Source organism: Ascaphus truei, chromosome 4 (genome assembly GCF_040206685.1).
Source record: "Ascaphus truei isolate aAscTru1 chromosome 4, aAscTru1.hap1, whole genome shotgun sequence".
In the NCBI taxonomy this organism is placed as follows: Eukaryota; Metazoa; Chordata; class Amphibia; order Anura; family Ascaphidae; genus Ascaphus; species Ascaphus truei.
The window spans coordinates 396,279,572-396,350,972 of NC_134486.1; the positions used below are offsets into that span (position 1 = coordinate 396,279,572).

Here is a 71,401-nt window from a genome sequence, read left to right on the forward strand (position 1 = left end):
CCTTGTCTATTTCAGCTCTGGTTCCTGTCCCTGCCCTTGTTTGGATTCCCTTGGTTTGAACTTGAACTCTGCTTTGGACTTTGACTACGCTGCCTTCTCCTGCCCTTGAATCTTGGCTTTCGGACATTACTACGCTGCTCTCTCCTCTCCCTGGATTCTGGCTCTTGGACAACTACCTTCCGACCTCTGGCGCCCCGGACTCAGCAAGTATAACGTTAACCCTTACTCACCAAGCCCGGCAACGCAATTACCACACTCCGGGCACGCCCTCACTGCTGTGGGTGCGTGTTATATCCTTACCCACCTCAGTACTGGGGACTGGCCAGGTCTGTGGGCATACAGGCATTACAGACTACCAAGGATCTCAATCACTACAGATGCCTGCGGAACATGTGCGCAAGGCAAATAAGGCATGCAAAAGCACAATATTACTCTGACAATCTCCACCAGAATACATCAAACCCAGCTAACTTCTGGAAGGTTATCAACAATATATTCCAGCCTTCTAACCATCAACAACCAAGTAATATCACTAAGGGTGATATTACTCTGACAAACCCCACTGACATTGCAAATGCATTCAATGATTACTTTGTGGGGTGTGCCACTAAATTATTAGCGAAACGCAGCCCAAACCACAAACCTGGGAGTACCCACATAGCCCCACCCCCTCCCAACACTGCCCACAATTTTCAATTTGGCCCAGTATCTGAAGAGGAGATTACACAAGCGCTCCTCAAATTAAAACTAAGCAGCCAATGTGGACCTGACTTACTACAATCTAGGTTCCTACGACTTGGTGCCCCAGCCATTGCCAAACCAATTGCTTCCTTAGTCAACTCTATCCTGTCTGCAGGCCATATCCCTAAGACCTGGAAAACTGCCAGAGTTGTCCCAATCTTCAAAAGTGGGGACAAAAACACTGTCTCAAACTACAGGCCAATCTCACTTCTCCCAATTCTATCCAATGTCATGGAAAAATGTGTCCACTCCCAATTAAGCGATTACTATACCAAGACAAATTTCCCTAGCCAATTCCAATCTGGCTTTCGCCCCAAACACTCCACCGTAACTACCCTGCTAAAAGTTTGCAATGAAATCCAGTGTGGAATGGAACAGGGACAACTCACTGGTGCAGTATTCCTACATTTTGCAAAGGCTTTTGATACAGTTGATCATGCTATCCTGCTTAACAAACTCCAGAGCTCTGGAATAGGGAAGCATGCTTTAAACTGGTTTCAGTCCTACCTATCAGGTAGATCCCAACATGTGTCCATCTCAGGCTCTAACTCAAACCCCCTAGATATCACCTGTGGTGTCCCGCAAGGCTGTTCTGGGGCCCCTACTCTTCTCGGTGTTCATTAATGATCTTCCCACAGCTTGTAAGGAAGCCTCAATACACATGTATGCAGATGACACAATCCTCTATACACACAGCCATAGCATCTCTGACCTTCTAACTCTAACTGTTTTTAAACACTGACAAGACTGTAATAATGGTATTTGGGACCAAGATTAAATTTTTAAAGCTTCCAGCGACTGAGCTCCAGATTAGAACCAACACTAACACCACCCTAACCCCTGTCACTAGTTTTAAATACCTGGGCATATGGTTTGACTCCCACTTAACATTCGGGATGCACATTGTTACCCTGACAACCAAGACCTATGCCAAACTAAGGGTACTTTACAGGAACAAATCCTCCCTAAGGCCGCGTCCATGGATAGTGCTTGCGGGCGGAGGCGCGGCACTGAGCCCCTACTGCCGCAATGAGAGCGGCTTTAGTAGGGGCTCGCCTACGCTTCCGCAAGCGCGTGGAAGCGTAGGTCTTGGCAAAATTTTACATTTTCGTGCTTGCCGGAGCGCAGGGCCGGTCACGTGAGCGGTTTGCCCAATGAGGGCGAACCAGCTCCGTGACGTCACTGGCCCGCCCGCCGACACGCCCCCGGACGGCGCGCTGTCTAAGGCCAGGGAAAGCACCCACATTCCCTCAGCCTCAGCGCGCCTCCGCCCGCAAGCACTATCCATGGACGCAGCCTAAGTCTCCTGGTCAGAAAGCGTATCGCACAGCAGATGCTAATGCTAATTATTGACTATGGAGACATAGTATATGGCTCGGCACCTCAAACCCACCTTAGCAAACTTGACACCCTCTACAATTCAATTTGTCGTTTTGTTCTCCAATGTAACTACAACACACATTACTGTGATATGCTCAAAGAACTAGATTGGTCAACACTAGAGTCTAGGCGCAAAGTTAACTTTTCCTGTCGTGCCTTTAAATTGTTTATGGGCAAGCTACCCAGCTACCTGAACAAGCTCCTCACCCCTACCACATGCAGCACCTATCACCTGAGATCAGACTCCAAAAGACTGTTCATGGTCCGAAGGCTCAACAAAGTATCCGACCGTTCCTCCTTCTCTTACCGTGCACCCCAAAACTGGAACAACCTACCATAGACTCTCACATCCACCACCAGTTTAAATTCTTTCAAAACTAAAGCTGTTTCACACTTTAGTATGGTCTGTAACTGTTTCATACGCTCATAATATATATTTTCTCTAACTGTGCACGCAATGTCTTGTATATAATGTATACCCTGCTCATTATGTAACTGTATTTGTAACCATGTATTATTTGTCTTAACTTTGTGCCCAGGACATACTTGAAAACGAGAGGTAACTCTCAATGTATTACTTCCTGGTAAAATATTTTATAAATAAATAAATAGCGATGGGAGGGGGTGGGGAGGGGGTAGAGGCTCCGAACCCAAAAGTTAGGCCCCACTGGAAGTCACGCCTAACTTCCATATCAGCCGCCTGGGTGGGCCCTCTCTAGTGCCGGGTCGGGCCTGGACAGACTCTGCACCTCTGCTCCACAGGTAGGGCTTGACCGGGAAAAATTAGAGGGAGAGAGGGGCAGATAGTGGGGGAGAGTGAAAGAGGTGGGGTGAAAGTCATGGATGAGGGAGAGAGGGGAGGTGTGTGTGAGAGGGGGGTGAGGTCACAGGGGGAGGGGGGCAGCGGACGCCTCGAGCCCCGGCGTAGACTAGTCCTGGGCCCCCGGGAAAGTTGCTTTCTGCCCTGACAGTATCTGCTAAAAGGTGAAGTAGGAGGGTATGAATCCCATGCACTTTATTTGCTTCAGGTTTGCAGCCGTGGGGATTAATACACCCCACCCCCCCACCAACGAAACAACGCAGGTTCAATGGTTTCCACCAGTTTTGCACTTTAGCAAATATCCAAACCTGGAGCCAGTAAAATTCTGCACCACATGTATCAGAGAAGCAGCACCGCATGTATCAGAGCAGCAGCACCGCATGTATCAGAGCAGCGGCGCATGTATCAGAGCAGCAGCGCATATATCAGAGCAGCAGCGCGTGTATCAGAGCAGCAGCGCATGTATCAGAGCAGCACAGCGTGTATCAGAGCAGCAGCGCATGTATCAGAGCAGCAGCAAATATATCAGAGCAGCAGCGCATATATCAGAGCAGCAGCGCGTGTATCAGAGAAGCAGCACCGCATGTATCAGAGCAGCACCGCATGTATCAGAGAAGCAGCACCGCATGTATCAGAGCAGCGGCGCATGTATCAGAGCAGCAGCGCATATATCAGAGCAGCAGCGCGTGTATCAGAGCAGCAGCACATGTATCAGAGCAGCACCGCGTGTATCAGAGCAGCAGCGCATGTATCAGAGCAGCAGCGCATATATCAGAGCAGTAGCGCGTGTATCAGAGCAGCAGCGCGTGTATCAGAGCAGCAGCACATATATCAGAGCAGCAGCACGTGTATCAGTGCAGCAGCATATGTATCAGAGAAGCAGCAGCGCATGTTTCAGAGCAGTAGCACATGTATCACATGTATCAGAGCAGCACCGCGTGTATCAGAGCAGCAGCGCATGTATCAGAGCAGCACCGCATGTATCAGAGCAGCAGCACATGTATCACATGTATCAGAGCAGCAGCACGTGTATCAGAGCAGCAGCACGTGTATCAGAGCAGCAGCGCGTGTATCAGAGCAGCAGCACATGTATTACATGTATCAGAGCAGCACCGCGTGTATCAGAGCAGCAGCACATGTATCACATGTGTAACGGGTGTTCCCCCTAGTCTGACCCACCCAATCTCACATTGGCCCGTGTGGTCTAACCAGTCCCCATTACGTGATCGTGTATGGTGGTGCACCTGCAAGTAACAGGACTCCTGAGTCTCCCGCTTGATGGTATTAGAGGATGTCATCAGGAACAGGTATCTGAGGTAGTGGGTACGAGTCCAACTTACTTCACGTGCAGCGCCTCCACCTCATCAGGATCTGTGCTTCCGCAGGGAGATGGTCCTGGTGAGGAACTCCTTCTCGGTGCCATCCACTGTTGAGTAAGCTCACACTCACACAGTGGGGGTATCTTTAACAAGGCCATCTTTATTGTGGATTTGGATGTAGCAGACTGCCCCATGCAGCTGCCGGCTCTAGCCGCACATTTCTCTGTGCTGTCCCTTTGCCAGGTACGCCCTCCCGTATTGAAGTGGGATTCCCTCTTCTCCTAGGGAGATCACCTCTGTGCCAGGTCCCTGGACACAGAGTGGCCTAGACAGACTCGATTGGTCAACCTGTACCGCTAGTTACTGCACTAGGGTCACAAAGTGTTCCTACAATCCCTTATGCAGGAGCAAACACTTTACCAACCACAAAACACACGCACTAACAACTGACAGTGTTGTGCCTTATATACTTCAGGAGGCAGGCACATCTCTGATGTATCAGAGTGTATCAGAGCAGCAGCGCTTGTATCAGAGCAGCAGCGCGTGTATCAGAGCAGCACATGTATCAGAGCAGCAGCGCTTGTATCAGAGCAGCACATGTATCAGAGCAGCAGCGTGTGTATCAGAGCAGCACATGTATCAGAGCAGCAGCGTGTGTATCAGAGCAGCACATGTATCAGAGCAGCAGCGCGTGTATCAGAGCAGCACATGTATCAGAGCAGCAGCGCTTGTATCAGAGCAGCACATGTATCAGAGCAGCAGCGCTTGTATCAGAGCAGCACATGTATCAGAGCAGCAGCGTGTGTATCAGAGCAGCACATGTATCAGAGCAGCGCATGTATCAGAGCAGCAGCGCATGTATCAGAGCAGCAGCGCGTGTATCAGAGCAGCAGCGCGTGTATCAGAGCAGCACAGCGTGTATCAGAGCAGCAGCGCGTGTATCAGAGCAGCGCATGTATCAGAGCAGCAGCGCGTGTATCAGAGCAGCAGCGCGTGTATCAGAGCAGCAGCGCGTGTATCAGAGCAGCAGCGCGTGTATCAGAGCAGCAGCGCGTGTATCAGAGCAGCGCATGTATCAGAGCAGCGCGTGTATCACATGTATCAGCTCAGCGCCAGCGGGGACGCAGCCTTAGGCTAAGGCCCCGCTCCCAGAGTCAGCGCACCTGCGCTGCTGACAGGCGGTGCGCTGAGATACACAGACCGCGATCTGCGGTCTGTAGGGAGCGGGAGCCGGAGCTGGAGGTGGGCGGGAGGTGGGAGGTTTGATCGGGAGGTGGGCGGGTGGTGGGCGGTTTGATCGGGAGGTGGGCGGGAGGTGGGAGGTTTGACAGGGAGGGGGGGCGTGGCTTGAGCGGAGGGACCCGCTACTCTCCCCCCCCCCTCCCTCCACGGACTCGGGCTGGAGCTGGAAGGTAAGTTTAAACACACACACGCAGGCACTCATTCATACACGCGCACACGCACACACGCGCACACACACACACAGGCAGGCACTCACGCACTCATACACACACACACGCGCGCACACACAGGCAGGCACTCACGCACTCATACACACACACACACACAGACAGAGGCAGGCACTCGGGCACACACACACACAGACAGGCACTCACGCACTCAGACACATACACACACAGACAGGCACTCACGCACTCAGACACATACACACACAGACAGGCACGCACTCAGACACACACACAGAGAAAGGCACTCACCTGCTTTCACTCCACACTCCTCCCCGCTCCCCGAAGCCTCTCCTCCTCCCGCAGCCTCCCCTCCCCATTGGCTCACAGCCACACACGTCACGCGTCAAAGCTAGAAAACACCATTCTCTGGTGTCTCCAGCGGCTGACGCGCTACAGCGTGTAGTGCTCTGTGCAGCCAGGGGGGACCGGGACCGGCTCGCGAGGATTCCCCTGCTGGTGGGGAACTCGCGACCCGCCGCCCGCGCCAACGAGCGCAGCGGGACCGAGGCCTTAGGCCCAGGGCATGGTTACTGCTTGCTTGCTCTCGCTTGCTCTCGCTTGCTGCTGCTTGCCACTGAGCCCCTACAGTCGCAATTAAAGCGGCTTTAGTAGGGGCTCGCGCATGCTTTCCGTTGCTTGCTGAGGCGCGCTTGAACAGAGCCGACAGTGAAATTTTAAATTCACGCGCTGAGTCCGCTCACGTGACGCCTCAGCAACCAATGGAAGGAGAGCAGGGAAATGTGAACGGGGTCTGGCGCCAGCGGAGTGAGTGTACCTTCTGCCCGATTCCTGTGGCTGTCAGCCTGCGGGAGATGGAGGGGGCTTTAATTCATATTTATTACATCACTATTTATATTAGTTGCGCACTTTTTTCTTCACTCATTCCCTGTGGCTGTCAGCCTGCGGGAGATGGAGGGGGCTTGCGCTGCCGGGGGTGAGCGGGTGATGTGCCTCCATCTGCCCGATCCCTGTGGCTGTCAGCCTGCGGGAGATGGAGGGGGCTTGCGCTGCCGGGGGGGAGCGGGTGATGTGCCTCCATCTGCCCGATCCCTGTGGCTGTCAGCCTGCGGGAGATGGAGGGGGCTTGCGCTGCCGGGGGGGAGCGGGTGATGTGCCTCCATCTGCCCGATCCCTGTGGCTGTCAGCCTGCGGGAGATGGAGGGGGCTTGCGCTGCCGGGGGGGAGCGGGTGATGTGCCCCCTTCTGCCCCGTGTGTCTGTGTGTGTGTGCATGTATGTGTGTGTGTGCATGTATGTGTGTGTGTGTGTGTGTGTGCATGTGCATGTGCATGCATGTGTGTGTGTATGTGTGTGTATGTATGTGTGTGTGCATGTGTGTGTGTGTGTGCATGTATGTGTGTGTGTCCATGTGTGAGTGTGTGTATGTGTGTGTGTGTGTGTGTACCAGTGTGTATGTGTGCGTGTATGTGTGTATGTGTGTGCATGTGTGTGTATGTGTGTGTGTACCAGTGTGTATGTGTATGTGTGGTGTGTGATGTGTGTGCGCGAATATATTTATCAAAGTTGCACAATGTTAATAAATAATTTACTCTCACATGTCTTTTTTAAATTTTTTTAAATATTATATAATATACACACACACACACACACACACACACACACACACACACACACACACACACACACACACACACACACGTTCCCCAGTGACACACAAACACACAGATCACTTCAAAGTGACACACACACACAGTGATACCCGCCTCCCAAGCGCTTGCTGTCTCCTCTGCAAGGACAGCAAAAAGCTCCTGGTAGAGCGAGCGGCAGCAAGCGAGAGCGAGCGGCAGCACCTAAGCGCTTACTATGTCCAAGGCCTTAGTAACACCAGTTTTGCCCAAATACATAACTTCCTTAAAAAAATATATAATGTTTCCACCTCCATCTGGCAGCGGGGTGACTAAGACAAACATGATCCACTGTAATAACTGCAAAACAGCACAACAGCTCCTCAGGGCGAGGGAAGGGTTAAACTAGACATGTGACCGAGTCAGGCGGTGTTCGGGGCATGGGCGGTCACGTGACACACGTGGTTGGGGGGGGGGGGTGATATAAAGGAGCGGCGCGCGCTGCTGCTGTTTCACTCCCGGTGCAACGTTCTGTCTCGCGCTAATCCAGTCTCTGTGCAGGAGCCTCCAGGTAACCAGATACCCCCATTTAACTCTGCAGCACCGAGGGATTCATCGCCACTGCTTTTGGGGGACGGGGTGCAGCTACTGCTCCCTCTCTCATGTGATATGGGGGGGGGGGGGAGATCTTACAGGGGGCACTGTGTGCTGTGCATGCCTTATTCTGCCTGCTGCACAAGGTGTGCGTGTGGCAGTGCCCCCACCCGATATTACCCCCTGATATTGGAGGGGTACATGGCTTGGTACACTCTGCACATGATCCTGCTCCCCCCCCCTGATATTACCCCCCTGGTATTGGAGGGGTACATGGCTTGGTGCACTCTGCACGTGATCCTGCTCTAGCCCCCCCCCCCCCCCCGATATTACCACCCCCCCCTGATATTACCCCCCTGGTATTGGAGGGGTACATGGCTTGGTGCACTCTGCACATGATCCTGCTCCCCCCCCCTGATATTACCCCCCTGGTATTGGAGGGGTACATGGCTTGGTGCACTCTGCACGTGATCCTGCTCTAGCCCCCCCCCCCCGATATTACCACCCCCCCTGATATTATCCCCCTGGTATTGGAGGGGTACATGGCTTGGTGCACTCTGCACATGATCCTGCTCCCCCCCCCCCTGATATTACCCCCCTGGTATTGGAGGGGTACATGGCTTGGTGCACTCTGCACGTGATCCTGCTCTAGCCCCCCCCCCCCCCCCCGATATTACCCCCCTGGTATTGGAGGGGTACATGGCTTGGTGCACTCTGCACGTGATCCTGCTCTAGCCCCCCCCCCCCCGATATTACCACCACCCCCTGATATTACCCCCCTGGTATTGGAGGGGTACATGGCTTGGTGCACTCTGCACATGATCCTGCTCCCCCCCCCTGATATTACCCCCCTGGTATTGGAGGGGTACATGGCTTGGTGCACTCTGCACGTGATCCTGCTCTAGCCCCCCCCCCCGATATTACCCCCCTGGTATTGGAGGGGTACATGGCTTGGTGCACTCTGCACATGATCCTGCTCCCCCCCCCCCTGATATTACCCCCCTGGTATTGGAGGGGTACATGGCTTGGTGCACTCTGCACGTGATCCTGCTCTAGCCCCCCCCCCCCCCGATATTACCCCCCTGGTATTGGAGGGGTACATGGCTTGGTGCACTCTGCACATGATCCTGCTCTCCCCGATATGACCCCTGGTATTGGAGGGGTACATGGCTTTGTGCACTCTGCACGTGATCATGCTCTCCTCCCCCCCCCCCCCCCCCCGGTATTGGAGGGGTACATGGCTTGGTGCACTCTGCACATGATCATGCTCCCCCCCTGGTATTGGAGGGGTACTTGGCTTTTGATCCTTTGTGCGTTGCAGCTATCTGAAGCTGCAGCCGGGCTGGGTGGCGCGCTCCCTGCACTCTGTCTGTTTTCCCTGCTTGGGAGTTTCCCCTCCCCCGTGACCTCTAATCACAAGACTGCGTGAGTGACGTCACCGGCGTGCTACTCACTGGGAATGATTCCCCTCCCCCCACAGGGTCCCAGCTGAGCTGTTCTACCCCGCTCAGTGTTCCTGGCCCGGGAAGGCTCAGCAGGGGGAAGCTGGTGCACCTATGGATCAGTCTGGGTGACTTGCTGTTTATATACAGCTTGGCTCACATTGCAGGCACCTCCATTACACCCTGTGCAGTGCTTACTGCTGCATTGGGCATGGAGGCTGCTTGGGGCTGCATTGGGCATGGAGGCTGCTTGGGGCTGCATTGGGCATGGAGGCTGCTTGGGGCATTGTAGGCCGCTGATTGCTGCCATCATGTGTCTGTGTGCAGGTATTGGGGCACACCCTTGACTGGTATAGACCTGACTGTCTGCGAGGGTGCTGCTATTCAATTACTGTACAAAAACACAGGAATAGGTACACCACAATTTAAAAAGTCTCTCACGGCCCAAGGTTTCAGTTCCCCTCGGGAGCGGGTGCTCTGGGTAAAGACTCCATGGTGTAGCTGAAATTTTGGCCCAATACGATTTATTTATTTTTGCACATTTGGTGTCTATCCCTTTTTACGATTCTCTTCTCCCTCCCCCCCCCCTGGTGCTGCAGCGGGGTTGAGTGGGTCAGTCCTGTCCTATAGACTCCTCAGTGTACTTTAACATTGGTCTAAGTTATGCTTGCTAAAGACATTTACTCCCCATCTAAAATAGTTTGTAAGTATGAACGTATTTATATAGCGCCATTTACATTTACATAGCGCCATTTTGCAGAACTGCAAAACAGCAGGGCCTGCTCATACAGCGGGTTCCGTTCCAGGCCACTGCCATAAAGCGGGGCCCTACTGTACTGTATTGTACCTTTGAAAACAGATGCAGAGCTGTAAACTGACTGTTTCGCTGACAAATGGCATCTGACAAGGAGTTGCGCACGCACTAACTGTTTGGTGACAGCCGGATACTTTGCTGCTGTGCGCGTCATGCCGAAAATCGCCGGAAAAACTGAACAAGCACAGAACCTAATGAATATGGGTATACATTGGGAAGCGCTGTATGAGCGGAACGCCATAAAGCGTAGCGCTGTAAAGCGGGGCACTACTGTACAATGTAAATACGTGATACAGGGGAGACGTGCAGCAGGTAAAATAACACAAGACTGAGACCCTGCCCTGAAAACGTAGTCCAAGTCATTAATCCTGGCCACACGTTTATGTACAATATCCAGGGTCAATGTGAAATTATTGCTCCTGCTGTGCTCTTAATGGAAGTATATACTAAACTTTAACTAAATGTACATCTATTATTGTAGTCTTTGGGTGAAGTGTCGGTGTAAATGTAACATTTTGAGGCTGTTGCTATTGTGGTTACATTTCCGTGTTAAACATGCATTGCAGCAAAAATGTGAGTTTGCTGGGATATGTAACTTTCTGTAAGAAGTTAATTTGTCAATTTAGAGCTTAGCGGGTTACTGTGCAGTATAACAATCCCCAGGGGTTCTGCTCAGCAACACGTCAGGGGTTCTGCTCAGCAACACGTGAGCTACAATAACTCAGGGGTTCTGCAATAGCTCCTGTAAGAATTGTGCGGATACACAAAATGGTAAATTGGACATTATAACCATAGTCGCCATATTACAACTCATAAACCTACAATGATTAGGGGAGAGGACCTCCTATGTGCTCAAAGTACTTCCTAGGTCCCTTGTACCTGTTCTAGGCGAGGTGTTTGGTTATTGTAAATCTTATGATCTGCAGTAAGCACAATTTCTGCAGTACGAGGTGTCTCTTTCTAACCACCTGGTTTCCCAAATATAACGCACAAATATTTTATCCAGTGAGGTTTTTTCAATCCAGTATTTGTTGCAATTGTGCGTTCGATGTTTAACTTGCATTCCACCTTTGTCTACTGGACGTGTCTAGGCCTGCTGTTATTGTCATATGAGGACTGCTGAGTCACGTGTCCAGGCCTGCTGTTATTGTCATGAAGACTGCTGAGTCTTGAAATTAAATACCTACTGTCGGTATTTTGGTGTTGGAGCTCAGATTTAGTTTTGTGGCGGATCGTTGCATAAACCAAGTATCCTGTTCTAAAAAGGCAGTCCTAATTCACTAGTAAATTAAAGCGAATTACATGGTTTTTATAGGTTAAATGGATTTTCTGAACACTTATTATATCTTTATGGTGAAAGTATTTATTTAATCTGAACAGTTCTATGATAAACAAATGCTTTGTATTATCCCATGTCTTCTGGGGAGAATACTCTTAAAGCCGCAGGTACATCCAGTGTTGCTCTGTTTTGTAAAGCCATTAGGCCAGGGGTGTCCACCTCCAGTCCTCAAGTGCCTCACCTGTGCTGAAGCGGGGATATCCTTAACCTGAGGTTGGTGGCCATTGAGGACTGGAGTTGGCCACCACCCCTGTATAAGTCAGAAACCCTACAATGTCTTAATAGAGGACACTTGGGTACATTTGTTTGGGCAGTTAAAAGGTAACCAAATATAACCCAATCCAAAGTTCGGCAAGGTTTTTGTTAGATAGCACTTTACCCTTCTGCTTTCCACACGTTTCTTGATTTTTAGATTCTGATCTTGATCCTATAAATCTTACTGGATCTTTCAACTCCAATGGGGAAGTGTTCATAAGAAATACAACATTAATGAAAGGCTGCTTTATAACTACATGTAGCAGCAGTTGCAGAGCTTTTGTGTCGGGAGCCTGACAGGGAGGAGGGCCCAACAACCAGTATAGGCCAGAGCGTCAGGGGCAGTTGTCCTGGATCTGCCCCCGTAGGTGCCAGGCAGACGAGTAACTTTGTTTTGCAATGTGCTCCTGGCACGGAGGCTAAATTGCAGTGATTACTGTGGGGTAAAGAATTGCTTATTCCTTTAAGTCTTCTGGTCTACAATGTACCTGGGATGCCAGTTTTATTAAAACTTGGTCGACTGCTCGTGCAAAGTGTAGCTGCATTCCTCTTTACATTGGGTTGTTCAAACAGTGCTGTCATATGAAAAAATAATTTAAAAAAATTCCCCACTAACTGGCATGTTTATCTCCGGTTGGAGCATTATGCTGAGATCTCCCTGTTTTTAATTGGGGTGTGGGAGGGTGGCAGAGGATTACTGGGGATGCCTGTAAAATGTTTCTGCTCTTAAGGCTTTAATCCTTAATGGTTAATGACATTATTTCTAATGGTGCTGAGTATTACGAACTCTGTTTCTCAGTTTGTTTGAGACGGTTCTCCCCTTGATACAAGTCCACCTGCTGTTTCTATAAATGTTTATACACCAGAGGCTGCCCATAGATTGCATGAAATGGTTAACAAGCACACAATTACTGAGTCACGTTGGAACCTGCCTTTGTGAACTATTGGCAGTAATGTGTTCTCAAATTATTTATTATTTTGAACAGTGGACCTCTAAACTCCGGCACCCCTGCTTTCTCATCCCCTCGATGCTTTCTACACACACTTGCCCTCCTTTTCACAAGCACTCTCCACTCTCGCCCTTTTACTCAACACACTCCACATTTATCAGCCCTCACATCACTCTCCCTCTCGTTCATAAACACCTCATAAGACCCCCACTTAATTACACCACATACTCCCCTTCCCCCACACACAGCCCTCACTTTTTCCTCCCTTCCCACACCTCAAAGATGTCTGCTTTGCAGCCAGTTAATCCTGCAGTGTGGAGATGTAGGCATCTCTGTGCTGGGCTGAGGTGGAAAGCAGCCTGTCTCCTTGAAGCGAGGCATGTGACTGCAGAGACGCCATTTGCGTTCCCCCCCTGGGGATATGGCACTCCAGGGTTCCCTGGCACCCTAGTTGAAACACGGTTATTCTTTGCATTTTTGCATGCACTTTATTTTTCTTGAATTACCAGTGGGGGTAAAACCTGGTAATGTACAACTTTCATTAATCGGCATCCTTTAGCAGCATTGCTGTATCAGTTGCTGACATGGCACTGAGGGTGCAGTTCTAGATCTCCATAAATGGCCTGCATGGTTTGTATGTGATCATGAGCAAATACATTTCTCCCTGTGACTGAGGCACAACAATGAGAATTCTGTAGGCAGAATGGACGCCTTCCTCATCCTCTGATCTACGTGGGCAAACTGAACTTTCTTAACTCGTTTCTGAAAGAAGGAACATCTACTGTATTAATCAGTCAGGTGAGATTTGGGGGAATTTGTACAGCAGACGTGTAAAATGCTCTGCCTGACCTTCAGATCAGGAAGTGAAATATACAAAGCTTTGTCAGCTGGAAATAAGTGACTCAAAGTGCAACTGGTTCTGCATCAGTCATTGTTTTAAACAAGTACTTTTCTGATTTTAATACCACAAAGCAGCCTCTAGGAGTTTCAGATCAGGAGCCCTTTTAAAATGCTGACTGTGTAATGTACCAGTAGCTGTATTTGTCCTTTGTATAGCTTGGAAGTGTAGATTTCTCACAGAAAGGTTCTTCATGGAGACGGTATGAATAATGTTGAGATCAGATCCTACTGTCTTTTGTGCTTTACATTGGGAATCCCAGGTGTGTCTTTGCATATGTTTCTGCATTTTGGAAATTTGGTGTGATCCCTACACCAAGCCAACCTTCCTGAAAACACCTTGGAGGTTGTTAAAGCTGCAGTTCAATCAATATCCTACATGTGTTTTTTTAATCGGTTATGTACTATGAGCAAATACTTGTAGCGTTTTTTTTAAACAATTTTTAATATATTCTAATAAACATATTTTTGTTCCTATATCAACCATTTACAAAGTCGCATCCCGATCCTCTTCTGAGACAGGCTGTAGCACACCCCTTTTGCCCTCTCTAGCAGTGCACCAATTGTAACTAGTGCCTGCCTGGTCAAATGATCTTCCACACAGATCTTTGCATCTTGGGTACTCTTCTGCAGCAGTGATTTAGTGAACCCCCGAGCCAAATGTTTGCTGATCGATTGGCAACTTAGCTAATCGCTTGTCAGGGTGCAGATTGTATTGATTTAATGGATTTAATGTTTTTTTTTTTTTTGTGTGTTTTGTTTTTCTACAAACCGCAGCTTGAACTGCTGCTTTAATTGAGCTGTGATGGTGCAGACTGGGGCACAAAAACATGGCGATGCTCATATGGCATCAATAGGAGTTTCTGTGAAAGTGCCCTAATTGGCACTCCCATCTTAAATAACCACTACCCTCTACCCCCCCCCCCCCCAACAGCTGTTGGTGGTTGTCAAATACAGGGCTGTGCAAACTTTGTGTGCTGCGCCCCCCCCCCCCCCCCCCCAGCCTGCCTGCCAGCCCCTGTGCTCGCACCCCCTTACCTAAAATCTGGCGTCAAATGACACAGGGTCACGTGATGCACGTTGCCCCAGAAAAATCTTCCGCACCCCACTTTGCACACCCTGGGCCTAATATACACATCGCACTTATAGGGTTTACCTGCACAAACATTATCTACCTTGGGAGGGGAGGACAAGACTGTGTCCTTGCTACAAAACAGCAATTCTGTCCTGCTGCTTGTGAAGAGTTCTACACCCGAGGCAATTTCCCCAGTAACAAAAAGTTTGCTATGTATTTTTTTTTTTTTTCTCAACTTAATTTTTTATTGACATTTTCAAACTTATAATGATGAGGAAAGGGATTTGCGATACAAATGAAAAAAGGTGGGTGGGGGGCAGGAAGGGAGGACCAGGAGTCGGTTGAATGTCTATTTATCAATACAGACAGATTAGCTTTGTCAACAATATAGTAACACCACAGTCTTCAATCAAAGCATGATTGTGTTCAAGGTGCGTGTAGAGCCCATGTAATTTAACCAAGGTTGCCAGAAGCTCTGGAGTTTTGTGCAAGAACGGTTAAGAAAAAAAGTCTTCATTTTGCAAATAAACCCGATTCTCTGCTTGATATTTGATATGGACGGTATTCTCTTTTTTTTTTTTTTTTTTTTTTATAGCATGCATGTATACATACAGTCTTATACTGCCTTATTGGTGTTGCATTACATAGCCAGCAACCAACTTTGCACTGAGGCCCAAAAGGTCAAACAGCTGTCTGTGAGGTTTACTGGTCATGTACTTCCTTAACCCGGGCAGTGCTGTAAAAGCTGTGCAATGCGGCACAAGCATGTTTAAAATGGATAATCCGTAAAGTGACAGCTCCATTTTCATTAGATAATATAGCTGACTTTTTTTCTCAACTTCTTGGCATTGTCTATCGGGAGTTCAACTCCAGTCACCGAGACCCCCGAAAAGTTCAGGTTTTCAGGATATCCCAGCTTCAGCACAGGTGACTAAGTCAAAGGCTGAGCCACCTGTGCTGAAGCAGGAATATCCTGACAATGACCTGTGGGGGGTGCTTGAGGACTGAAGTTGAACACCCCTGGTCTAGAGGTCAACAGTATCCATAACGTACATGTTCTGTTAGCAGCCAAGAAACCATTGGTGGTATATTTTCTGACTATGAAATGATGGCTTGTACGTGTATTGAGCCTCTTTACATATACAGGTTGCACTAGATTCTAAATGCACTTGATAAATACCTACTGGTGAATATTTAATTCCAGCCAAATGTTTGCTTTAAACAAATGCAACTGCTTAGAGGCAATCCAAGCACTGCTTTATTAAACATTTTATTCAACATAGGATTGAAATGAAGGGTCTCTTTATTTATTTTTATTTATAAAATGTTTTACCAGGAAGTTGTATAGTTAAAATGTTTTACCATTGAGTTACCTCTCGTTGTCAAGTATGTCCTGGGCATAGAGCTCTGATGCTGAACCCCATTCATTTCGCCTCTGGTGACCCATTGCTTCTGGAGTTACAGACCCCAGCACAGGGTGCTAGTAGCTGCTCCGGCCCGGCTAGCGCTGATCACGTAATAGCCACTTTTCCAAGCACCTGCAGCTTGCGGGCCCATAGGAAGCAGTGACATCGGCAGGGAGGCCTCCTATTGACCCAATTGACTGGGGGCGTTAAAGTTTGATGCAATACCAGCACCACCTTTGGAGGGCTCTCTGGAAGCAGGGGATCCCTGGAGCTCAAATTAATGGAGTTCCGCTCCGGAGACCCGCTGTTTCAAACCGATAAACAAAGTACATGATTTGCTCATTTAAAGCTGACTTGCTTTCCTGTCTGGCTGTGTAAAGGTTAAAAGGCGGACTTGTTTGGGAACGGAATGTTTCTTAGTTGAGTGGTGAAAGTCCTCTTCCCAGTCTTGCATCAGTGGTGCAGTTCGGAGAGCTTCTCAAGACTAGTGGTAAACTTTGATACCTCAAGAGATTTACGTAATAGGGGCATTTTAAGCTGAATAGCGCACATTAGTTAGGGGTGACTGAAGCCTCTCTCGAGGGTATGCATGCATCAAAATGAGGAACTAGAAATTAATTTAATTTTATTAGATTTGAATCACTAATGTTTTGGGGTTCCTCTGTTACATATGCTTCACTCAATAGTGCTTTTTCTTACTGCCTTGGGATGTGGATGTCCTATAATAGCAATGTACACTTTAAAAAAAAAAATAGATTTCTCCAATGTTGCAGGAAGCAACTTACAACCATTTGCTTCCTTGGCTCTGAATCAGACCATCCTGTCCAGGGTAACCATTTTGCTGCCAAATTGGCCAGGAACACATTGCAAACAAATACAATGCCCCTCCTGTGGCAAAAGGGTTCAATCCAGCTATCGGACTAAAACTATCACATGCTCTCTGTAGATGGGAGTATGAAGATCTTGCCACGCAATAAAACAAAGCATACTATGAATAAATATCACTAAGCATTTCCAAGCGTTCAAAATGTACAATGTCATTATTTTACAAATTTTGGCTTATTTTATTTTTTAATGGGAGGAATGTTCCCCTCCCCCTAAAAGTGACATGGTTAATAGTCTTTATATGTGTGGTATCCTACTTTTAATTTTATCCTTTCATTGGTTTGTCATAGGGGAGTTCTGCAGTAATGTGGAAGCCTGTGGCCGCGCTCTGTTTCCTGGCTGTTCTCGCCAGCTCTCGCAATGTCCCTCACTTTGCTCCGTTGTCTATCGACCTAATCAGCTACATCAACAAGATAAACACCTCATGGACGGTGAGTTGAAGTGACCAGTGCAAAGTCGGGATGGTCACAACCCAGCGTTCCTTGTGCTTCTTGCAGACAAAAGGGTGTGAGATCTTCATTAAGTTCTTCACTGCTCTTTCCTGCCAAAATATTGCAATGCATGTCTGACCTCTCTCACTCTGCTAATGAAGGAGTAAAAGGGGAAAACAGGCAGCCAAAAGAACCTGACAACTGAACCCCTTGACCGTTACCTGGTTCATAAAATGAAGTTCCTGTGATCTATTTAAATGTAGATGGTCATGCATGTGGCTGCATCCTTGTCGTCTAGTGCTGAGATGAAGAGGGGAAGATGTCAGCTTTTTTTGGTGTTCAGGCAAAGTGTACTCTTGGGCTGTTTGCCTTCTCCAGCTAAAGAATATATACCAAACATACAAAATAATGCATTCATAAATGACCCCTATAAATATGCTGCCCTGGCCTTTCCTCCTTTTTTATAACGTAGAAGTTGTTAGAGCGGTCTTAAAGCCATCACTAGAGGCTCATAATGAGACTGTAGCTATCTTTGGGTGTCCTGCAATAACTACCAATCAGTCACACTGGTGGGGGGGGGAGATTTAAAATTAAGAATGTGACTCCTGTTTGTGGAGTCTTTCTCCCAAAATATGGTGGTAAATCTCCTCAAACGGAGGCCCCACATTTGAAGAGCATGGATCATAAAATGCTGCTCTTCTGGTCTTGAGGCTGCAAATGTAAATCCTTATGCTGAGTGTCTCCAGTCTACTGTCTACTCAATGAGTGAATGAAGCTGGTAGTTTGCTGGTGCCTAGGACTGAATATTCCCACAGCTCTTAATAGCCTCTCATTTGTGCATTAGACACATGACTAATGGCATTATGGCCACATCTAAATATCCACCCTGCTTAGTCATTAAAGTCCTGCAACTGTGCAGATGGTGTGAAGTGGATTAAGTCTGTTGGGCTTCCCTAAGGCAGAACTGTTGGTTTTCAAAAGGGGCCAGAAAAAAACTTAAAAGGACCCCAAGGGTATTATAATCTCAGGTACCTATGAAGAGTTGCAGATTACATGTGCAGCAAGCAATTTAGAACACATGTTCCATGTATGTATACCTTTACATTCTTTTGCAAGTGTTTTCATGTATGGGTAAAAAATGCACCTGGCTGCCTGAGCAACTACATTGAAGTGATCCTGGGCAGACTGTCCAGGCCCATTGTGGGACAGATTTGGCTCACATGTTTACAATTAAGAGCCAATGTTGAAGGGAAGAGCTGGTTATGCAGCAGTCTTTTGTATGACATACTTGTGCATATGTTAACATGGCCACACTAAAGTTACCTCCCCATATTAAATGTGCTCAGTTTTGTAGCCAGTACACTGTGTACTTTCTTTTTCTTTTTCTTTTTTTCCTTATGAACAAGTGCTGAAGTTAAAGTCTAAAACATGTGCATGCACTCAAACCTATGTGGAAGTCACCAGTGTGGTTAATAATTTAATTGATTTAGTTGACATACTAATGGTTAAACAAGTTACAGATCATTTAAAAAAAAATGTCCTTAATTATTTCCCACAATTTTGTGACATACTTAATGGTTTACACACGTAATCTATTAAAAGAACACTCGTGTAGAAAAAACTTTACATAAATTGGTTAAAGTGCATGGTAATGGCATACTGAGAGCAATGAGTTTCCAAGACCTTCATATGGTGTATTGATGACTCCTGTCTGTCCGTGATCCTTCATGAACTGATCAATACATGAGTTGCTTATTTCAGTACGTGGGACACTTGTTGCTTTGACTTGTCTGCCTTTCTATGAAATGGCAGACTGCCAACTACTAAGGCTTTAATAACCCTGTGAGTGCATGTATGACTTGGGCCACCACCATGCTGACCCTTGTGACACTAAGACTTTTACTGGACTTCAACAATAGTGATTGTCTAGGGGAGGTCACGTTCAACCCTCCAGGAGCACGGAGCGCAATCCGAATGGAAAAACTCCCATGGCTGGTTGCATTGTGATTGCTATCGGTAACACTTGGATACCATGGTCCTGGCACTCAAAGGTTTAAATTAATTTTGTCTGCTTCTGACTTCAGGCTGGACAGAACTTTAAAAACGCAGACCTGAGCTATGTGAAGAGACTCTGTGGCACCATTCTAGGAGGACCTAAACTCCCACTCAGGTGAGCTTTCTGCCACATCACTATTCCTGTTTGTCGGTATGATTTCAAGCTGGTCTGGTTACATGAGGTGCTACTTTAGCTTTAAATTCAACAATCATTATTTAAAACTCTTCAATCAAAGGCTCACTCAGCCTCTAGCCCACTTTACCTCTTGGATTGCTGGTAGAGACCAGGAGGGAGGAGAGAAGGCAAATTGAATCCCTCCATGGTGTAGTTTACAATGTTTACAAATGTTACTTGGACACCGTTAATGGGTATGCTAGGTGGTCTAAGTGGTTCTTATCTGCATCAAATTCTGTTCATCTTTAAAGTATTTTATCAAGTGACTTGCCTAGGTTTAACTCTTTAATGTTAAAGCTGTTGGCTCATTAATTGTATGCAAGACTGACTTTAAAGCACTTTCCTTGCAAATCCCTGGCCTTGATGGCTTTTAAGATTCCTCTCTACCTTAAGCAAGGATCTATTTGTCTGTTAACTGTGACTATTACCAGGCAAGTTAAACTCCTTCTATATGTGAGCTGGTCAATGCCAGACCTCAAAGGAAACCATCAGGTCAGTTTAAAAATATCCCTGCTCCAGTACAGGTGGCTGTCAACTGAGCCACTAATTAAGGCACTTCTGCTAAAACAGGGCTATCCTTAACCTGACCTGTTGGTGGCCCTTGAACTCTAGTTGGCCACCCCTGCCCTGTAGGAAACTGAATAGTAACGTGGTGGTTTGTCTTCTCACAAAGACCTATATTTGCGAAGTGTTTCTTTGCCTGGAGACCCCACTGGACAGCCCATTCTAGTAGACGTTTGTTCTCAAATAGCACTCCTTGGTAAATATCTGCCCATGTCCTTGTCATAAGTTTGTGCACAAGACATCCTTGTATGAGTAATGTTTGTCCTTTGAAAGGTCTGTCTACAAAATAGCTTATTCCTTCTGGGACCGATACACCTACTAGTATCCTCCTATACATTTTGTGAAATGCAATATAGTCTGGGCTCTTTAGCAGTAGTTACAGTAATGTACCAAAGCGCCATGTCCAGGAACTCTTCTTTCAATCTGAGAGATATTGACAAGACTGCACACATGGGTTAACATCTGCTGCTCTTCTATATGAAAGGTACCATGTTGCTGGAGAGATCAATCTGCCCGATAGCTTTGACTCCCGTCAGGCTTGGCCAAACTGTCCGACCATCAGGGAAGTCAGGGACCAGGGCTCTTGTGGTTCTTGCTGGGTAAGTATTCTTGTTCCTTAAACCTAATATTGTTGACTAGCTATTGTCCCCTATAACCCCATTAGCTTTGAGAAACCTTTAGTTCATTGCTATGTATGTTGCAGGCTCTATGCCGGTAAAAGAGCCAGTCAAAAATAATTTTGCTTGGCTTTAATCACATTTTAAAGTAATTGTTTTAATTTGTGATGTAGGGAAATTATCACTTTGTCAAATGCAAGATTTCATCATATGGGCTACTTTATCTGTTGGCCAAGTATTTCTGTGCCTCCATTTGTCGAACAAGATGGCAAAGCTAGCATTTTGCCTGGGGCTTTAAGGCACAGTAGGACTGTCTGTTTTTTTTGCCCTTTACGGAGCATGTTTTTCCTTCCTACCACCATTGTTGTTGGATTGCATGCAGTGGCACTTCTGGGAAACACCTGGTGCAATGACAACATATGAAACTAATGTAGGCTTGGGGGGGGGGGGGGTTGCTGCTTTTAAGTTGTGTTGCTTTTCACTACAGAAGTAGATGAGGTTTTAAAATGTGTGGAGTAGCCTTAAAGGGAATTGAAGGCCAGTTAAGATCTATTTGCTCTCCGATCTAAAAGAGAATATACTCTTGGCACCGTTAATGTTAGAAGGGCCTGTACAATTTGCACGGCATGTGACCTAGCAGTAGTTGGGTTAATTTAAGCTTATTTTTACGGAATAGGGCTCAGTCAAGAGCCTGATGTGTCCAATAAACCCCACGTATCCGTCTTAGGCATTTGGAGCCGTGGAAGCCATTTCTGACCGCACCTGTGTGCATTCTAATGGAAAAGCCAATGTGGAAGTGTCGGCAGAAGACCTGCTCTCGTGCTGCGGCTCAGAGTGTGGAATGGGGTAAGAGGCCGCTTTGTGTACAATACTGACCTTGCAATGCAGGGCCCTTGCAGCTCTGATGGAGCCATTTACGGAAAGCAAAGGGAAACGTAGAATAAAGTGCTCTGACGTAACCACTTGTGATGAGGTGAATATGCCACCATGATCCTTGCAAATTGTGCAATTCTGTAGCATAACTGTGTTGGATGTATAAAGGAAACCCCTGTTCTTTGCCTCAGAATGGCATCACTTGCCTGGAAGACATCCCCTCATTTCTTGCATTACAACAATGACGTTGCTACAAACGCTGCCTGTTAATGGTGCAGCTTTGCTTACTTGAGTCATAACTTCTGTACAGCAAGAAACACCAGATAATCTGTGCACACGTTACTTTTAGAAATGACTCTCTTGGCATCCAAACCAGGTGTTATGGTTATGGGCTTCCCACCAAATGTAGCTCTTGAATACAGCACCAGTCACTGGCTTTAAATAAAACTAGACATATATACAAAAACTAGCATTAGCAGGCCAAAATGTTAGCATCATTTAAAATGCAAGGAAACCTTGTCAATTGGCGCAATGCCTACATTTTTGGAAATGTGTCCTAAATGAACTTGCAAGATCCATCTCTGAATAACAAGGTGACTTCCTATTGGTCCATGGGAATGAAGGTTGAGTGCTTTAACGCTTTGCATCCCATTGGGAGATAAGCGCTTTCTGAACATTATTTCATAGAACTTTTATTGCTTTTGAACAGATGTGAGATTTCAACAGCTCAGTACTGTATAGTTTCATCCCTGAAGAACTTTTGTTGGTTACCTTTCAATTGACCAACATATGTAAATTTAAAAGCAAATACAGTTTATTCTGGATTGGTCCAAATTAAGGCCAGCATCTCCATCCACAAGTAGTGAAATTAAGAGTATTACAGAACCAGGGCATCTGTGGACAAACATTCCTTGCTTCCGTCATTTGGAGAGGGTGAAGTTCATGTCAATTTACATATTAAACTGGACTAGAAGCGGTGTTATTATTGTTACACAGTATATGGCATAATTTCATTTTAAATTGACCTGGGCACCATCTAAACGGAAATGTTTAGTAGCTGCATAGGAAATCTTGCATAGACTAATTATGCAACTTCCATTTTTTTTTTTCCCCCTTCCTTATATGGCTTCAAAAAAAATGTCCGACTTATTACATCCCTAGATGCAATGGGGGCTATCCAGCCAGTGCATGGAATTACTGGAAGGAGAAAGGCCTGGTATCTGGAGGCTTGTACGACTCCCATGTTGGTGAGTAGACCTTGTGGCTGTGATCTTGAACACCTGTTTTCTGTAGTCTAACCCAGACTTGTTGGTTTCTACCTTTTTGTTGCTAGAAGGGCCCAATATTCAATGTGGAGCTATAAAGTAACTTCCTTACTGCAGAACACTTCTTTGTTTTTTTTTTTAATTAATTCTTGGCATCTGTGGCCTCCAATATGGATATTTATTCTCAAACCTCCATTAAAGTCTAATTCTAAAGGATCAAATGAAATAATGCTATTGAAAAACATTTCCTTCTAAGCATTGGGACTCCAGTAACACTTTATATTTTAATCGTTGGATGGGGACAGCGTCTTGCATGAAATGAGTAGAACTGGTCTGCTGCTTGTGAGTACACAGGCTTGGACATGGTGTGCCGCTCCTGTTCAGTAAAGCTTGCAATATTTCCTGGCTTCACAAGCGCCAACCCCTTATACTTGACCCTCGTCCCTGAGCAGCACCTACATATTTAAGCCTGGTTCACCTTCAAATGCAATGACCATAGCGGGCATCTCCTGAGCGATTGTTTGAATCCTCCTGTTAGGCGCTGTTTTTGGTGTTTGACCTTTTTAAATCCTCACTGCTTTGCTCTTACGATGTGCAGGATGCAGACCATACTCAATCCCTCCATGTGAGCACCATGTGAACGGCTCGCGTCCTTCCTGCAAGGGAGAAGAGGGAGACACTCCCAAGTGCCTGAAGAAGTGTGAAGATGGCTACGGCCCAGATTACAATAAGGACAAACACTTTGGTGAGATTCATGCTTTACAATACAACGCCTGGTATCCCCGTGATGCTAAGATTTAATGTACGCTCACATTCCTTCTTCCATTCATCAGCTGGTATCCGGTACGGGTTATTTCTGCTTTCTAGAGCTCTATTTCAAGAATATTTTTTTTTTTACATTTATTTAAAGGTGCAGTTATTCCAATGTGCATTATTTTAATTGAGCCTTTTCTGAAGCAGAAATACACTATAATCAATAACACTAGGAAAAAATAAACATGGAGTCCAAAGCCGCCAGTAATGTTCGCAAGACGGCAACTAAGGGCTTTATCGGGAAAATATGCTGAGAGTTCTTGGTCAACTACAGCAACTGAGGAGCTTGGCAGCAATATGAATTTCTTTTCTGAATGAAACCTTGTATAATGATATTGATAAGCAGTGGTGCACTGGAGGTAAAAGTGGCCATCTTGCTCACTTTTCGGGGAAGTCTTTGAAATTACTGGGCACTGCCCCTCTTGGCTAAACTAATCCTTCCTGAGACACAATTTGGCAAACGTAACAGAATTAACTGTAGTCCTGTTAAACTCCTCCTGTTACTTGTTAAATGAAGTCCCATTCAATGTCTAGCATTATGCTGGCTAACTTCCTGCAGGATTTTTCTGCACAACATGAAGAAAAACATTAAATGCCTTGCTGGATTTGTTAAAGCAAACCCATTACTTGAAGGGTAATTGTGCTCGCGCTGCTTATCCACACAATGCTTGATTCGCCAAACCTCTTAATGGTGTGTTGCAGGTGACACCTCTTACAGTGTCCCGAGCAGTCCGAAGGAGATCATGGCAGAGATCTACAAGAATGGCCCTGTGGAGGCAGCGTTCCAGGTCTTCTCAGACTTTCTCGCATATAAATCAGGTGAGTCTCATCCGTGCAATACCGTCTCTTACCAACTGCACCACAATGTATTGTACAATCGCATGCATAATATAAATGTATCTGTTTCCTCCCTGTTCCTAAGGAGTCCCCATTCCAATTAAAGGAAACGTTTGATTGCTTTGCTCGCTGTAGAAATAAACCCTTCTGTAACCAGAAGGGTGAATGGGCCTTACCCCTTTGGGTGTCCTAGGATATAGTCGCTGTCATGGGGACTGACACTCCAGGGATCCCGTTAGTGACTACATCATGCCCAACAGGTTATTTTTGCTGCTTAGATTGCTATGGGAACGAAGGACTCTTATCGGTACACTGAGGAAACAACCCGTTATTATTTTTATATTCCTATAAAATGGCCCACAGTCATGTGACACTATTGAGTGCAATTATGTGACTGCACTGTGACAGAGGGGCTGTGGCACTCGTGACTCCACCCCTCCAGCACTCAAACAGTTAAATCTTAATGTGCCCTTAAGTGGGAATGCACCTTGACATTAAATGTTCAAAACGTCTCGTGTTTTTACTGTCCTAGGCACCTGGATCACAAAGCTTGCCATTTATGTGAAGTAGTTTGGCTTAATCCAAAACATAACGGCTAGCAAACTCCTGTCAAGAGCTACTAACAGGCCAAGTTCTCATGATATCCCAGCTTCAGTACATGTGACGCCACCTTTGCTGAAGCAGAGACTGATTGAGCCACCTGTGCTGAAGCAGAGGTCCTGAGAACCTGACCTGCTGTAGCTCTTGAAGATTGGCGTTGGCTACCACTGACTTAAAGGTTTACAGCTGCTGGTCCCGCAGCGATTCTGTTCAAGGCATTTCTGAAAATTTGAGGTAAAAACAAAGGGGACAATAACGAGGTTTATTTGTAACAAATATGGTCTTGTTAAAAGGTAAAACCCTTAATTTAATCACAAGACGTGCTCCAAGTGAGCGTGAATGTTTTCCTTTTAAACAGCCTGTTATCTGCATAGTATTTGATCTTCTTTGCACACAGAAGCATTAGTTTGCTCGGTGCACCTTTAATGGACAAGTTTCAGTGCTTTTTTTCTTGGGGACACATAGAATACTTGCCTAGGCAAGTGGAAGAACCCCTTTCGAACAAGCACTCGTAAGGTGAAAAAGTGTGTAAATAACTAAACCTTTAATAAATATTTTTGGGTAACAGTGAACACAAAACTATTAAAAAACAAATTAAACAAGTAACTCCCAGTCCTATAACCAAGGCTGGTTGACATGTGACTCTAGGGAATAGTAATTTCCTGGCATAAGCAGTATGGATGTTTAGCTTAATGCCTCAGTGTGGTATATAGCTGTAGCAATAATTATATATCTATCACGGAAAACCGGACCAAACATATAGATATGTACCTACACTGACTAAATTGATTCAAAGGGTGTTTACATACCAATACATTGAAGTACTTAATATATATGAATCAACCGAGATATATATATAAAAAAAATCCCTAGAAACGGCGCATAGGTAAAGAATGAGTTAAAAAGGCTACTATGTAGCTAGAAATAGGCTGAGGATTGGATGCATAGTGTAATGGAAATATCAACATGTCATTTACATATCTGTTTATAATCCAATGCCTCAGCGTATACAGGAGTTCTCACAGAGGTGAATCTTAACTATATGGTGCCGTTTCCACGGAAGCTCGTGGGGAGTATCTCACTAGTTAAGATTCACCTCTGTGAGAACTCCTGTATACGCTGAGGCATTGGATTATAAACAGATAATGTGTAAATGACATGTTGATATTTCCATTACACTACGCATCCAATCCTCAGCCTATTTCTAGCTACATAGTAGCCTTTTTAACTCATTCTTTACCTATGCGCCGTTTCTAGGGATTTTTTATATATATCTCGGTTGATTCATATATATTAAGTACTTCAATGTATTGGTATGTAAACACCCTTTGAATCAATTTAGTCAGTGTAGGTACATATCTATGTTTGGTCCGGTTTTCCGTGATAGATATATAATTATTGCTACAGCTATATACCACACTGAGGCATTAAGCTAAACATCCATACTGCTTATGCCAGGAAATTACTATTCCCTAGATTTACATGTCAACCAGCCTTGGTTATAGGACTGGGAGTTACTTGTTTAATTTGTTTTTTAATAGTTTTGTGTTCACTGTTACCCAAAAGTATTTATTAAAGGTTTAGTTATTTACACACTTTTTCACCTTACGAGTGCTTGTTCGAAAGGGGTTCTTCCACTTGCCTAGGCAAGTATTCTATGTGTCAATTAGTTTTATTAACCCCTGGCACCGTTCTCAGGACAGTAGCAAGAGCTTATTCCCCCACTCCCCCATCTCCCCTTTTTTTCTTAGGGAAACGTCTGTACATCTGTAATTGGTGGTTTGTGGGCTTTCTTACCCACTGGGACTGCACATGTGTAGCTGTCTAACAAGTTCTTCTTCCCTAGGTGTATACCGCCACATCACAGGGGAAGAGGTTGGAGGTCATGCTATTAAAATCCTGGGCTGGGGCGTGGAAGACGGGACTCCTTACTGGCTGGTTGCAAACTCTTGGAACACAGACTGGGGTGAAAATGGTAGGTCATGTCTGCTCGCTCAGCTGCGAGTCTTGTAATGCCGGGCAGGGATCAGGCATCTGTTCAGAAACTGTTACGGCCAGATACCTTGTCCGTTTTTCCATCCCCCTATTTGTCTGAACGCAAGAGAAACAGAACTTGTTAAAACATAGTGCTTCAGAGGTGCTCCTTTCATAAACGCGTCTCTGCGCATTAGCCAGAGTTTTGCACAAACCATGTAATATTTGGGCCCCGATTCCCTACGCAGGAAACTGAACCCCAGTATTCTGACCACCAGTGTAATCAACATCCTTTACATATTGGGAGCAAAGAAAGTCCACATTTGCTAGATGGTGTCCTCCGTACAATAACTATCCAGCATGATTATTAAAAGTGAAATTCCGACGGTAACGTTTTTTTGCATGTATGTAGCAGGAAGGCTGAACTTTAATTAAAAGGACATTGCCAATCCCTATGGGATGTCATGTGTATTAGGATTGCCAAACATCAGACCTCAACTGAACACTTGATCCAAAGATAAAATTAATTTGTTTAAATGAGTCATATTCACTAACATGTGGTGGCCTTTTCCTTAATGGCCATAGAGGTGACTGGCTGGTTAATTGAATGGCTTTGTTTACATCAAATGTACAGAAGCTTTTTCTATGCTGAAGAATTGTAAACTTTGGCCCTTTATCCGTATACCTATTGTGGATCTTTACTATAATGGTTATTTCTGACTTGGCACCAAGTTTTACAGCCATGCGTAAATGCTAGAAACAGGTGGTGTTTTTTGTGTAATTTAATTGGAAATTTGCCTTGGCAGATATATCTAAGAACGGAAACATTGGCACCTGCTGCCTCGTTAAAGACTGGTTTGTGTTGACTAAACAGTGCTACTGCAAATGAATAATATCTTATGGTGTAATGCCACTCTATGAACCTGGACCCTAGTGAGCGCTGGTGTGGCAGTCTCTCCATACTAACGGTGTGCTCTTCCCGCAGGCTTCTTCAGGATTGTACGTGGAGAGGATCACTGTGGAATAGAGTCCGAGATTGTTGCTGGGATTCCCAAAGTTCAATAAAAATCATCAGGCCGGTTTCGGCTTAATGTCACTGCAGGGCCGACACTTCGCGATTTTGTTGTTTCTTTTTTTAAAGAAACAGTAAACAGAACTTGGTTTAGTGTTCACTTTATTTTAGTGACTATTAATCTGAGCACAGTGAGTTGATGGTATCTTGGCCTGAGAATAATATAAAAATAAAGTCCTGCAAATGATTGATCCCAGTTTTAGTAGAGATTTCCCGTGCCACTGAGCAAGTTGTCACCTGGCTGTCCTGGCAATGCGACCTGGCTCAATCCTTCTGCTGCAAGAGATAAGCCTGACCAGTTTATACTCTTATATCAAACTCTTTTCTAAAAGCCTCGGCGGGGTATCGGTCTCTTCACTCCTCTCCCTCTGCACAAGTAGCTACAGAGGACCTTTCTTCTGACAAGACCATTATTGTGGATCAGGATGTTGCAATCTCATGTCTGCAGTGTATGACTGATGGAAAATGTTTTGTTGTGATTATTGATAGATGTTAATGATTTGCTGTTTTTAATGAGAATGTGAAATGCTGATTTTTTTTTTTAAATTTTCACCTGAGCATCTATTGTAATCTTTTAATTGTTGTTAGTGTGTTTGTTTTCCTGAACATGCTGCATCTTTCTGCAATCTTCCCTGAGGCTTTGCAAACCCCACATGTTAATATGAATCATGGGATAGAATTGTTTTGTTCCCGACATGTGAGCCATGGTGCACTGTAAGCTTGATTCCAATCCAAAGAAGGGGGTGTTGTAGTTAGCATTTTTTGTTTCGGGTACATTCATTACAGAAATGGGACAATATACCACTTAAAAAATAAAATTATACGCCGGTTCATTTTCAGTGCATACTTCCCTTGTGTGGGGAAGCATGCGACAGCTGCCTAACATGTAATCATGTAGTTTGCCTATGTAACGGGTTACCAAGCAAGCCGTGTTATGCACACTAGATAATGTCCTTGTGGCGCTTTTGGTCATAATACCTTTAAAGTCTAATTGTTTTATCAATAAAATGCCTTTTCTTCCTGAATCGTTTGTTGGTTTTTGTAGTATAATCTATATGGAGTCAAATCTTCAGTGCTGCTAAAAACAATATATTAAAAGCTGCTGTTCCCCCTCCACTGCTCAATGTTGCATTTATTTGCCATGATGGGAAGCAGGGGGTCCTAAGATTACATATTTTTTTTTTATTTATTTATTTTTTTTGAATGGGCCGCAGTCTGGTTCTTTATCAGTAAAAGTAGCACATTGTAGTTCCTTCCTGGGGAAACCAAAGGGTTGCTTCAATGCCATGGGGGGGCAATAGGAAGACATAACGGATCACACTGGGGATGTCAAAACCAGGCAGTACTTAACTCTGGGGAAGGGGTCCCAAAACTTTTTTTTTTTTTTTTGAGGGGTGGGGGGGAGGGGGTGTAACCTTCGGGATAAGGTGAGTACTGGCAATGATCCATAATAGGAATCTGAACATGTAATGGAAGAAACTCCAATAAGTGAGTGATCAAAATAAAGAATGCTGGGTCTGTTTATAAAGTACAGAGAACAAGCCAATTTCTGCTTCCAAGAAGTATGATATGATATTGGGGACAGTATGCCGCTAGTAGAATTTCAGCCTGGTTAATATGATGTCTTTGGGGATGGAGATATCAAGAGTGAGCTCTAGACGATGTCTTTTTAAAAGACACTGTACAGGGCAATTAATAGCTCTCACCCCCCTTCTCATTTTGAATCCTGACTCCTTTTTCTCCAACACGCCTTTGCTTTTCCTTGGATAGTTTGATTGCCATATTGATGGCTTCCCACTTTCTCTATCAAACCTCTTTTGGCCTTCACCAATGGGCTGCAGCCAGCATTCACAATGATGGCCACTATCTGGACCTGGTTTTCAAAAACTTTCTCTGATTACTCCATTTGTCCCTTTCCTCTCTGACCATGTCATCTCATTTGCTCTGTTCTCCACTTCCACCCACCCCTCGTTCCTGCAGAGACCTGCATTCTATTTAATCTACAGGTTCTTGACTTCCCTTTGTGCTCTCCCCTCTGGACTCTGACAACCTGGTCATGCACGACAACGCTGCCATATCCACATCTTGATTTACATGCCCCTCTTTCTTTGGCATTCTCCATCTAACCCCAGACCCTGGCGCTACACTGCCACAGATGCCTGTTGTGTTCCTGCACTCGCGCCTCCTGAATGCCTCAACTTTCATGCTCTCGTAGACTTCCTTCACTTCTAATTTATCCTGTTTCAACTGACCTCTTTACTAATCAACACAAGTCTAACCCGCACCGCCTTTTCTCTCTGACTCTCCATTCAGATTACACTGTATGGGGGTGGAGTTTTGCCCCCTCCAAATTTTGCTGCGCTAGGCCAGGGCATGATGGGAAATCTGCCACTGGGTAGTTCCGTGGCTGATGCTTTACCCCTCCATTTTGACCTTGACCCCTTGCAGACGCACTTACCTGAACACCCTACTGCCTCTGTACGTTCTTCCTATTTACCACTTGGATTGTAAGCTCTTTGGGACAGGGACTCCTTTTCCCAATGTTACTTTTATGCCTGAAGCGCTTATTCCCATGTATTAGTGCTGTGTACATAAATGGCGCTATATAAGTAAAGATATAAAATAACTGTATCTATATGTAACAGATAAGCCATAATGCACATCTAAGATTAACCTGGAACCTGAATGCGTTCCATAGATAAAATAAATGTTGTAAAGTTTTAGTTGTAGTCTCAACAGATGTGATTTGCAGGTAAGTAGACTAAGTAATTGACAGGTTCAATCCTAATTTGGGAACAATTGGAGAGACAGGTGTATAGGGATGAGGCCTGTGTAATAACACTGTCTCTTCGCTGCAACACTTGGTGGGGGTGGGGGGAATATGTACAACAGAGGAAAATGTAGAATTACCTCTGAAGCCCCCTCTGAGTATAGTGTTGATCCTGGCTTCCCTTCTCATCCGTTATCGCGGTGCAGCGTATTTTGACTGTATGAAGCACCGTCTCCCCCACGTTGGATGAAATAAGAGTGCTCTGTGATGTGCTGTTGCGCGTCACACCAATCCGAAATCTAGGCGCATGAGTTCAATGTAGGATGGGCTGGATGCAAAAAAGACTGCAAAGCTACGCAAAAGCACTCTGCAACTCACCGGGATGGTGAAAAATAAATATATTAAACTACATAAAAACAAATATACTAAACAAAATGGGGGGGAAATAGCATTCCCGTGCGTTTCACACTTCTACAGCGCTTTCTCAAGGAGTATGCAGTAACACAATGGAAGGGATTATATAGCTCCTCTGCTAATTGAGACAACTGAAATCAATCATGTAATTGTTAAACCAGCAATACGAGTGGAACACACAAACCAGTCACACTGTTACTCTGTAAAAAGAGTGAATGGAACGAAATGGTTGTGTATAAATATATCTGCAATATAAGAATAGTATCCTTAGGCATGCACAATACAACCAGAGAGAATCGTAAGCTATAAAAGTGGTCCAATAGAGGGATTTAAATCCCAGAAATTTCAGAAGTGGCAGGAATAATAATATACACAGTCTCGCTATAAATATCTCTACAAATATAACAAAATATGTATCTGCAGTACTTTGCTAGCATTTCTTTATCTCAAAACAGCCACACTTTCTTATTGGCACTATGTATGTTACAGCAGATACATATATTGTTATATTTGTATAGATATTTATAGCGAGACTGTGTATATTATTATTCCTGCCACTTCTGACATTTCTGGGATTTAAATCCCTCTATTGGACCACTTTTATAGCTTACGATTCTCTCTGGTTGTATTGTGCATGCCTAAGGATACTATTCTTACATTGCAGATATATTTATACACAACCATTTTGTTCCATTCACTCTTTTTACAGAGTAACAGTGTGACTGGTTTGTGTGTTCCACTTGTATTGCTGGTTTAACAATTACATGATTGATTTCAGTTGTCTCAATTAGCAGAGGAGCTATATAATCCATTTCATTGTGTTACTGCATACTCCTTGAGAAAGCGCTGTAGAAGCGTGAAACGCACGGGAGTGCTATCCCCCTGTTTTGTTTAGTATGTTTATTTGTTTTTATGTAGTTTAATAAATTTCTTTTAATTTTCATTATCCCGGTCAGTTGCGGAGTGCTTTTGGATAGCTTTGCACAGTCTTTTTTGCATCCAGCCCATCCTACGTTGAACTCCTCCAAAAGCTGTATCTAGATCAAATGGATGAGACACTTGATTTAAAAAAAAAAAAAAATAGCATGTTACAAGGCCTGTTTTATTGAAGGCTTTCCATCTTATGGGCATCGTGTTTTGTTGTTTTTGTAAACTTTAAAGTGAAATTATTTTTGAGTTGGCTTGTCTCACGATGAGCAGGGAATCGAGGGGGTTTCATTTCCTCTGGCTCCGGCGTAGCCTGGCAAAGCCCAGCTTCAGCACAAGTAGCTCAGAGGCACCTGTGCTGAAGCTGTGATATTATTGGAACCTGACCTGTTGGGGGTTGGGTGTCTTGAGGATTGGACTTTAGCACCCCTGAGCTAGACGCTTAAGCATTACCTCTTTATAATCTGTTTGTCCTCATCTGTGAGTGTTTGTTTTAGTAATCTACATAACTGTACCCCATTGCGGAATATGTTGGTACGGCAAGGCCGGTCTTAGGACAAGGCGACCGCGCTCCCTCTGCTCGGCACCAGGATCCAACACTCACTCATCTGACCCGAGGGGGAGCTGCAGGAGGGGTGGATGCCCCCCCCCCCCCCCATGTGTGTAGGTTTTCCCTCCTTTAATCTTTTCCGGAGCTGGCCTGCCCCCTGTAGCGTCTCATTGCCATGGTGGTCGACGTAAAATGGTCAGAGGTTTTAGTCTTGCACACCTTACATGCTATAATGTTAGCAATATACTTGCATTTAAACTTGCATTGCAGATTGAAATGTCACCATTTGTCACTGGGTTTGATTGCATAATTAAAACAAAAAATAATTGTTTTGGTTGAAAGGGGAAGCTACAATTTTGTTAATTTTACAGTTATATATATATTTTATATTACCTGTTCTCCCTACCCTGAGTGAGATCTTGTGGCTACTGTGTTATTGGTGAGGTACGTACCTGTGAAGCTGTAATAGGAGGGCTTAAGATATTCTGCGGTGGTATGGGGGAGACATCAGGACAGGTTCTCAGTACTGGTCTTGCTTGCTGCAGCGCCTCAGACAATGAGGATCCTGAGGCAGCAAGATGGTGTTCAATTAAGATAGCCATATATAGTCAAACAAGTCTTTATTCATAGTCCGGTTCACAGCAGTAATAGTCCTGGAGCCATACTCCCGTTACATAAGGCCCTGTAGGCCCCATTCAGCTCCTTTATCCCTGATGGCACACAGGATAATACATAGTCCCACTTTGCAGGGGGAGGCGAGACAGACTGCCTAACTTCTGGGAGAGTGTCAGTAGCTATCCCCAGGGTATGACTTGTAACCCTGTCCCATAACAGGGCAGGTCTGATACTGACAGGCATCACAGTTAGATCATGTCACCCAGCCAGTATCCACCCAAGGCTGATACCCTGTGGTTGTTGCTAAGCCTGCCCCTGGATACAGTAACAATACATTCAGGCTACAAGGACAAGCTAGGCCTATTGAAAGCTTATCCCTCACAGAGCCTGTACCTAACAGGACTTATACTGTGAGCGTCCAAAAGGATAGCGGCCAGAGGGCTAGGCGATATATATATTTTTTTAAAGACTACATTTTGCAGTTTACTGAATGGGGCAGTCATGTCTAGAATGGGTTAAATGTATTAAAGCTTTTAAGCAAACAAGTCATTTTACAATAACAAATTGCTTTTGTTTGGTTACCAAATACTGTGGAGGGGGATTTCCATTCACCCCTCGTGATAAAACTGTGGGTCCTTGAGTCCATAGGTACATTTTCAAATCCTTGTTTTCTTTGCAAAGAAATTATCATGCAGTATATTCCAACACACATCCTTTATTTTGAATTGAGACTTAATTCAAAGCTGGATACATAAGAGTACAATTGTCATTTCTTTAATGTATGTTTTAAATAGGGCTCTTATTAAGTCTATTATATTTAACGTTTATATGAAAACATTTTTAATCCAGTTTTGAAAATGACGGCTGCTGTCAATAGCTTGCAAAGTCTAAGGCCTCGTCCATGGTTGCTGCTTGCTGGCGGAGGCGCGCTCCCGCTCAGCACTGAGCCCCTACAGCCGCAATTAGAGCGGCTTTAGTAGGGGCTCGCCTACGCTTCCGCGCGTCTTACCAGAATTTTAAATTTCCCCGCTTGCCGGCGCGCAGGGCCGGTCACGTGAGCGGTTCGCCCAATAAGAGCGAACCAGCTCTGTGATGTCACTGGCCCGCCCCCGACACGCCCCCTGACAGCACGCTGACTAAGGCCAGGGAAAGCACCCACTTTCCCTGAGCCTCAGCACGCCAGCAGGTAACATGGCCGAGGCCTTAGGGCAGTTTCCCCACCTAGGGTGAGTGGGACAGGAGATAAGAGGGTCAGTGATAGGTGGGATGTAGACACTGGGAGGAACTGATGTGTGACACAGTCCGTGACAGAGGGCAGACATTAATATCCAAGTTAATAAACTCCAAGACCCTTAAAACGTTCTATTAACAGAAGCATTTCACCAACATCGAAACATTGGTCATCTTGCCTTGTGTACTGAATAGGTGGGGGGGGGGGGGGGAGAAGTAGGTGAAGATGCATTAAGACTGATGTTCATGTTGCAGCTGTTCGTGGGAGTGTTTCCAGGTACTTTGTTCCAATTTTGCCCCGTGATCCAGCTTATACAAATGTAGTGGTAATAGAAAGTTATTGTAGAAAGGGGGTTACATTGCATTACACAACTATTGGAAAGGGGGATTTATTAGTTTAGGTACCCTGTTCACCTTTTTCTGGTATGCAAAAAGTAATCAAATATGCAGTAGTAAAAACTTTCCTGGCAAACAGCCGGCGTTAAATGGAAATTGCTACATTTGATTTAGGCACAAGTAAAGAAAGCAGTCAAAATTAACAATTTATTTGATACATAATCTGTATGTCAAAGTTCTTTACACAAACGTTTTATTATCGTGAGGTGTTGTCTAACAAGGTTGATGCCAAAGAATCCAAGAGAGTAGTTCTCTTCCTTCCAGGTAAGGCCCCGGACATGTTACCTGCTTGCTGGCGGAAGCGCGCTGAGGCACGCTCCCGCTCAGCACTGAGCCCCTACAGCCGCAATTAGAGCGGCTTTAGTAGGGGCTCACCTGCGCTTCCGCGCGCTTGCGGAAGCGCAGGTCTTGGGGGAATTTAAAATTCCCCCGCTTGCCGGCGAGACAGGCCGGTCACGTGAGCGGTTCGCCCAATGAGGGCGAACCAGCTCCGTGATGTCACTGGCCCGCCCCCGGCCAGTGACGCGCCCGCCCCCTGACGGTCTGTCCCCCTTCTACCCCGATCCATGTCTCGTGTGTGTGTGTGTGTATGTGTGTGTGTATGTGTGTGTGTATGTGTGTGTGTATGTGTATGCGTGTGTGTGTGTGTGTGCCTTTGTGTGTGTGTGCCTTTGTGTGTGTGTGTGCGTGTGTGCGTGCCTTTGTGTATGCATGTGTGTGTGTGTATGTGTGTGTGTGTATGTGTGTGTGCCTTTGTGTGTGTGTGCCTTTGTGTATGCATGTGTGTGTGTGTGCCTTTGTGTATGCATGTGTGTGTGTGCCTTTGTGCGTGTGCGTGTGCGTGTGTGCATGTGTGTGTGTATGTATATGTGTGTGCGTGTGTGCGTGTGTGTGTGCGTGCGTGTGTGTGTGTATGCATGTGTGTGTGTGTGTGTGTGTATGTGTGCGCGTGTGTGTGCATGTATGTGTATATGTGTATGCGTGTGTGTGTGCGTGAATATATTTATCAAAGTTGCACAATGTTAATAAATAATTTATTCTCACATGTCTTTTTTTTTAATTTTTAAAATATTATATAATACACACACACACACACACACACACACACACACACGTTCCCCAGTGACACACACACTGACAGCTACCAACACACACAGTGATACCCGCCTCCCAAGCGCTTGCTGTCTCCTCTGTAAGGACAGCAAAAAGCTCCAGGTAGAGCGAGCGGCAGCAAGCGAGAGCGAGCAAGCGCCAAACATGGCCAAGGCCTAATGGAGGTCGTTGATACTACACCACAGTATTAAATGTTAGACAAATTGTATATCCCTCCACATAGAAGACCTCCAATTGCCCAATAAGCAGATTTATCAAGGTCACTTTTACCAAAAAAATAAATAAATAAATACTTTGAACGGTCTACGAGCATTAAAAACCAATGACATTATATGAGTGTGTGCTGTCCACTTTACGTAAAGATTTCCCAATAAAGAACATTTAGAAAATTGTTTAGTAAATAAGTGGCAGAACTACCATATGTGCAGCCGGTTCAGCTACACCAGGGCCCATCCTCCCACTGCTCTGTAGGGTCAGCAGCATGCCGCCTCCCCATCCAACTTCAGGGTCTGAATCCCTGGTGGAGGTGGGAGCGGGGCAGGGCCCCTGGTGAAAGAAAGGAGAGAGAATGGTGGGAGAGCAAGCACATGGTGATGGAGGGGGAGAGACAACATGCGAGGGAGGGGAGGGAAGAGGCTACAAATCAGGGCTTTGAACTGCCCACCGATCAATTCTTTGGATACTATATCTATGGAAGCAAGCAATAAAGCGAAAACAAACACCAGAGAATAGATCATGTGACCTCTAACTCCTAAGAAAGATTAACAGCGACTATATATACACACTGTATTAACAGTACTATACCGGCCAGCTACATTTGCTAAAATTATCTATACATTAATATTCGCTAGTTTTCAACACTATCTAGACAATATTTAGGATGGTGTTAGATCCTTTTATATTTTTACGGTTCTTCTCATGGTTCCGCAACACAAACTCTGGCTCCTAACAATTCTGTCTAACTCCTCAGATTTGTTACTTTCTGTCCACCCCTTGGCCAACTACAAAAAGGTTTGAAGCGGTAGATGATCATAGCCACCAAAACACGTAGGACCAGCAGAAACATAGGGAGAAGCTCTGGTCTTTAACATCTTACAGTCCAAACCATAATGTGAGGAGAGAATAGGGAGAAATGCATCTATTACACAGATTAATTAATGTACGAGAGAGACTCAATCCGTATTATCCTTTAATCCATGCGTACACATTATTGGAATGATTTATTGAAAGTCAGATTTAAAACAAAATCGGGTGTTTTTTTTTAACATTTAATATTTTATTTAATAAAAATTAAACACATTGTATAACAATGTCACAATACAGATAATTCCAGACACGCCTGAATTTACATGAGCTGTACGGATTCTTTAAGCACGGAGAGGACTTTCTGTGCTTTACATTTTCATAATTCAACTGCATCAACAACAAAAAATGTGTGGACTGCTGGGCTTCTACCAGCTTTTGGTATCTCCCATGTGGCAACAATGTTGAATATCGGAGCATCATCATTAAAAACCTCTAGATTTATGGATGGATGCTTTTAGAAAGCAACAATAAGCCTGTAGGAGTTTAAAGTCATGTAATGTTAGTAACCTCCTCCTTTGAACATGTCCTGCTCTATTTGAGCCTTTTAGACTGTTACAGGGCTCTAGGGAGGGATTCTTTCTAATCTTAAAGCTGCATTTCAAGCAATACCCTACATTTTTTTTTTTAATAAACCAGTTCTGTAGTATGATAACTTTTTTTTTTTTTAACAATTTTTAAATACATTTTTAATGTATTCTAATGTAACAAGCATTTTTGTTTCTATAGCAACCATTTACAAAGTCACATCCCCTTCCGAAACAGGCTCTGGCTCTTGAGCCCCGCCCTCTCTCTCTAGCAGTGCACCAATTGTATCTAGTAACTGCCTGGTCACATGATCTTCCCCACAGAACTTTGCATCTTTGGTAATCTTCTGCAGCCCTAACAGTGATATAAAGCAGGGGTGTGTTATATTTTCTGGGGGGGGTGCAGTTGTAGAGGTCCCGCGCTCTAGCCCCAGGTATTTAAATTAAATGCCAGGGGACCGCACAAGGCCTCTATAAAAACACTTACCTTCCCGCGACGTGTCATGGTAATCCAGCGTCAAATGATGCTGCGGGTTACGTGACCTCACATGACCCAGCGTGTCATTTGACGCTGGGGCCGAGCGCAAGGCACTAAAGAGCAGGTAGGGGTGCGCACGGGAAAAAAAAAAAAAGTTCGCTCACCCGATAAAGAACCCCCAAGTTGAATCTTCAGCGATCAAGCTGCAGCTTAGCTAATAACTTGTCAGTGAGCAGATTGTATTTGATGCACATATTGAATGGGAATTTTTCTCTCTTTTTTTTTTTTTTTTAAACGGCAGCTTGAACTGCAGCTTTAGGAGACACTTAAAATTTCAAAAAACGCGTATATTTCTCAAACGGGTAAATCAGATTTATGACATAAAAATAACAGCGTCTGAAAGGGCAACAAGATACTTAAGTCTGTCCACATTCTGTGATAAATTCAAGATTTTGATTCAGAGAGATTAACTCGCAAACATTTTCCAGTATGATCTAACCACAAGTAATATAAAATGAAAATAAAAGACTAAGTGTACTGTACAGTAAATGCTGGTGACCAGGTCAGTGTGTGGCATCACTTGGTACGATTTTCAAAGTTGTACACTAAAAAAAAAGTCACCATGCGACATGTAGTATACGCCTCACACATTAGGAGCGCACATGTACACGTGCACGTGCACAATTTTGACAATGAATAGGACACACATTCTTGAATGTCAACTAATGCTCTGTTAACAGAAAGTTATTGTTGGAAGGAGTTACATTGCATCACACAACTATTATACTGCACGCCAAAATGGTGTGTGATATTAACGGCCTCCTGCTGAACTCCATTATCAGGGAGTTCATGTGAGTTGTAACTGGCTTCTGCTCTGAGGAAGTCTTCATTTCAACTGGAGTTTGTTTGAACCATCTTGCTTGCTCACCAATATCTTCAGGGAGACGTACAGCAAGTGTTTGTTTCAGGGTTATGGAACTAACCAATCAGAATGCTCCCTTTACCCAGCCCATAACAATATTGCCACTACATTTTATGAACAGACCTCATGCTCAGAGACTGTCACCACTTGTCTCTTTAGAATGTTCTTATCATATGAAAGTTTAACTTAAATGTAAGTTGAAACACATATTTGGCTCTGCTATTCCAGGAATGCGACAGCCAGTAAACATTGCTCAATGTATTTCAGGCCACTTTAGCAGAAAGGGGCTAAAAAGCACATACCCCATTAACTTGTTCCAAATCCGGATTAGAAACACTTATTTACGCAGTGACAGGCATCATCATTTACAAGTTTTGTAGTAACCAGAAGGGCTGCTTGTATGCCATTTAAAGCTGCAGTTCAGTCAATATCCTGCATGTGTTTTTTTTAATAAATCAGTTCTGTAGCAAGAAAAAATACTTTTAGCATTTTCTGTTTTAAAAACAACAACTTTGAAAGACCAATTTTCTTGTATTCTATTTTAACAGCCATTTGCTAAGGCACTGCCCCTTCATGGCCTCTCACAAGCTCTGGCACACCCCTTTGTCAGCCCTGCCCTCCCTCTAGCACATGTCAGTGCAGGAGTGCTCATGAATATTCATGAGCTTCCACTGACAGACAGAAGCAGAAGAAAAACATATACCAGCTCTAATTATGTCACCAAATTTCGCCTATCAATACATGGAGAACGAATTGACCTGCAGCTATACAGTTCTTTAGGTAATTAGAGATTGCACACATGAAACTATTGAAGTAAAAAAAATAAATAAAAAAAAAAAGACTGAACTGCAGCTTTAAAGTGCTTGAAATCTGCACGAGACACTTCTAGAATATGTGTGGTGCAAACACCACTAATGGCACCACTGCCAAAGATACCGGCAACATATCGCAGAGCATTGCAAGTTCCCCCAGCAGTGAGAGGGTAAAAGGAAGGAGTTTGCTTCCCTTTTTGTATCCAGTGCTGTTGAATAAGGGGGAAGTTTTGTAACTTGTGCTTCCTCACTGGTTAGAAATCCTGCATCTCATGCTTTTGTCGACTCTGCGCAAAGCTATTCTGAGGCTGCGCCCCCGCTGGCACAGGCCGCGCTCATGCTTGAGAGCAGGGACGTCACCAACTCTAAGTATGAGCGCCGGGTGTCCTGTGTATTTTGCAAGCGTGAGCGGGGGGGGGAGGGGGGGGAGGCCGGGGCGGCATTGGGAGCATGTAGTGCGCGCTTCAGCGGGGACGCAGCCTTATGTTTTATGCAAACAATACCAAGGGAGAATACCAATACCCATGCTGCAGCCCAGGCACTCATTCTGATCACGGGACACCAAGCAGTGACTTAAGACAGAAAATGTAATCGAAGGACCAACATGTTCATCCAGTTAAGCGCTGAGGAACTAGGGACAGAGAACACCCAATGAACATTGAAAAAACAAAAACAAATTTACATTCTTTTATACACAAAACTGGTAAAACCATAAACCCCAAAATCACACGTTCGAAAAATATCCCATATGTGTAAATCTTCTTGAGGTGGAAAAGGATCAGTTTTTACTCAACCCCAATTGATATATTCCCGATACGTGCTACAATCTTGTTTCCAATAAACCTTTGAATTAAGGGCCAGTTCCAAGTTTTACCTTCAGCACGTCCTCCTTCAGTCCCATTACCCCTGCTGGGCTAAAGAACAAAGTGTCCGAGGAGGAGACCTCCCACTGCATTAAGAGCCCCACTGCAAGGAATGAGAGCAGTCTGAAATGCAATGCTCTGTAAGGAGTAGAAAGGGACACCAGCAGCAACAAGAGTTCTTGTTCTTTCCTTATGCAGAGGGCTCATTGGCCTGTATGTACTTCTTCTGACACCTGGGACACGGTGCTCAGGTACTGCCAGCTGAGGGCGGCCAAAAGCATCGCACAGGACAAGTAGATGGGGGAGAAGTTGTTGCGGGTTACAAGGGAGCCGTCGGGCAAGCTCAGGTTCCGAATGGAAGCAATAATATGTTGCGTCCTGCCTGATGAGGGGTCTGTGATGGGAATTTTCTGGTAGATCTGCGGATAGATGGGGGAAAAAAATATATCACATATGCATTTATAGCAGCAGTTTTATTAACTCAGCAACTTGAAAAGTACAGACAGGGGCTTCCAATATTTCTATGGATATACCATATAGGAGTCTGATGTGCATCATATAGGAGTATAGAAGGACTCTGGTGAAGTTATTACCCATCACTATTAGGAAACCATTTCTAAAAATGTATGTGAGCATGACAGATGAATAGCAGCATTTCAGTTGTATGAGGGCGGCTTTTAAAAATCGGTCAAAGAAGGTGGCAGATGGATTCTTAAGAGATTTTGTGAAACAACCAATTTAGGATTGTAAACCCGTTCTTTGTACCCTTCTAATCCAATATAAAAATAATATACATGTATAAACCCTGGATAACATCAACCATTACTGTGCTGAATGAGGATGGTCTTATCAGAGAAGGGGTTGAAGCTAAAACATTTCCATACCTCTTCAACATACTGGTACATGATGGCTCTCACAGCTTGTATGTTTGTGGCATCCATCATTAGAGTCACTGCCTGCCCTTTGCGGATCTTCACCACTCCTTTAAACACCTGCTGATTGTTGTAGCAGGCGGCCAGAGTAGCGATGGCCATCACCTGAAGAGACCATGAGGGAATAACACTTTATAAGTCTCTGCCAATCGAGGCAAGATCACGCCTCATCCCTGCCACAAATATTACCATTACAGCAACCTGGAACTTGAAGCAAGATTTATTAACATACCTCAACTCTTAGGAGTAACCCGTTGTCCTGTAGTGCATAATTCTACGGTCTCTCAACCCATAATAGGTGTCATTCTTGGTCAAGTTAACAAATATTTGACAGTAGCAGTAACATTTACTTGTTTACATGCATTTTTGGTGTTCGACTCTCTTTCCCCCCCCCCCCTATGATTGACACACACACACCACACACACCACACACACCACACACACCACACACACCACACACACCACACACGTTATTGAACATTCCTTCTTCCAGTACACCTCACCTAGTACTTATGGCTAATATACCCATTTCTGAATGAGATCGGAGCTGCTGTATCATTGTAATGAGTAATTCTGATGTTTGGAAACAAAAGGACAGCAGCCTTGCTTCTTTTAATTTCCTGGAGGACAATGCATCAAAGCACCATCACGTTTAGGATATTGTTCCAGTTTTTACTGTTTCAGTGTATAATGGCATTTTTGTGTAGACGGCTCATGGGCAATACGGTGAGGAATTGCAGGATTTGTTACATGGGCTACGATCCCTGCAGGTATGATTCCCCCCCCCCCCCCCAAGAGTTCTTTATCTATTGCATCACAGGTCAATAAAGATTTTAAAGATCACCTGCACAATATATGGCCTAATACAGCGGTAGCCAACTCCAGTCCTCAAGTGGAACCAACACATCAAGTTTTCAGGAAGTTCCTTATTCAGCACAGGTGGCTCAGTCTTTGAATGAGCCACCTGCACTGAAGCAGGGATATTCTGAAAACCTGATCTGTTGGTAGCTGTGGCTACCCCTTGTCCAACGTTTGCACTAATACAGTAGTGTGACAGAACATGAACTTATAGATACAACTGGTGCACTGCCCGGGTTGTCACCCCTCCAGGTTTGACCCAGAGACTACGGGTTTCGGCCATGTATCTCCGAGCTACGGGTTTACTTGTTAAAACTCCGGGAGGCGGCACGCCCCCCTGGAGGGACCGTCAACATTGCGCCACGTTGCCATGACAACTGGATGTCACGCCTTGGCAACCTGACACCATTTGACGGGACCTTGCAGGAGGAGATGCCGCCGCCAAAGTAAATATATAAATAAAATAAACTTTAAAAAAAAAAAATGACATTTAATTGCAAAACGTCTTCGGGTTAGCCTTTAATAGAAGGTGGCAAACCTGTACTACAGACAAAAAAGGAAGTACATAGTATTTATTTAGTAAATTGTGGGGGTTTTCCTACCCTTTATTTTGAAATTCTCCACTAATTTTAGATTTTGGAAATAAAAGATCTGAGGATAGGGAAATGTCGCTCTCACCTGTGGGATTGCGCAGAAGTTGAAGACGCTTTGATTCTTTAGCCGGGACAGGTACGTGAGGACGTCGGGGACATGTTGCAGAGCATTGGTAATTAGTTCATTCATACACTGCATGGCCGGCACTATGTTCTCTGGCTTGGCCAAGTCCGACAGCTTCTTTCCATACTTGCTCCAAACCTGAGGTACAGGAAAAGGGGAGGAAAAAAAAAAGTGTTGGTTGTTGCAGCCTGCAATTTATTTATAAAAAGGTTTTTCCCTGAAATCTCGTGTTTAAGTATGCCCTGGGCACAGAGTTATGTTGACAATACATGGTTACGTTAAATGGAATATGTCAATAAACCCTTCGGCTAAGGACTTGAACATTACATTTATATATTGCTATACTGTTTTCTCAGGTACATATACCGGTTTAAAGCATTTTAGTTCAAGAGTTTTACGGTGCAAGTCTGTATGCTGCACTGCAACTCTTTCTTAAGGAGCCTATCAATACCGCAACGCGGATTACTTAAAGGGGCGGTGCAGACTGTTATTTATTTGGTTTAAAAACTAATGTATTTGATCAAACATATCAATGTAAATGGCTTCCTTAGAAAGATTTAATCACACTTAATAATAATACACTCAATTAATATTGTTACCTCTGCTTATACGTGTCCAATTTGTTTGTAACTTTTTTTTTTAAATGTTGGCAACCACCTATATAATGGACTTATTAATCATGCCTCTGCCATTAGTTCGCTTTCCACAAGATGTTGATAGTCTATACAGTGTTAGCTATAAGATAACCATAGTCACTAATGAAAACAGCAAGTCATGTATATGCAGGTATTTTTTATGACACTTCGTTCTGCACCTGGCCCTAAATTTGAAAAGCTATTAAAAACAGCCCTCTAACTATAAATCAACTCTATCAATCAGTGATAGAGGTGTTACACTAAGTGCTTTTATTTTATTACAACATATTTAGTTACAACATATAATGCTAAATGGGATGATGGGCTATAAACAGTGAATTTTGTGTTAAAAGTCCTATTTAGCAAGTCCAAAACAGAGAGTATTTTCCATGATATTGTGCTCCGTACTCACCTCTCGGGGCCAGAACTCTCGGCCGTCCAGTTGATCCTCCAGGTAATCGCGGATAATGTTTGTTTTCTGCAGAAAGAGGCCCATGGAATTTGAGAGCCGGGTGTCTTGGCCAACAATGGGGTCTTCCAGCTCGGAGGCGGAAAACAGACGGGACAAGCCAATGCCCACCAGCCCAGCAACATAGTGACAGTACTGAAGATTTAAAAACAGCAACAACTGTGAGCTTGCATGTCTACGTCAGTGCTTTCAGAGAGCAGAGATTTAGGAGACAGATTGGGATTTTGGGGAGACCGACCCGTCATGCTGCATCATTTCCTCCCCTACATTTTTCAAGAACTTGTACCATCTATAGTGGGCTTCACTACGTTTGTACCTATGGAGCTGTTGGGCTATGAGCACTATACTGTATGTAGGCATTTATTGTGGAGGTGCACTTGTGGAGAGGTATTTGTTTTAGGGCAATTGTTTTTATTATTTATGTGATGTAATAAAATGTTTGTATTTTTTGGTATACCCAAGTGCTTCTCTTTTTGTTAAATACATGAATTAAATAGAAATAGTCACGTTAGTCCAATAGTGCAGAGTAACTGAGTATTTCAGTATTAGGTGATAACTTTTTTTTATTATTAGTACGGAAAAAAAAAAGTTATCACCTAATTCTGGTTAATTACACAAATATGTATATACGAGAAACACATACATATGCAGCAAGCAATACAGTTGAATCATGTATTATATGTTTAAAGCTAATCTTACCTTGTCCCATTCCAACAAGGATTCCACCTTCTTTTCTAAAAACTCTGCCATTCCCACACCCATCTTGTGGCATATATCTGCAATAACATCTTGGTAAATTATTGCCAGGTTTCTAAACTCCAGAGAGATCTGAAACCAGATACACAAAAAAACACTTCATAATACCTGCAAAAAAGGAAAAGGCAGCATCGCGTGCAATAAGAGATAAAAACATTACATTTGGATTTGTTCTTCCCCCCCACCGGCTTCACTGAAGCAAATAAATAACAATATCTTTAGGCATTAAATGACAGTGAGGAGATTCTCACAGCCCTTTTGTGTAAATATTTTCCAATACAGATTCATTTCTACATACAGGTGCAACACATGGGGTATATGGAGTCTGCAGGGGTGCAACATCATTTTTCTTTACATCCCGGGCAACGCCGGGTATAATCGGCTAGTAAGAGATAAAAAACATTAAATATGGATTTGTTTTTCTGGAGCTACAGTGAGCTGGCATCAAACTTGTGTGTCAGATATGTAAATCAGCCTGGCATATTCTAGCGATGGTGAGTGGCGACAGGCAAACCAGAAGATTTTGTAATAAAAATGTAAACAGAGGCAGACCCAAGAGGAGCAGGTTTACACGAGTCCAATATACACTGGGCATATAGAAAAGGGCTGCACTAAAATGTCATACTTTTTTTCCCCCTTAAACTTAATTTGGTAATTTTGACAAAAAAGTTTGTAAAAGTCACCAAGTTATTATTTTTTTTTTTTTTACAGTGGTACTTAACCGTATTAGTCACGTCAATAATTTACTTATTTTTCATTTGAAGTAAACATCTCCAGATGTTCAGCTATCGTACCATTTATACTTTGGCGCTTCAACACAGATTTAGGTCTTAGATACAATCCCCTCTACATCATCCCATAGCATTTCCCTCACGACTGCTGTCATTTCCAAATGACAAACGGCGAGTGTGCGACGCACCACCAGATGAATGAGGAGAGAGCGCGACTTCCGTAAAAAATAAAAATATTTATTTGGTCACAATAAAACAGAGATACAGCCGCCACCTTTACCTTGATCAAGCGCTTGGCGTGAAACATGTAGGTGGCGGCTGTATCTCAGTTTTATAGTGACCAAATAAATATTTTTTATGGAAGTCGCCCTCTCTCATTCACCTGGCGGTGCGTCGCACACTCTCGCTGTGTCATTTGTCCCAGTATCCTGGCAGATTCCCTCAGATGGTTGAAACCATTAAACAGTCCTAGATCTCCATACTGCACGATGTGAGTTTTTTTTTTGCCTATTCAAGTATTGTCTATCGAGTCGGGCCAAGTTGATAAGCCATAGGGTTTTACATGAAATTTTGGACGCCATTTTTTCCTGGTTGCTGTATATTCTTAGAGAAAGAACCAGGTAAGCGTTATCGTCATCAATAACTAGCCCTACATTTGTATGTTTTATATGGACATCTAAAAGGGAAAATCTCCTGCAAAGGAAGAAAAGATCTTTCTTATATCGGTTTGTTATTGCACTCTTTGAGCCCCAGATTCCTTTTTGGACTCTCTCACACGGTCATTTCCAAATGATGGTCACCAAACTCAGGGACGGAAAATCGCAATTGATGTGTGGTTCTGAAGGACCACGGATGCTGCAGAAACGTTTCGCAAGCAGAGCTGTCAGTCACCCATTTCTTCCCGAAGTCGTGCCCCATAATGCCTTGCATAGCGCTATATTGCCTTTCAAGGCAATGATGTGCAACTTTGTGAAGCAAAGCAGTGATTGACATCTGTTCCCCTAAAGCGGTCCTGCAGCGGCCGTGGTCTTACCTCCCCCACGGTGGACTGGTGCAGGCACATTTTATTTTGGAATCCCGACTATACTAGAAAATAAACAAACAGACCATTTTTAAAAGCTGACGGTGTCAAGATTTCCTCCAGTGTTGACATGCGGTTGATGTCCACGATAAGGCATGTGCTTTTCTAATATATCTTAAAGAAGTAGAGGTTTCATCCAGTTAGGACTTGCAGGACTGGGAAAGTTACCAACTTACAGACTGCAGGCATGTAATGTGAACGCTCATATTTTGTATAGGTTACGGTGGAAATTCCATGGGTCGGGTGCCTGCAACTACATACTCAAGCAAATAAAGGTGCCCTCGCAACAGACATGAACAACAAGTCGAAAGATAAAAAGCAATTGTAAAAATAAAGAAACTGAAGGTAATATTTTTCTGGCAGAATGCCACTTTCCAGTGCTAGGTAGAGATGAGCTCCAATCAGGTGAATTGAACTAAAATGTTCTCCAGTGTAGTAGGAGCGGGGGGCTTCACAGCGTAATGAAGGACCTTATAAATGATAAAACGGCTTACCGTTGGGAAGTCCTCAAGCACCTGCCTGTCCTTCTCCTTGCTCTCTGTGAATTTCCACTCCGCCTCGTACAGGTACGTGTGGAAGTTATGCAGCATGGGGACCTTTGCTTCCAAGTTGATGGTCATGTCGTCCTCCACCGTGTCTAGAGCACGCAGGACCAGGTAGAAGATACACACTGCATGCCTGGGGCAAGAAAAAGGGGCCACGTTATTAACATGGGCAGGGCGTTATTTTCTTTTACTAGACCTGAAAAGTAACAATATGAAAGGAAAATGTGATTCTAGAGGGGAGAGGGGAAGGGGAGAGGGGAAAAGGGATGTTAATACTTTAAATATCATTTTCAAAGAAGTATATGTTTTTATGATGCTCTGCATAAGTGTGTCTATAAAAAGACAATTGTGACGTAAAGAAGCGGCTTGAATTTTATAACATGTATGTAGTGTAAACCCCACAGCAGACCAAGCCCACCTCTTTTTCGCAACTGATGTAAGCGCGCAGACCCGATTTGATCCTCGGCTTCCTTTTAGATCTTTAGGTTAGGCATCCTACCCAGTTTTAAATTCCGTTACTGTATTATCCCCCAAATAAAAATGTGTTTTAGGTTGAATGGGCAAGTTTCTCTTCTCTAGAACGAAGGAACTGAATGATTTGTGAAAATTTATTCCGGGTTTGCATGTCACATATGCAATTTAAACTATCCCAGTGGGTTTGAAATCTCATGGCCATACCAGGTTTTAATATGATGCTTTCACCATGTTATACTCTGGTTTAGTCTGTAAGAAAGGCTGGGTAAAATATTAAGAATATTTTGTGTGAAAAAAAAAAACGACAACAAAAAAAATTAAAAAAAACTAGGAAATCAAATTCTTCTTCTTTTTTCTCCTTAGAAATGATGGTTGCTTAAACCATAATTTAGGATTTTTACGAGGAAAGAATAAAAATAATTTAAGCCACAAAAGCAGAAACATGGAAGTAGATAATCTTGGACTTGTTACAAAGTGCGGGGGATGGGGGGGGGGGGGGGGGGGAGTATACAAATACTGTGGAAAGCAGTGTTAAGTGGTCAAACAAAATGCTTCTAGTCTTTGTGTGTTCTCGTATTTATTTTAAATCAAGACCCATTGCTGCATTAGTGTACAAATGTAAACATTTCAATGTAATTGGCTTTTAAGAGAAATAAATCACCAATGAGTTTAACGATTGAACAAGTTCTCCACAGCATTCAAGTAAACATTACTTTAAAATACTTCTAATATTTTAGGGTAGTCAACATCCAGCTACATTTAAAACTATTAAATACTCCACGGTCATTAATTTCCTTTGCTCCTAGGTGGGACTGCCTCTTTAAAAAACCCTTCACTATTATGTTGACAGCAAATCATAACTGAAACACAGGCAGGGCAGCTGGCGTTCTTGTAATGCTTCGAAGAGATTGGTGTCAGGTGTCTCAGTATTGGAGGTAGTCTGTTTCCAGGCCCTTCATATATTGCTTGTGTATTTATGAGAAATGAAATCTGTTGTATAGTGTTGCGCGCACGCATACACACACAGTGAAGTACGTATCAAAATAGTTTATGGTCAATAAAAAGCAGATGTACACTTACAGAGGGAATATAACAGAGAGCTTATCGTTTAACTGTGGATGGCATCTGCCTCCAACTTCTATAGACCGCCTCGAAGTGGATACCGCCATGAAATGCGTAGGAGTGATGTTGTGCTTGTTCTCGTCGTGAGAAGTGCGGGAACTCTGTACAAAGCCGTCACTTCTGCGACAACAGCTGCCGGGTGCTCTGCAGGCGCTGAGGCTACATGAACACAGGACGCGAGCGACAGAGGCAGTCTGGAGAACTTGGAGATGGACGCCATGCAAAGTTCACGATAAGCGTTCAGTTGTATTCCCTCGGTAAGGGTACATCTGTTTTTTTTTTTTTTATTGACCATAAAACTATTTTGTTACGTACCTCACCATGGCAGTTTGCGCTTCTGTTTTGTTGCCAACATCCAAGGCTGTGGAGATCCTTTTTTTGAAGCTGCATCTTTCTGGAAGTTTTTTATTTTATGGTTTTGTTTAATTTTTCAGGAGGGGGGGAGGGGGGAGAAAGGTTAGTAGATTATTAGATGCACTATATTATGCGAAACACCTTATTGTTTAGAGCTTGGTTTATTCACATTATATTGCATATTCTAGTTACTACTAGACTTATAATTACTTCAATATTGACAATCATTTTATATAGCCTAGTTTAACGCACCAATAGGGCGCATGACACACACACACACACACACACACACACACGTCTGTGGTAATGGCCAGTTGATGCGTTCTGAAAATGAACTCCATCCACATACCTCTTAGAAAAATAAATAACACTATGCAGTCTTGTGGGCATCAGAAAGAACCCCCGTCGTGCTCAAAGGGGACGTCGGTGTTACCAGTCACTCTGAACCTTTTCCCCTACTCCGACTTGGAGTACAGGAAACTTCTTTGTTGCCTTGCCCTTTGCCTGGCATTGTGTTGCAAGCCAATGTGGTAGCACCAAAGCAGCAAAATGTCACAGTAAACCTAGGACCGTCTGGCTCTTTAAACGTACAGAAGCACACATTTCTAAAATCTTTACTGCACAGTTTATAAAGATGGTTTAAATAACCAAATTATATTTACTTTCAATTAATGTATGCCACATTTTTAGAGCAGCCCCTCAATTTATCTGTCATAGTACATAGTTACATAAATGAGAAAAAAGACATTTGTCCATCAAGTTCAACCTAGTCTAAATTTAGACGGCAAATACTTATCCTATATTTGTATTTACAGTATTGTGATCCAGAGGAATGAAGAAAAAAAAAAAAAAAAAAGTGAAACAGCATCCAATTATCTATATAATTGAAAATGTATGTCTGCTGTTCTTATGGGCAATCTGATTGGTTCATCGGTCTGTCACTCAGCCCCTGGCCAATCAGATTGCTCCGTGGCCCGGCCCCGCACGCCTCTCATTGGCCTGTGTGGTTCTCACCTACCCTCACCCCTGCACACTACTCACACCGTCCAGCCCTCCGGTCCCACGTCAACCACTCTCCCCCCCCCAGCTCACCCGCCGGCTCCCCCTCATCAATGACCCCCCCTCACCCGCAGATCACTCGCCGGCTGCCCCTCATCGCGCGTTTCGTTACCCCTGGCCGCTACCTTCCCCCTCGCGGCGCCCTTAACCCTGCTTGCCCGCGCGCTGTGGGACAAGGGAGCGGGGGGGGGCACGGCAGTGGCGGTCGCGGCTGACTGTCCCCTGGGGCAGCTAGTGGGGGGGATACACATACTTTACACAGGTAAAGCAAAGGTTAATGCTGCCTCAGATTGTGTGTCTCCGATTGGCTGCCTCTGATTGTGTCCGTTTACCTGCCTTTGATTACCTGTCTCCGATTGGCTGCCTGCCCCCTGGAACCGCACACACTGACTGACAGCCGCCAGACTACATCCCCCAGCTCCCCCTGCGGCGGGTGACGCGATGCTCCCGTGACACGTCCCACCTGGTTGCTCCTCCCGTGGTAAAGATGGCGGATAAGGATGGGGAAGGGATTCACTCCAGTCAACGGAAGAAGGGCGGTCGGGGGCGGTGGGGGCCAGGGATTCGGCCCGGCAGGCCGGGGCAGTGCCTGCGGGTAGTCCGATTCGTTAAGTCCGGGTACGCGTTTAACGTGCGGGGCCAGGTGAGGGCGGCCAGCTGCGGAGCATTAACGGGGAGCTGTACGCACCGTTGCAGCATGTGAGCGCCGTGCTGCCCAGTGGAGCTGTCGACCGGGCTGGGATCCGCAAGGAGACCGCATCCTGGAGGTGTAACTACCGCGGTATCCCCAGATCCCCCACACCAGTACCAACAGCACCCCCACATCAGCACCCCGCTATCCCCAGGACCCCCACATCAGCACCCTGATATCCCCGGTATCCCCAGTTCCCCGGTATCCCCTGCCCCCCAGCACACCGGCATTCTCGCCCCCCCCCGACCCCCCATCAGCACCTTCACCACTCCCCCACCCCCCTCGGCAACCCCACATCAGCACCAAACCCTCCCAAATCAGCACCTCTATACAATCACCCTCAGCACCACCGCACACCGTCCTGTGCCACGTGGACCACCCCCCTTCCCACCCAAATGCCACCCCCACCCCACAAACATCCCGGGCAACGCCGGGTCTGCCAGCTAGTGTCTCATAAGTGGACAAATAAATGCCTTCCCAACTCCAATAATGACAATCAGATTACTCCCTGGATCAACATCCTTCCCATCTTTACATATGTTGTATATCCCTGTAAACCTTTCTTTTCTAAAAAGTACAACTTTTTTTTGAAGATATCTATTGTATCTGTCATCAGTCTCCATGGGTAAAGAATTCCACATTTTAACTGCCCTTACTGTAAAGATCTTTCCTTTGTTGCTGGTGAAATCTCCTTTCCTCCAACCTTAAGGGTTGACCCAGAGTCCTTTGTACTGCCTTAGGGATGAATAGTTATTTTGAAAGCTCCCTGTATTGACCCTGAATATATTTGTATATAGTTATAGCTCCCCTTTGATGTCTCTTTTCTAATGTAAGCATATCTAATTTAGCTAGCCTCTCCTCAAACAGTCAGATCATCCACCCCCTCTTAATTTTGTGGCTCGTCTCTGCACTTTTTTTTTAAAATTCCATAATGTCTTTTCTATGAAGTGGTGCCCAAAACTGAACTCCATATTCAAGGTGTGGTCTTACTAATGCTTTAGAGCAGGCCTGCACAACATACGGCCCGCGGGCCGCATGCCTCTCTGTGCGGCCCGCGGTGACTCCGGCCGGCGCTAGTTAATTAAATAAATTAAAAAAAAAAAATGAAGTTTAAAAAAATGGCGGCGATTCATGCCCCCCCCCCCCCCTCCTACGCCCCCTTCTCCTCCACCACCCCTCCCCGCCCCCGGGTTTTGCGGTGCGCGGGGGCAGCAGCAGCATGAGGCAGCCGTGAGTAAGTTTTTTTTCAATAGCAGGATGCTGGGGGCGGGGCTTAGTACCGGGGAGAGAGGATGTGCTGATCTAAAAGGTGTGTGTATAAAACGGGCTGGTGGGGGGTGGGTGTGAAAAACGGGCTGGTGGGGGGTGGGTGTGAAAAACGGGCTGGTGGGGGGTGGGTGTGAAAAACGGGCTGGTGCAGAGGTAGGGGGGTAGGCTGCTGACATGTGAGGGGGGGTAGGCTGCTGACATGTGAGGGGGGGTGGGCTGCTGACATGTGAGGGGGGGTGGGCTGCTGACATGTGAGGGGGGTGGGCTGCTGACATGTGAGGGGGGTGGGCTGCTGACATGTGAGGGGGGTGGGCTGCTGACATGTGAGGGGGGGTGGGCTGCTGACATGTGAGGTGCAGGGGGGGGAAGTGATGTGAGGTGCAGGGGGAGGGTATGATGTGAGTTGCAGGGGGGGGAGAGTGTCATATTGAGGGGAGGGGGAAAGAGTGTCATATTGGGAGGAGGGGGAGAGCGTCATATTGAGGGAAGGGGGAGAGTGTCATATTGAGGAGAGGGGGAGAGTGTGTCATATTGAGGGGAGGGGGAGAGTGTGTCATATTGAGGGGAGGGGGAGAGTGTGTCATATTGAGGGGAGGGGGAGAGTGTATCATATTGAGGGGGAGAGTGTCATATTGAGGGGGAGAGTGTGTCATATTGAGGGGAGGGGGAGAGTGTGTCATATTGAGGGGATGGGGAGAGAGTCATATTGAGAGGAGAGGGAGAGTAATTTAGGGGAGGGGGAGAGTGTTATATTGAGGGAAGAGAGACATGGGGGGATGCTGACTTGTGGGGGGGGATGCTGACATGGGATGCTGACTTGGGGGGCTGCTGACATGGAATGGGCTGGGGGGATGTGGAGGGGGTATTGTGTGTTTGATGTGGAGGGGGGTATTGTGTGGGTGAGGGGGAGAGATGGGGGTATGAGAGATAGATGGGGAGTATCGTAAAGGTTGATAGTGAGGGGTTCTGGGGGAGATATGAGGAGGATGATGATGATGATGATGATGATGATGAAACCCGTGCGGCCCAATTTTTTTTTCCTTGGAGCAGTTCGGCCTTTCTCACTTTACGAGTTGGGCAGGCCTGCTTTAGAGTGTGGAATAATTATGCTTACTTCCCATCCATCTATTCTACGCTTAATGCAAGATAACATCTTGTGTGCCTTTACAGCTACTGCATGACATTGGGCACTATAGCTGAACCTGCTGTCAAAAACCACTCACAATGCTTCTCCCTCAAGGATTGACCTTATTTTGCCCCATTTAATTTCTAAGTCACCCGTTAATTCTTGTTTCCCAAATGCATCACCTTTCATTTATCTGTATTATACCTTATCTGCCATTTAACTGCGAAGTTTCCAGTATAAGTCCTTCTGGAGAGAAATTACATCCTGCTCTGATTTTACCACCTTACACAGTGTAGTATCATCAACAAAGATGGAGACTTTGCTCTCTATGCCAACCTCAAGGTCATTAATAAACAAGTTAAAAAGCAGGGGTCCCAGTACCGATCCCTGAGGTACTCCACTTACACCTTTAGTCCAACCTGAAAAAGTTCCATTTATGACAACCCTGTTATCCTTCAACCAGATGCAAATATTTTTAGAGCCCAATTTGCTTTATTTTGCACACTAACCTCTTGTATGGAACCTTATCAAAAGCCTTTGCAAACTAAGTAGACCACATCAACTGCATTACCCTGGTCTAAATTCCTACTTACCTCCTCAAAGAAACTAATGAGGTTAGTTTGGCACAACCTATCCTTCATAAATCCATGCTGACTATTACTAAAAAAATTGTTTTCTATTAGGTATTCCTGAATATTATCCAGTACTAAACCCTGAAGTACCTTCATCACTACAGCGCATGTCCTAAAAAGGTGTCAACTTTGCTTTAGCTTCTGCTAAATGAATCCCGCCTCTCCCTGTCTAGAACATACTTCAGTCACCTGGAGGTTTTTTTTTTTTTTTTGGTTTTACAGCCTGAAACCATTGGCAGTGAAACAACTAATCAAAAGATGGGATAAAAAAGGAGATATTTGCTAAACTGGAAATACCTGGTCTCTGAGATACACCCTATTTCAGACAAGAGAAAAAGTATATTGGCAATTTGTTTGCCTTTTTTTGTGAGCTAAAAGGGACTGCTCTTTTTAAATGACTCTCTGGATTCTGGGTAATGACCGGTCAATGATCACTGTATGGTGGAGGGTTTTTGTCACTTTTTGTGTCCCAGGTTTATTAAGCCGAATTTGTCTAAAACATACTTTTAAAACAGTGTTTATATACCAGAATACAGGTTAATTCAACATTTAAATCCTATAAGAGCAAGACCCCAGTGTCATGAAAGAGTTCCCCAGAAATAAAGGGGTTGATGAAATACATTTTTTTTAAAGGATTTATGCTTCTAATATCTACATTGAATGAAGAACGGTTTGTAGTATTGAAAGTCTCATGATCACCATGTATAAAGGACATCGATAGAAGTCCCAAGGCAAGCATATAAACTCCAAGGTCAATATCACTGCTTGTTATCGATATCTAACCACCATATTTTATTAACGTCTGACTGACCTCTATTGTTTGACTATTACCAGGTAATTAAGCGTATATGAACTGGGTATATATTAACAACTGATAAATGAAATGCTGGAAATTGCTTGTTTCTCTGTCCGCTAAATCTAGAACATTAAAAGGAGTCTGAGCTTGGAGTCTCGTGTGAAAATAAAAAGAGCAGTTCTGGAAGTGGTAGAATCAATAGAGGTGTTTAAGGGAGTGACCCTCCTGAAGTCAACAAAACCCATAGATTATGAAAAAGGTAGTGTTCAAAGACCTACCACGAGAGGCAAACGTCAGGATAGAATGTCACTTTAAAATAGTATCAAATCATCTCAGTCACCTCTAACTCTACTTTCATATATATGAAAAAAACATTTACAAAACATAAGCGAACACATCCATTACGTAAACATGAAATACCGTTCTTATTGATACAGCATGAACTCCTAATGATGTCCCTAATTCATCTTTCTTGGAATGTAATTTGTACATGAATGCTCGTTATGGTAGCAAAGCAATTAAAAATTAAATGTAGACATGTTTTAGCTGTGAGGGTTCAGGAGATGCTTTACAATAGTTATTTTTATATTATATGCACAAATACGTTACTGGTAGGAGCAAAGCCTTTGAAGTGGATGAGCTCTGTTTCCCCATATCTCTTTGTGCTTTAGGCTTTGTTCCCGCTGCGTCCGGCGGTGCGCGCGGCCGCGGGCCACCAGACCCTTTCCTCCAGTCTGGAGGTCCCCGCTGGCTCCTTCCGGCGTGGCTGACTGCGTGCTGTGACGCGTCAGCCAGTCGGAGCTACAAGGAGCTTGTGGTTTCGGCGAGTGTCTCGTGACACGCAAGGGAACCAATCATGGATTGGATCCCAGCAGCCAATTTGATTCCCCCCCTCCGATTTCTCCCTTCTGCTCCTCCAATCCCCGTTACGATTCCCCCCCCCCCCCGTGTGTATTTGTCTGTGTGTGTACGAGTGCCTGTGTGTCCTTCCCTCTGCTGTTCACCCATGGGACTCCTGGCTTCAGAATGCGAGGGGCTCTGGGAGTGAGAGAGGGACCGACAGGGAGGGGGGGGGAAGGAGGGGTACGACAGCACGAGAGCCCTCCATTCAAACCACGCCCTCGCTCCCTGCAGACCGGTAGCGGTCAATTGCCTCTCAGCGCGCTGCCTGCATTCAGTGCGGGCGCGCTGACTGAGGGAGCGGGGCCTTAGTCTGTGGCCTAGGACATAGTACATTCAGCGTCGCTGAGCCGCACTGAACAGATGCACACAGCCCCTGCATCTTTAATCAGTGCGGCTATAGTTTCTCCCTCCGCATGCGCGCTGATGCGTGCGGAGGCTGAGAAACTTGGGACACCCAAGTTTGAAATTTGAGGCTCGGGGAAGCGGGGTCACATGACCGCTCCCGTCCAACGAGAGCGGGGGACTAGCCCCGCCTCCTGGCACGCCTCCGCTCCCGCCCCCTGAGCGCGCTTACTGCCTCGCCTGCAAGGACAGGAAAAGCATCATTTTCAGCAGGCGAGGCAGAGCAGAAGCGCGCCTCAGCGAGCTTCAAGGCCACTATGTCCCAGGCCTAAGGCACCAAAATTGGATTGTGCCTGCAATTATACACAAAAACACCCGTGGTGTCGCAAAAACAAGTTTGATACCTACGTGAAGACTGGCTATACCAAATGCGACTGTCTACCCGCTTGCTACAGCAAAGCGGGAGACAGTTGAAGCGTTTTTAAAATTAGTTTTTGGGTTGTGACTATCGCAGCACGTGACCGTCCAATAAAAAAACAGATTTCAGGCAATAGTCGCGTGCGCAGAACAATGTGCTTGTGCACATGTCGCTCTGCAACGTCACAGATGCGCTCGCGCGCCCTGCAGTTCGGCTGTATAAAATCACAGCCTTATATGTACACAGTGCTGCATATAGTGTGAACACTACACAAGAAAAAATATATTGTTATTGTCCATAAACAAAAACACCCTTCCACTTTTAGCACTTCATACAGGATACATAGTAAATCTGATGCATAGTAAATCTGTAGTTGGAAAGCAATTGAAAGGGTTCTGCACTACAGTGCAATGCAGATATCTGGCAGCAAGGGGTTAAAGAAAGTGTCTCGCTCCCCAGTAACACACTGAATGTCAGTCACTCACCGTAACTCCCCGTCCAGAGCCTGGATCACAGCTGCAAAGCTCCTGCTGGTCTCGTTCAGGTACTTGTAACAGGTCTGCAGGCTCTCACTCATGGAGTCCTGTCGGGGCAGACAAACAGGGTGAAATCTACATACTGCCAGGTTCTGGGCAGCAAAACATGTCTGCACAGTGCGGCCTTCTTTCAGCCCCCTTTCCTGGAGCCTACTGACTGTCAGCAGTGACCGCTGACCGCTTGGTTTCTGAGCTGGGCCAAGTGACAGAGTCCTCTTGAACAGAGAGACTGCCGTCTTGCAGTTGACGCTGGCCATGAGCCAAAACTTGGACAAATGTTTCTCCAGAGCTGGAGGCCTTCAGCGATCATGCACAGTGCCCGGGGCACACTCTCGGAGCAGGTGTGGGAGGACAGGGCGAGTGCCCATAGACACTGGCGTAGCTGTAAACTGCATGAGAGGGCCTCTGCACACACACAGTATAAGCAGCACAGAGCACACACCCACTCTGCACTCTCCTCCCACCAGCAATGTTTACATGTCCTAGTAGCTCAATGGGCAGGGCTAAACATGCCAGAGGCATTAACTGTGTGCGCCCTGTCCTCTACTCATATAGCAACAGCTTGGAAAGCAGCCCCCTCCAGAAGGAAATGGGGGATTCATCTGAAATGCTCATGGTAACCCCTTCCCTGCCAAACAGAAGTGGAAAGCAGCAGATTGCATCCTTGCTTGCTTGGCAACAATTGTGGGTTATGCTGTGACTATCATTCCATGTGTAACTTGCCAATTAATTATTTTACGTAATCTTTGTGTTGAACCCGTAGTGTAATATGCGAAAACAACAACGCAAAACAAGGACAATGCATTTATAGTACAGTTTGAGATGACTTTGTCATGTAAATAATGGCGCAGAAAAAAAGCGTGGTGCTTGATGCATTATAATATAAAAATTCTCTTAGCCAATTGTCAGGTACTTGACAGCTTTGTCTCCCACCAGCCTCTTGTATAACCCCAGTTTGAGGGGCTGAAGCCTAGCAGCACTTTTCTTCCTTATTAACCCATGAGCTGTTAAAAGCCCCCTGGCAGAAAAGGGCTGAACATCTGTACATGTATTACCTTTACTCTTTTCTTAATGTTGCACCACACCTTATTCATCCCCTTTCCACAGTACCTACCTATGACCTGTTTCACCCTCTCTGCACTCATCTCCATCCCCCATTCACTCGCACCGTTTTGCTTTCCACAGACTCATTTTCCGTCTCTCTGCCCTGGCAGCCTCTCTGCCCTGGCAGCCTCTCGCTCTTGACACTTTCCCTGCTCTTACAATGAAACACAGGACAGCGCGGTTTTATCTGACGCACGATGTGAAGCCGGCACATGCGGTGTGATCACCTTGCACACCACCTGAGATCTTCCCCCATCCGAGTATTAGTTACACTCACAGGCATGGACACGCTCACCGGGAAAGGGCCCGGATTCATTGATGGGATCCTCAATCCACTGGCTACAAATACTGTACCACCAAAAAGGTCCATACCAACCCCTCCTCCCCCAACAAGTGTAACACTATAAAACGGCAGCTCGGCACCCTCTAGGACACGGCTGCGCGCAGGCACTTACACGGTTCAGTGCGGGCATCACCGTCCTGCAGCCGCCCATCTTGAACTTAAGCAGCTTGTAAATCTCCTCCGGATGCCCGAGGGACTTGAGGATGTCCATGTTCGGCTGCGGGAGGCGGATATACTGCTGCCACACAAACCCCCGGTTATACCGCTCAGCGCGTCCTTCTCGCGCACCGGTGTACCCACGGCAAGCCACGCCCACCCCAGCGCGGCCGACCAATCACCGCCCGAGGGGGCAGCCCCGGCTTGTGCCGACCAACCGCCAGGCTGGTTCCCAGATGGACTGACGCCTCCCATTGGACGGAAGTCTCTCGGACCAGCCGGTGCCAACCAATGAGAGGGTTCCGCTGCTGGGGTGACGTCTCGCGCTCGGCGGCGGTTGGTGGGACGCGGGAACAGGGGAGTGACGTCACGACCTCAGTCACGCAGCTTTAATATTAATATTGTTCTACAGCATTGTATTGTAGATCTGTATTTATATAGCGTTATTAATGTACATAGCGCTGCACAGCAGTAATACACGTGACAATCATCAATAAATAATACCAATAGCAGGTCATGGGAATAAGTGCTTCAGACTTAAAAGTAACATTAAGGAAGAGGAGCTTACAATCTAATTAGTAGGTGGGGAGAACGTACATAGACAGTAGGAGGGCATTCAGGTAAGTGTATCTGCAGGGGGGCAAGCTTTATGTACCGTGTGTATAGTATTATCCACGGTGCTACTCATGCTTCTTTAAGCAAGTGGGTCTTAAGGTGGGTCTTAAAGGTGGATAGAGAGGGTACGTGAAACAAAGTGAATAAAGTGCGCAGCTACAATCAACCAAGTGTGTATTGTGATAATAAAAAATATATTACGTGACCTTGTGAGCACTGAAATAGGAGCGTCTGCAGCCGTGGAAACGGGTGGCTCAAAACACCCCCTAAAGCTAGGCAGAAAACACAGCGCACAACGCTCATAGTGCATTAAAAGAAATATTATTTAGATTACACAGTATAGGTGAGTATTGTGCGTACATCAAAGAAGAAAAAAAACAGCATGTCGGGTTAATGTTACCCATGCGCCAACCGGATCTCCAAGCAGGATATGTTATACAGCTTGATGCCTCTGGGTCTTTTGATCCATGAACAATGTCAGCAGTTTCCTCAATAATCCTACTAGTGTGGGTGAAAGTCCCAGCAGACTCGTTGTTAAAGAAGGTGAGGATTCCGTTGGTGAGAATGGTCACAGTTGTTTACTGCACACTTGCAGCCCTCCGATCCTCCGTCTCCAGATCTATGACGTCACTCTGCGGCAACACCGCAATACACGTCGCGATTTTCTCACCAGTAGGGGAATCGAACCAGCAGTAAAGTAGGATGAAATGTCCAACTGAGATATCTCATGAAAAGTTCTTTCCAACGCGTTTCGAAACCGTAAGGTTTCTTCATCAGGGAATATCATGTACTAGTTCGTAAGGCATTGAAATACCCCACGCTCAAACCTGATTGGCCCGCGGCTCAGGTCCTCCAGCCAATCCAGGAGGAGCGGGGAGGAGTCAACCCCATAACCTTACACACTGCCGTGTCAAGCAACAATCTCAACATACAATCTTTATTAAAGCCAAAAACATTAATAAAAACCCTAAATAGCATATTCAGTGTGCTAAACGGGAATAGCTAGAATGGAAAAGAAAAAGGAGGTTAAAAACATAGTTTAAACTTTTAGCAGGGTAGTTACAGTGGAGTGTTTGGGGCGAAAGCCAGATTGGAATTGGCTAGGGAAATTTGTCTTGGTATGGGAATCGCTTAATTGGGAGTAAACACATTTTCCATGACTTTGGATAGTATTGGGAGAAGAGATAGTTTGAGACAGGGTTTTTGTCCCCACTTTTAAAGATTGGGACAACTCTGGCAGTTTTCCAGATTAGGGATATGGCCTGCAGACAGGATAGAGTTGACTATGGAAGCAATTGGTTTGGCAATGGCTGGGGCACCAAGTCGTAGGAACCTAGATTGTAGTAAGTCAGGTCCACATTGGCTGCTTAGTTTTAATTTGAGGAGCGCTTGTGTAATCTCTTCGTATACTGGGCCAAATTGAAAATTGTGGGCAGTGTTGGGAGGGGGTGGGGCTATATGGGTACTCCCAGGAGGAGATTCATATTTGTGGTTAAATTTGCGTTTCGCTAGTAAGTTAGTAGCAGACCCCACAAAGTGATCATTGAATGCATTTGCAATGTCAGTGGGGTTTGTCAGAGTAATATCCCACTTAATGATATTACTTGGTTGTTGATGGCTAGAAGGCTGAAATATGTTGTTGATAACCTTCCAGAAGTTAGCTGGGTTTGATGTATTCTGGAGGAGATTGTCAGAGTAATATTGTGCTTTTGCATGTCTTGTTTGCCTTGTTCACATGTTCCGCAGGCATCTGTAGTGATTGAGATTCTTGGTAGTGCCCGTTACTTTGTAGCTTTTCCACAAGGCATCCCTGAACTGGTAGAGTGCTATAAGGTCAGTTGTAACCCACGGAAGGTGGGCACCCCGTACTCTTATTCTGCGTAGTGGAGCATGGGCATCACAGAGTTTTAAGAACTCAGATTGGAAATAGTCGAGCGCAGAATCGGGGTCGGGAATTAAATCGATTCTGTGCCAAGGGCAGTTGGTAAGGTCAGACAGAAACTGTTGTGGGTTAAAGTTTCTAAATGTTCTAGTGAGGAGAACTTTAGGGCTTGATTGGGTGGTTTAGTTTTCCTTACACAGTACACTATTGCATGGTCACTGAAAATGTCAGGAAGGATGCCTGAGGATTGGATTCTGTTGGGATTTGAGGAGAGAATCCAATCTAGCAAGGAGTGATATCTGATTTTGTGGTTTTTAGTGTCGAGCCAATTGAAGTTGCAATCCCAAAAAACTAGCAGCTCACTCTTCTCATTCAGAGAGGAAATGGAGCCAAGAAACTGGGTGATATCAGTCAGGGATTGTAGAGGGGCTTTAGGGGGGCGGTAGATGCCAGCAACCAAGAGGGCTTAGAAAAGGGGAGGCAGATTCTGCCAACCAGGATTTCAAGAGAGAGTGGGCTTGGGGGGCAATTTAACAGTGTAAATTGTAAGGTGTCTGCAATATAAAATAACACCCTCCTCCTCTCTTTGACCTATCTCTCCTAGAAATGGAGTATCCATGAATGGCAATATGTGCATCAGGGGTTTTATGGGTTAGCCATGTTTCTTTGAGAACGATGGCTTTGGGTTTATGGATAAGGCACCATGCCCCTAGTTCATCCAGTTTGGGAAGCAGTCTCTGGATATTTATATGGGCGACAGATCTTTTTAGAATTTAAAAAGGTGGAATTCTCAGGGGTATGGGACAGAGTTGAAATGGGAGGACCTGGGTTAGGTTCAATATCACCTGCTAAAGAGAGTAATAGTATGAGTAGAAATTTGAGTAGTTGTTTGCAATTTGTTAATTTGTGGTGTTTGCCATTAGAGTGAGCAGTGGTTGGAGTGCTGGTTTTTAGGGTTCTCCACCAACATTCAGTAGATAGTGCAAGGCTTTTGAGTAGTCCAGGGTGTATGGTGATATTGGGTGTGGGCCAGGAGGGAGGAGTTTGTAGTGGATAGAGGGAGTAACATTTGCATGAGGCCACGAGAAAGAATAAAGTTGAGGTATATAGCAGAGGTAGGTAATGCTGCATGGAGCTGTTGTGAGCAAAGTGTGTGTGAAGACTAAACAGCAGAGGTGTGCCTTTTCCTTGTCAAATGTTTTGCTGCATTCCCGACCCCGATTCTGCGCTCGACAGACACACAGCACAAAAAGCAGTAGAAAACTCTCTACTCGTCGCTACCCCATCCCAACTGGTAATGCAAAAATAGAGAGGGGAAAAAAAATAATAATAATGGCTACTAAAAAAATATTGGTAAGAAAATGTCTATTTCCTCTACCCTCCCATAGGAGGCATCACTCCAAGAGATATAGCAACGGGGCTGAGAACTGCTGCAGGGCAGGATAGGTGATCCAGTGGGCAGGCGTAGCACCATTTAATACCAAAATCCATAGCTTGACTAAATCCAAATCTTATAACAGAGGGCTGGAGGATTCAAGTAGGGTGAAGGCCCCCTCAAGTGGGCGTTATTAATTAAACCAAGACAGTGCCGACTGGGGCACTATCACATGGAAAGTCCTATGCAAATCAATGGGAGCTTCCCTGCCCCAACCGTGTTGCAGTTTTAGGCCAGGTCCCCAATTGCTACTGCAGCGCCCGCTGTGCCGGACGCTGCAGGGACAAGAGCCGCCCCACAATGGGGCCGGGCCTGCTGCGAGGGGGGGCCGCCGTGCTGCGCCGACAGTTTCTCCTGCTCAAGAGAATTGACCTCATGACTCGCGACGTGATGCTAGGCCACGCCCCCTGGCGGTTCAGCCAATGAGGGTGAACCTGGAGGGTGACGTCACCCTCCCTCCTCCCTTTCTTTCCCCCTGCAGCTCACTGTAGACCGGGGGACTTGGCTGCACGCGCCGCCAGCCTCGCAGGCGCGCGTCCAGTGGGGCCGTAATGTGTCCCAAGATCAACGCTTTTGTTTAAGTAACCATCTCTACAACCCTTCCAAACAAATCTTTAAACACTCCTTTCTTCCGATAAGCATTTAAATCATACAGATTTTATTTTCATCACCTATTGTACATAAGAACAGAAACACCTATTGTACATAAGAACAATATAATCAGGCCTCATTGGAAAAAGAACAAACAAAAGAACAATCTCTAAACATGAGCACTCAAAAAAAAAAGTAACTTGAAAGTCCTTTGTAGAGATTGTTGTATGGGAGATCCCAAAAATGTAATCTTCAGAGCAGAAATGAAAATAACTCAGGTTCCAAAGCTCTGTACTCACGATTACTCATATGAAGGACTCTCATTGGTCCTTTAAAGTCATCATCGCCTGCGATAAATCGGCTTTCTGTCACCAACTTGGCACTACATGCTGGCTGAATGTAAATTTACACCAAACTGTAAAATAAGGTAAGTTTCTCCTGAATCAACAGAGCTGTTACACTATGCACTGTTTCGTACATCATGCAAAAGGGAATGTTCTCTCATGTGGAACATGGTCACTGTGTCCCGTCAATTTTTCATTCGATAGATTCTCCCTACAAGATTTATTAATTAGATAAACGTCCCATCTTGTTTAATCCAGAAATGTAAATTGTATTAAAGTCAACAAAAAGAAGTAATCAGAAATCATATGCCACCATTAAGTCTAACACTTTAAACCAATGTTTCCTGTTTTATTTAAACAGAATACTGAAATAACACGACTCCCATTTCTATTTTTCAATTTGCCTGTAGCTGACACATTAGATTTGCATTTATATTTATGAATCCTAACCCTGGTGCTTTTCACCGACAACTACAGTATGTTAAAGCAGCGGTGCGCAAACTGGGGGGGCGCGACCCCCAGGGGGGGCGCGAGACTGCCGACGGGGGGCGCGGGGTTTACAGAGGCCCTGCGCGCTTCCCGAAGGCACTTAAATTAAGTGCTGGGGGAGCTGCAGGGCCTCTGTAAACCTAACTTACCGTGGCTCCGGCGGCTTCCTCCCTGCGTCGCCATGGCAACGCGGCGTCAAAATGACGCTGCGAGGTCATGTTACGTCACGTTGCTATGGCAACGTGACGTCATTACGCCGGAGCGCGGGTAAGTTGGGGTTGGGGGGGGGCGCGGGAGTGAGGGGACAGCCGGCAGGGGGGCGCAGGGAAAAAAGTTTGCGCCCCCCTGTGTTAAAGGTACACAGAACAAAGTAATTTGCAGTCAGATTGTTTTCTTATTGGATCTAGTTAGAAAATATTATCACTGTTAAAGAAATGGTGTTTCCAATGGAAATAAACTATATATATATATAAAAAAACATTTTAAAGTAATTTTTGATTAACTTCTCGGTTGGTAAATGTTTATATAGCATTTTGAGTTTGTATTTCTTTAAGAACAATTATTGGATTTTATTTGCTGCCATATGCAAGTAAAAATAAGACTTGCACACAATTTCAGAAAGTTGGAATAACTAAGAGAACCCAGATGTTCACGTTTTCTGGAATCGTGTGCAAGTAGTACTCTGATTTTTTTGGAAAGGTATCACTTCTCACCCCTTCTACAATAGGTCATTTTTTATTTTCTCTTTAGATGACTGGATTAATTTCACCTTAATCAAGGTATTTTTTTTTTAATACAAAAACAGTGAAAACACCTCTGCACAAGACAAAGGTCAACCTCAGAGTTACCAAAGTCATGGAGATTGGGGATTCTGAGAAAGTAAGGGGGAGAAAGCATTTTAATGGTAAAGTGCTAATGACTATAAGGCCTCATGCAAAAAAAATAAATAAATAATAGTGACTCACGAAAAACCAGTGAGTTGACAGGTGTGATAAGATAAGCAGGTGCTTCCCACACATTCACCCCGCGAGGATGTATGCACAGGCCTTATTTATAGCAGGGTGGCTTTTACCATTTATTTTAGCTTCACTTGGGGTTGGCATGCAGGACAGTACCAGGTGAGCCTCTTTAGCCCATTTGGTGGTCCCAGGGTTTCCTTTGTGACCCGGTGCCCCTTAGCACAATATTCCTTCATGTAGATGTGGTAGTGCAGTCCTTTCCTCTGCATCTTATTCCTCAACCAATCGGAAGTGAAGCTTAAAGCATAATCCCGAAGGGAACGGAGGTTCTCCAGCGGCAGGAGAGAGCCGAAAGAAAGTGGATGGATTTGGGCCAAGTACAGGATCTCGTTCTTAATGATGTTTCCTGGAAGAAGAAAAAAAGGAGGAGTAGAATATATTGGGATGCAATGGCGTCACCCAAATATATATATATATATATATATATATATATCAAATGTAAATATACTGTATGCTCATTTGCATGTCTTAGGCAGGTCTGCAACCCCGCCTTTCACCATTATCACACAGCACGTCCACTGCAGCAAGGGATTCTGGGAAAGGACATGCAAATGAGCACACAGTGCCACTTTTTGCTTCAAAAATCATTTTATACATGGTTCCCTATAGGCTTAAGATATATATAATACACAACAGGTATTACCAGATCTTCATCCGGAAAGAAGAGACAACACACAGCCAAGTTGAAATAACAATATATTGAGCTAACTAAAACCAAGGCACTACATATTGTTATTTCAACTTGGCTGTGTGCTGTCTCTTCTTTCCGGATGAAGATCTGGTAATACCTGTTGTTTCAATATCGCATATGGGATAAGCATCAGCTCTTCATTGTTTACAGAGTGCCTGCTGCCTTGTTTCACACACACACACACACACACACACACACACACACACACACACACACACACACACACACACACACACACACACACACACACACACACACACACACACACACACAGTATATGGTAATTTTCCAGCTTTGGAATCAGGCAAATCCTGCCCAAATGCCCTTTGTCATGTAAAGCCTATTCACAGATGCTTAACCCTCAGATGGCTCATGATGTAACTACGTCATGGAGGTCTGGCATGCCAGGGGCCACAAGATGTGACAGGTACGTCCTGGGATTTTCGCTAGTTTGCCAGAGGAAATTCTGTTCAGCAGGAGCACTAACCGAGATCTAAACAGAGAGGAGTCTCTTCCTTATAAGTGATGTCACGGTCATGGTACCCAAGAATATCAGAGTTCATAGAAACACTGAAATAGTGTAGGTCGGGGCATTAGCTTAACCACTAAAAGAGAATGCTCAAAACTTTAACATTTCTAGAAATGGCTTCACTGCAAATTAAATTAGGGACCAATGGAGTTTAACAAGAGCCATTGAAAATAAATAGATGAATTCCCCCCCCCCCCCCTGATACAGAGAAGTACAATAATGGTGATTAAATCCTCTTCTTCGGAAGCCAATTAAATTGGGACTTTGTTTAAATAATTTACGTTTTTTTGCCTTCTATGTTATGCTGCCTTTGATAAGTGCTTCAGAATACAAGCTGTTTAGGAGCCATCATCCATACCTACTCCAGAGAAGCATCTCTGGTCCATCAGGGTATAGCAGACTGGCCTTGGTTGGGATAGAGCTCGTACGGCTCTTTCCCTGTCAAACTCAGGAGAGAGTATATCGCAGGCGGGTTCCGAGGCCGGAGACGAGCACCAAGTCATACGACAGTTGTAGAAAACCAAGAAGCCACCAGTGTCAAAGCGGAGAATTAGCCTAAAATAGACAAGATACAAATCCAAGTAATGAGGAAGAACTGTAAAACACAATATTGTGTGGGGTATTGGACACGGGGTGGGATCACCCGGTGTAGGTGGGAGCGTCCTGCGAGACGCAGTAGTCAGTGTCTCCTCTAGAGAGGGACACCTGTTGATTTATGAATAAGTACATGCTATACAGTAAAGTCATTGGTTATTTTACATGCGTTGTGTGGAGTGATATATATATTTGTCCTGCGCGGAACCACTCCTCCTCTGGCGGGAGCCATCGCAGGTGGAGGCGTTGCACCACGAGATTGTGTTATATATATGTACCCCAGGCTCCCCGAGCGGAGGCTTAGGCTCCTGAGAGCCACACAGGTATACACAGCAGGTAGTAGCGTCTGTATTCACAGGGAATACCCGTTACAGGTTTAAAGAAGTATAGAATTGGTGAATCCACTCAAAGACTCAAGCCGTGTCATCCCTTGGTCAGATTCAGTTTGGTTATTCAATCTGTATTGTGAAGCTGGTTCTTGGAAACCAGATTCAGTAAGGTTACAGTGGGTGGCAAAATCCTTCTCTGTACAAGATGGTACAACACAGGAAAAAAAACAACGACATTGCCAAAGAAGGAGTGGTCTAGCACAGTTGTACCCAATCTTTTTACACTGTCCCCCCAAATATAATACAGATTTGCGAACAATACCATAAAATATATTTTGTGGCGCTGCGCACAATTTTATCCTTTTGTTATAAGCAGAATGAACATTTTAAAAATAGCCTTTATTGAAGGATTTTAGCCTGGTCTCTCTAAGCTGCGATTTGGCGAATCACACCCAATCTGGCGTCAACTGCCGTTTAAGTCCCGCATCAACATTTAACACCAGATACAGGCGCAACATCCCACATTGCGGTTTAGGGAATCCCAGCCTTTGATTTTTACATTTGTTTGGCGCACTTTGTGATCTGTAACGGGAACTAAATGTTTGTTTTTGTAGCACAATCTATGTTTATCATGGTGTTCATTGATAGAAATGTGCAATATGTAAAATATTATTGTTTATTATTCACCCTGAATATGCTTCACACAGTCATTGCATGTTTGAAATATTATTTTTATTATATTTTAAGTTAAGTCCAATTATTTTTTCAATATTATTATACATCAAGATATTCTTGGGTGGCTTTGGAAATACACAAGAGAACAAATACAGTTTTTTGTTGTTGTTATTTTTAAAGGTCATAAGCATAAGTGAAGTTTCTCAGCAAAAAAAACCTTAGGTTTCTTCTACATCAAAATATCTTTCCATTGATTGTTTAGTTGGTTTCCTTGTTTTCAGTGGGAAATTTAAGTTAAGCGGGGGTTGTTACGGCAGAGGTGGTCAAGACAAGATTGGTCCTGTAGTTCTTTAAAACTATGTGGAGGATTTCATATGTTCAACAAGTCAAAGGAAAACATTAAAGACCATCTGTAGAAAAATAAAAGCACCCGTCCAAGCTATGTGGTACAAATGTTTGTGTGTTATGCTTGCGAGTTTGGTTCTAGATGTCCTGTACCTGGGCGTTGCGTCTCTCCAATCCCCTCGCTTGTTGGCTTGCCTAGCTCTAGAGAACTCATTGGCTCGGATGCTGCCAAACAAGCCGAAATGAAAGCGGAGCCATTTCCAAGGTTGATTCTCTGACAAGGATCCTTGCACAATGCAAGTACTCTGGCCGCTAGGTCTCTCCGATTCTTCTCCTGAGGTCTCCTCACTTAACGGGTAGTCCAGGCTCTGGCTACTCACTGCTTGCATTGTGTGTGCTCCACCTTCTTCTGCTTCATATGAAGCATCTTCACTACTATGCTTCTTGAGATCAGAGCCAAAGGCTAGATACAAATTCTTCCCATGAACCTACGAGTAAAATTACAGGGAATAAAATAACAGAACAGCTTTTATGGACTCTTAAGATACTGATCTATATTCAATCTGGCAGTAAACATAATGTTATGAGAAGTTATTAAGCCTGTGCAAACTATTAATTGAGCTCTGGTTAGTAAAGCTGTCTGTATATGAGAAGATCCCAAGTTTGTAGTAATATCCCTTGGAAGCCCAACTTTAGAACAACTAGTCTTAGGGACAGAACCTTTGACCTGGCTCCACGCTTGGTGTCTGTGCTATATAAAATAAATTAAACGTAATAATGTTGTAAGAGTTCAATGAGGCAAAATTGAATGTTGATGTTCTGATCCATGAAAAAAATAACAACCAATGAACTTGGCTACATTGCACTTCTTTGGGCCACAAGAAAGAATTTAACCTTAATCTATGAATGCTTAGTATCTTCTCTGGTTGGACAGACCTTTGGCTTCCCAATTCTACTCTATAATAGTGAGTGAGCTTAAACAGCAACCAGAGGAATAGAGGAATCTGGAATACAGGTCAGCTTTAGCAAGATGCTGATTTCTGTACAAAATCACTCGTATAGAACTGCGTGTGAGTTCTCCAATATTGGTCAATACATAAAGTCACAAATATGGATTGGACGGCGACAGCCCGCAGGCTTCAATTTACCCGACAGTCCAGGAATCGCTGCCTCTTCAAATCCTGAGGAGTTATCTGCTTGGTGCTTCCTCCAACCTCCACCACTAGCTGACTCACAAACGGGGAGGCCAGAGAACAGAACCTCCTCACAGTGGGACCTTCTGGCATCTCTGGAAAGCGAGAACATAAAACCACCTCACATTTGGCGAACAGTTTGAAAAAAAAAACAAGACATTTTGTTTGGGTTTTTAAATTGTATTTCTATGGGAGACATGCCCCATTTTAAAAATATAACATTTTAAAAGAAATTCTGTACCCATATCATGCTACACTATGCCAACAGATACATGTATATATGTAACCCCCCCTCCCCCCCTCAATGGGGTTATCATTTCACTGCAAGGGTCTAATAGTAGAGCAGCATATGCTACGTCCCACCCTATGTTGCCAAAACGATGCTGACATCACAAGGGAGTATATAGGAGAGGAGGAAGGTTCTGGAAGGTCAGGTTCCTGGGGGACAAGAGGAGCCTCAGGGAGAAGAGATAGGGATTATGTTCCCGAAGTAATAAGAGAGATCAGGCCCCCCTTGTATATGTTACAGATAGGGACAGTGCCCTTTAGTAAGGATCGCAATGAGATGGCTAACGGAAACACGCAGGTCTCAGCAAGGGCTCCCGGGCAGCAGCTCTACAGGTGGATACACCTATGTAGTTCCCTCCACCAGTAGAGAAGTGGTAGTTCCCAACCAGGAATGGAGTATAGTAGTTACCTGCACAGAATCGGCCAGGATCCTCTTAAGGGCCCAAAGTAGATTGGGTATAATGGATGTTACACCAAAGGGGTGCCCGGTCCAATACAAGCAACACAGGCAAGAATATGCACCTCCTTCTGAGTGTCAAGAGTGCTCACCTAGGACATCGATCGCCCAGTATGGAAATTAATCTCCTTTAACAGCAGCAAGATTCTCGGTTGCACACTCGTGGAAGAAGATAGCGCCCCCCACTAAACAAATCGTGAAAAAAAGAATCAATGAAGTTATGAGAATGGAAAGACTCACGTCTTTCCTAAAACGTTCAACTGAAGGTTTCTATAAAAGCTGGGAACCTTGGTTAACCCATTAAAGCAAACTACTGTAGAAATGCAGAAGAGCCTTGAGTTGTGGGTGACAGGGCCCGGCCGGACGGGGGGAGGGAGGAACAACTCCTCCCCCCCCCCTCGTATCCCACTCTTCCCCACCCCCCCTGCTCTTCTTTTCTCTCTCTTTTTCCACACCCCACGGACCATGACGTGGCCCTGGGGACGCCCCCTTCCCGCCCCACCCACCCACCCACCTGAACAAGGAAAACCCAACTGTATTAGGTCAAAGTTGATTGTAAGTCACTGTATGTAAAAATAACTATGCCTAATAAAAACGTTTGGGGAAAAAAAAAAAAAAGAGTGCTCACCTAGGGAAGGACCGTTTCATGAGTAACAAAGAGTGACGAAAAGCAACGTACAACTGTGTGTATGTGCAAAGTGTCCCCATGCCTGAGGACCTGAATAAAGACTGGAGTTGTACTAGAAAAGTTCCTGGCGCCCATCCTTTTCACCCTTGCTACCTGATCGCCCAGGTGCCTGAATCCAGCACCCTGAATTGAGGTAATCTATGCTGAGTAGCCAAATACAATGCACCAATGTAATCTCCCTAGGAGCCAGCAGTGAGGGTTACAAATGTGGCATGGGTTCCCCTGATGCCCCCTTGTCAAC

General features: G+C 44.9%; 3 protein-coding genes across 5 annotated transcripts; 1 reads left to right on the plus strand and 2 right to left on the minus strand.

The window, feature by feature from the left end:
* The first annotated feature begins 7,768 nt into the window (after positions 1–7,768).
* On the plus strand, positions 7,769–29,272 carry CTSB (cathepsin B). Its single transcript, XM_075598602.1, has 10 exons — positions 7,769–7,885; positions 17,262–17,402; positions 19,487–19,572; positions 20,681–20,795; positions 21,541–21,659; positions 22,848–22,933; positions 23,550–23,696; positions 24,467–24,583; positions 27,048–27,176; positions 28,161–29,272. Exons 2-10 carry the CDS (start codon positions 17,277–17,279, stop codon positions 28,238–28,240), a joined length of 1,005 nt encoding a protein of 334 aa, XP_075454717.1. The 5' UTR covers positions 7,769–7,885; positions 17,262–17,276; the 3' UTR covers positions 28,241–29,272.
* An 8,668-nt stretch (positions 29,273–37,940) lies between these two features.
* Positions 37,941–59,167, minus strand: LOC142493900 (squalene synthase-like). 3 transcript variants are annotated; one of them, XM_075598604.1, is made up of 8 exons: positions 58,953–59,167; positions 57,343–57,440; positions 47,621–47,804; positions 45,258–45,386; positions 44,502–44,693; positions 43,416–43,592; positions 41,832–41,984; positions 37,941–41,366 (listed from the first exon to the last, which is right to left on the minus strand). In XM_075598604.1, exons 1-8 carry the CDS (start codon positions 59,049–59,051, stop codon positions 41,151–41,153), a joined length of 1,248 nt encoding a protein of 415 aa, XP_075454719.1. In that variant the 5' UTR covers positions 59,052–59,167; the 3' UTR covers positions 37,941–41,150. The 3 variants fall into 3 exon arrangements, with proteins under 3 accessions (XP_075454719.1, XP_075454720.1, XP_075454718.1); XM_075598605.1 differs by lacking the exon at positions 57,343–57,440 and having other exon boundaries at positions 58,953–59,102; XM_075598603.1 differs by lacking the exon at positions 58,953–59,167 and having other exon boundaries at positions 57,343–57,870.
* Positions 59,168–65,335: 6,168 nt separating this feature from the next.
* NEIL2 (nei like DNA glycosylase 2) lies at positions 65,336–69,820 on the minus strand. Its single transcript, XM_075594868.1, has 4 exons — positions 69,683–69,820; positions 68,688–69,022; positions 66,950–67,146; positions 65,336–65,717 (listed from the first exon to the last, which is right to left on the minus strand). The coding sequence occupies exons 1-4, from the start codon at positions 69,818–69,820 to the stop codon at positions 65,428–65,430; spliced, it is 960 nt and encodes a 319-aa protein (XP_075450983.1). The 3' UTR covers positions 65,336–65,427.
* Positions 69,821–71,401: the final 1,581 nt, after the last annotated feature.

What these genes read in the sequence shown, in the direction of transcription:
- CTSB (XM_075598602.1), top strand. Translation starts at nt 17,277, where the DNA reads ATGTGGAAGCCTGTGGCCGCGCTCTGTTTCCTGGCTGTTCTCGCCAGC. An exon ending in CTTTCTCGCATATAAATCAG is followed by an intron (nt 24,584 to 27,047) that starts GTGAGTCTCATC and finishes CTTCTTCCCTAG; the next exon opens with GTGTATACCGCCACATCACA. An exon ending in CACAGACTGGGGTGAAAATG is followed by an intron (nt 27,177 to 28,160) that starts GTAGGTCATGTC and finishes CTCTTCCCGCAG; the next exon opens with GCTTCTTCAGGATTGTACGT.
- LOC142493900 (XM_075598603.1), bottom strand. Translation starts at nt 57,650, where the DNA reads ATGGCCAGCGTCAACTGCAAGACGGCAGTCTCTCTGTTCAAGAGGACT. An exon ending in CCTTGTTGGAATGGGACAAG is followed by an intron (nt 44,694 to 45,257) that starts GTAAGATTAGCT and finishes TTAAATCTTCAG; the next exon opens with TACTGTCACTATGTTGCTGG. An exon ending in ACTTCTGCGCAATCCCACAG is followed by an intron (nt 41,985 to 43,415) that starts GTGAGAGCGACA and finishes TGGTCTCTTCAG; the next exon opens with GTGATGGCCATCGCTACTCT.
- NEIL2 (XM_075594868.1), bottom strand. Translation starts at nt 69,820, where the DNA reads ATGCCAGAAGGTCCCACTGTGAGGAGGTTCTGTTCTCTGGCCTCCCCG. An exon ending in AGCGATTCCTGGACTGTCGG is followed by an intron (nt 69,023 to 69,682) that starts GTAAATTGAAGC and finishes TTTTACTCGTAG; the next exon opens with GTTCATGGGAAGAATTTGTA. An exon ending in GAGATGCTTCTCTGGAGTAG is followed by an intron (nt 65,718 to 66,949) that starts GTATGGATGATG and finishes TTCTTCTTCCAG; the next exon opens with GAAACATCATTAAGAACGAG.